Source organism: Pelodiscus sinensis, chromosome 24 (assembly GCF_052426305.1).
Source record: "Pelodiscus sinensis isolate ZL-2025 chromosome 24, ASM5242630v1, whole genome shotgun sequence".
Classification (NCBI taxonomy): Eukaryota; Metazoa; Chordata; order Testudines; family Trionychidae; genus Pelodiscus; species Pelodiscus sinensis.
The window spans coordinates 15,627,420-15,697,956 of NC_143075.1; the positions used below are offsets into that span (position 1 = coordinate 15,627,420).

A 70,537-nucleotide genomic window follows, 5' to 3' on the forward strand; every position below is an offset into this window, starting at 1 on the left:
ATCATATAGAAAAAAGAAATGACTAGTAATTTAAACAACATAGCTGCAACTGATACACTTTGATTTATTACTGTTGTTTGTGGATTGGATTTAGGAATTTCTTTTGTTTTTGTTTCTTTTTGTTTGGATTTTTGTTTTGTTTTGCACATTACTAAAACCTTCTTCCTTTTCATACCTCTTCTGTCTCCAAGCCTGAGGTTAAGAATCAATTTGCTGATGTGCATTGCGGATCGCAGGCTAGTAATGAAGGATATCAGAGTGCTTTTTTTGGTTGGTTGGGGTTTTTTGCCAATAATGTGTTACATTGTAAATTATTTCCCCTCTTTACTCAGTGTCTTTTCAGGGAATTAAACACCAGGAGGTGCCTTTTCTGAAAGATTTTTCAGCACATCATCAATTCTATCATCTTCAATGACAACTGTAAAGCAGAAAAACAAAATAATGAATACATTGTAGCTTCCCTTCTTCCTCTCCCCTTGCTGTTGCACGAATTCCCCTGGTATTGCAATATGCCCCACTGAAACACATATGGTTCTACGGAGTCTCTCTACCTAAGTACAAGACAACACTGAATTCCAACACACACAGAGAGCATATGGTTACTGCAAATGTTTTTTTTTTTTTTTTAACTAGCATCGGAGTCAGGGAAATATGAGTTTCACAGAGAAAGGAGTGTGTCCATTCAGCAATATGCTACTATTTGAAGAGAAGAAGTGATACCATTGCAAAGAATTAAATGCACTGGATAATATTACACACTTGTCCAGTGTTTTCAAGGCCACCAAATGCTTGGCCATTAGGGTTAGGTTGTAACAACTGATGGGTTTATTTAAAATCCACTGCATTAAACTGTAGCTGAATGGCCACCTATCACTCTAAAATGAGTTGCTGGACCTCTGAGCTCTCTAGATGTCAAGATAAATTGAGGGAGAGATGCTTTCAGGTTAGCTATATGTGACTCTTAAGACCACCTGGTATTTCTTTGTCTCTAGGGTCATGGATTCAGGACTCTTTAGTTTTTATCATAAACATGCAATGGGGAGAGAGAGAAAGAAAGAAGAAAACATTGTGTTAACTGCCTGGTGACCTTCCCTCTTTCCCATGAGTATCTACAGGATCTACTGCAGTTTTTTCCACTCCTCATTGCCTCTCAGTGCAGATTCAAGCCTCTCTGCGCCCCCCCCCCCCCCAGCAAATTCACGCGAAAGAAGGAATTCTGCGTCCAAGACTCATACTTGGATTGGATGCATTTAAACTCGGCAGAGAAATACAATGCCCACCTCTGACAAGTACACAGACTGTTTTTTTTGAACTACAGGGAGGTGTTCACTTCTCTGAAGAAGTGAAGATACTGTTGGGGGGGGGGGTCAGTGTTGAGTGTACAGGGAGAGCCACAGAGGAGTGGAAAAAACTGCTTTGGATCTGCTCAGCTCAGCTGTGGGGCAAAAAAAGACCCCTGGGTTTACACTGCTAAATGAGCAGATTCCAAGCTGCATTTATTCCCCCTCTCTGGCCCCACACTATGGATCACTCCTGCGCACAGAGAAGGGAAAAACACCCTGGAAAAATGGAACTGCAGTAGTGCCCAGTCCACAGCGCCCTGGGATTCCCCCTCCCCACACCCAGCACGAGGAGATCCCTGACCCCTTAACTCAGCACCTCAACCCATTCAGCACTTGTTAAAAGCCCTTCCTCATCCTGTTCTGCTCCAGCCAGGTACCTGGGGAGCTGCATGGCTTCTGACTCCTCTCTCATGCTGCTATCACCCCCAGACTCCCCTCCCTGCAGGGGGGGGGGGGGCTGCTGCTCTTTTCCGAGCAGGTTGGGAACCTGGAAGGAACCCTAGGGGTGTGCGAGGCGCGCTGGCCCCCGACCCTCCTGCCGGGACCACTTGATGATTTCCTGCTCTAATCCCTCTGGGGCAGCTGGCACTGGCCGCTGTCCGGAGACAGGACCCTGGGCTACAGCCGGACCATCGGTCTGACCCAGCCTGGCCTTCATGAAACCAAGGGGGGGGATCAGGGCTGGGGAGAAGTGACTCGGAAAGGGATGGGGGGGGGTTCCCTGCTTTGGGCAAGGGGGCGGGCAGCTACCCAGCCGGGACTTACCTCTCTTGCTCCTGCCGATCTGCCCCAGCTTGGGGGGCCTCTTCCCCTGCCCCCCCGCGAAGAAGTTGCTGGTGTCCTGCAGGCGGCAGGTGAAGGAGATCTGCCCCACCTCCCCGCCGTCCCCATAGTGGCCCAGCTTGTCCTCGCCGTAGGGCAGCACCTCCGACATGCTCTCGCCGGGCGGCGCGGCTCCCCCCGGCGCCCCCGCTCCCCCTGCGCGCTCGCAGCCGGCAGACAGGGTCCCCGCTGGCCAGGCAGCCCGGCCCGGAGCGCAGAGCGGTGGCGGCGCGGTCCGGCTCCCGGAACGGATTCAGCAGCCCGGCCCTGGCCACATCCTCCGGCGGCGGCTGCTGCTGCTGGCGCTGGCTCCGGGCTCGCAGACCCGGCACCGCGCGGGGCGAGGAGGCGGCGAGATCCCTGCAAGCGCAGCAACGTCACCGAGGGCAGAGCCCAGCTGCAGCCGCGCGCGCGGGCTGGGCTCGCCGGGCTCGCCTGCTCCTTGCCGGGGGGGGGGCGGGCGAGAGGCTCGCCCCTCCCCTGCAGCCCCCGCCCCGGGCTCCGCCTCCCCGCCCGGGTGCTTTCCCTGCTGGGGGCGGGAGGGCTCGGCCCGGCTGCCCTGCTCTCGGCCCTTCCCCCGCACCTGCCGCCAGGACCCGCCGCTAAAGGCAGCCAGGCTCGGCTGCTCGCCTCACTCAGGCGTGGCTCTCACCACTGAGCCGGGCTGTCTCCTAGCGGGGAGAAGCAGACCCCGGGCCTCCTGTCCCCCAGGGAGTGAGCCCGGCACCTCTGGGCCTGGCCGCTCGTAGCCCCGGCAGTGATGGATGCAAAAAACAGGGAGAGTCGCAGCACCTCCGCCACTGCAAATGTAGCCCTGCTCCCAAGCCTCCTGGGCTGGAAGGCCGCCCTTCCCCTCCTCGACCAGCCCCTGCTCCTGCCTCCCTCTCCCCATCGCTAGTGCGGCATGTTCGCTTTTCTTGTGTTTCCTGGTGCACATCCTCGTGCTCCCTGGATTTCTTGCAGGGCCCCACTTGCAGCAGTGGGGGGGGGGCTTTCCGCAACCGAGAGGGGGTGGAAGGTACAGAGCCAGCAAGTGGCCAGATGCTCTGCTGAAAAAGAGAGGGGCCGCGGCACTGAAGTGTTACCGTTGTTCCTTGTTTGGAGGAAATCTTTCCTCCCTCTGCCCCCTTGCTGCTGGGATCTACACTCGCCTCCCCGAGTCTGGGCTGGGTCAGTCTCTAATAAAAGCGCAGGGACCCCACACAACCTCAGGTGGAGGTTTCGTCGGTTCCCTTTTAAAATCCGAGCATTTTGAACAGCTTCTGACCGAAAGCCTCAATAGTGAGATTAACAGAGAAACACAGAAAGCAGGGACCTAGATACTCTAGCCTGATCTAGCCCGGTATTTAGACTGCTCACCAAATTGGGAAGAGACTAAGTCCCCCCATGTCCTTCACAGTCCTAGAGAACTAATTGTAAGGAATATGTCTCTTACCGCTGGCTGGAAGTGGGGAGAGGCCCTGTCTGTGTAAATGCAGTTTGCTCCTGCTTTGCTTAGGACTCTTAAATATTCTGCTGATGGAGCAGTGTTTTGCTCATCCACTTGGCTATTGTTGGGTCATAAATTGTGTTAATACTAATTGCAATGTCTGTCATTAGTGTGGGGATACCAAAAAGAAAGACTGGGCTTAACATAGTAATAGAGATGTGGCCCTGTTAGTCTAGTCTAGCTGAAACAAAAAACAGGACTGTGTAGCACTTTAAAGACTAACAAGATGGTTTATTAGGTGTGAAAGCTCATCACCGAATAAACCATCTTGTTAGTCTTTAAAGTGCTACATAGTTCTGTTTTTTGTTTGGGCTTAACATGGCTCAAAAGAGGGAAACATTCTGGCTACATCTAGACTGGCATGATTTTGCGGAAATACTTTTAACGGAAAATTTTTCCATTAAAAGTATTTCTGCAAAAGAGCGTCTAGATTGGCACGGATGCTTTTGCGCAAAAGCATCCGTGCCCAGTATAGATGCGCAAGAAAGCTCTGATGGCCGTTTTAGTCATCGGGCTTTCTTGCGCAAAAAATTAAGGTGCCTGTCTACACTGGCCCTCTTGCGCAAGTATTCTTGAGCAAAAGGGCTTATCCCTGAGCGGGAGCGTCAAAGTATTTGCGCAAGAAGCACTGAATTCTTACATTAGAACGTCAGTGCTCTTGCGCAAATTCAAGCAGCCAGTGTAGACAGCTGGCAAGTTTTTGCGCAAAAGCAATTGCTTTTGCACAAAATCTTGCCAGTCTAGACGCACAGTTTAAAGAAGGAGACTCTAGGGTGGGTGCATATAAACACAGTTTTGCTCCTGTTTGCTTATAGTTGCTAGATACTCAGCTGATACAGTGATGTTCTGCCCATTGTAATCAATGTGGCTGTTCTGAGGTCCCATATTATGTTACTATTAAATGCGGGATGTAACCCTTCTGCCAGGTGGAGCCAGCAGCTTTCAGGGCCAGGTTCGATATCTAGGGGTTCCTCTTCATCCATCCCGCATGGAACTGGCTTGAGCCCCCACCCAGTAACCTGGGAAATTCACCCATCACCCTGGTGGATTAATTTGGGAAAACAAGAGCTTATAAACAAAAAGCCTGAGTAAAAGTCCCATGGTGGACAGGGTCCTTTTCCTCTCAAGTTCTTTAGTCCAGCAATCTAATGTCCCCTGGACATGCCCAACCCTTCTCTGCACCTTACTCACAGTTGATGCCCTTGGTCAGAGCAGATCCAGGATTCAGAGGTGCATCTGCAGAATCCACCTCCCATCCTAGGTGGGGGGTAAAGAGGCATCTTACTCACCCCACTGGTCACTCGCCATTGGCCTGCTCTTGGCTGACCACCTACCCACCTGCTGGCTGCTCATCCTGCCTTTGCCACTCATTGCATCTCTCCACTGGCTGTCCCACTGGCCATCCGCTTGCTGCTCCCATCTGCTTGTGCTGGATTTGGCTTTGGGTGGAAACATAGTGATTTCAGCTCTTAGCCCAAAGCACAGTCCAGCCACAAGAAATTTCAGCATCTGCTGGAGTAAATTTATAATAATAAAAGAGACTCTTTACGGAGCCTATTTTAGCTGTATCGTCTATCAGTGGGGAGATACAGGTTGAACCAGTTTTACAGCTTCCTCCTGGAGGGCATGCTGATGGGAGTCCTGCCCTTCCCTCTCAACCTCCCAGAACTCTGGCAGTGAAGCCCTTGTCCATCCAAGGTCCTTTAAAAACTGACAGTGTCTCTCTCCTTTTGAGCTGATTTGAATACAGTCTGCATTTGCTGTAGCCCCACAATAACTACAAGCCCTGGTGATCCTATTTCACAATTCCTGCATTTAGTGTTCACATAATTTGTGACCCTACAACAACCAAATTGATTATGATAGGCAAAACACCACTGTCTCAGGTGAATATCTAGCAAATTGTATTTACAGGCACCCATCCAAACCAGGGGTGGGGAACCTTTCTTGGGCTAGAGGCCACTGGCTCACAGAAAAATCAGCCGGGGGCTGCACACAAGTTAGGAAAAAAAACCCCAAAAACGAAACCCTCACTGACGTGGCCTCCAACTGAGAAGGGGAAAGACACTCTCCACATTCCCCTTGCACACCAGAGCCTGATTGGGGGGCAGCCTGGAGCTTTGTGTGCTCCAGCCCCACAGCATGGGTTCCTCAAGTCTCAGGGGCCAGATCCAGGCAAGCTGAGGGGCCACATCCAGCCCTTGGACCTTAGGTTCCCCACCCTTGCTTTAAATGAGAACGTTTCCCTTTTTTGAGACATGTTAAGCACAGTCTTTCTTTTATGTATTCCCACAATAATTACAGATATTGCAATTAGTATTAACACAATTTGTGACCCAATATCAGCCAAGATGCTTACAATGAGCAAAACACAACTCCATCAGCTGAATATTTAACAGACCTAAGCAAAGCAGGAGCAAACATAAATAAACCTAGAATAGTGATAGAAATGTAGCCGTGTTAGTCTGGTGTAGCTGAAACAAGTTACATAGCTACGTAGTCCTGTATTTTGTTTCATAAATAAACCTAGGATCTCTCCCCGCTTCTAGCTAGTTGTAAGGGACACGTTCCTTCACATCCTTCTTACGTCTGTGGTACGTGCCCATCTGAGCCTTTGTTATAGACAATCCAGTTCATTGTCCCTGAGTAAGTGGTACCTTTCTGCAACAATCCCTTCATTTATCTTTGGTATTTAAGTAATCGTCCTTTTCCTCTCTCATCTTTTGCAGGAATCCCCATCAAGTATATTCTCCCAGCACTCCTGGGAAAAGAAGCCTGAATGTTGATTTTCTGACAAAGGTTATGCAGTGCCCTGGCCAACTATTACAGCAGCGAGAAAAGGGATGGCAAAGCCCAATTCTCTTTAGCCTCAGAACAACAGCACAGTAGTAATAACTCCAATGCAGCAGGTAGAGCATTTGCAAGTCTTGGGCTGAGGCTGTTGTCATCTTCCTTGAGATGAAGCCTTAAGGGAGATATAATCTCCTACGCAGCAGGTAGCTTTACTCTATAAATGGCCCAGTCTCCTAATGCATGCTTTGCTTCTATAACCAGTCATCGGCCTGGATGAAAAGGAAGGAGTCGCTCCAAGGAAGTGTGGATGTGGCATGTAGCCTGTTTATGGAGCTAGCCTGTATAATGAAGACTGCTGTGGGGTATCTATATACATGCAACTGACCCTGTAACAATCTACATGGCACCTGGAGGGAAGAGCACAAGTTGCAGGTGGGAAGAGTTTGGAGGAGACACTGGGGGTACATCTAGACTACAGGCTTTTGTCGACAGAAGTTTTGTTGACAGATACTGTCGACAAAGCTTCTGCCGACAAAGAGCATCACTCTAGACTACATCCAGTTCTGTCAACAAGGCAAGCTACTTTGTCAACATGACAGTGTAGACACAAAGGACAGTGTAGTTGCAATAACGCCTTCTGTCGACAGAACTCTGTCAACGAAAGGCGTTATTCCTCGTAGAATGAGGTTTACAGCCATCGACAAAACTGCTGAGTTCTGTCGACGTTATGTCGACAGAACTCAGTGGCAGTGTAGACGCAGGTATAGTTTTGTCAACAAAAGTCCACTTTTGTCGACAAAACCCTGTAGTCTAGACACACCCTGGGAGGTCAGTCTGTGTGCACATAGCTGGAGTGCTAGCTGCCCTTGTAGCATCCCCTGTGAACAATATTCTTAATAAAGATTTAAGTTAGTTTTAGAAACATGGCACCTCTCTCATGTCATTACTCAGCATGCGGTATGTGAAAGAAGCATCTCTCCTGTCCTGTTCTCAGATGTGTCTTTCTGTCACTACTTGCTTCCAGCAGTCCCTGCTGTACTGAAGCAGGTAATGTAATGTGATAAGCTGCGAATGCCTCCTAGAAACCCTGGTGTACTCCCATGATGCAATGTGTCCGAAGCAATGCTTGGGCTACCTGACACCCCGTGACTTGCTACTGCTGGAAGGCAAACAAATGAGCCCCGTGGTGCCCAGAAGTGCTAGGTATGCCCTGTAGCAGAGTCACTCTGGTACACACAGGCATGATGATAAGAATACGTCCGACCAGAGCAGTCTGGGAAACCTATCAGATAGGACATGTCCACAATCCAGCATCCCCACATGAATTCAGTAGCCCTGCTCCCAACAGCCAAGGCCGCTAAAGATAAATGAGTGGCTGAAGGAGCATGCACCAGGGCTCTCCAGTCTCTGATTCATGGAGGAGCAGTATTGCCAACGTGCTGTTTTATCATGAGCCTCACAAGATTTGGCGATTTTCTTAAATCCCCAGCTCCTGGCATCATCTTGCAACCTGAGCATCTCAGCTGTTATTTCTAGCCATTGTTGTTGCAGAGAGAAACTTGGAAATGTGAACCTTACAGACTCAAAAGCCAGAAGGCAAAGAAAGATCCCAGTGCATTTTATTTTTTAAATTTCATGTTATTTAAGCCACGCTCACGTTTTTAGGGGGTCTGATTTTTCAATGGATGCCTGCCTGCCTACCTCTGTCCTTTTTTGACCATGAGGATGTAACTTCTGCCATGGGGGATCAAACAAGGGGAAGCAGGAGACTCCTACCCCAACACAAGGGCCATGCTACAAGACACATGGACTGTGAAAATTTGAGTCAATGTCTGTGGTCCTGCATGTCCCTGCCCCACACCAATCACTGTGAAATTGCAGGACTGCGTGATCCACAGCAACACAAAGGGTACAACATTACAGCTGGCTTAGGGCACGTGGCAACCCCTCTGTGACCTAAAATGATGCTAGACTATACAATACTGCAAGGCCGTGTAATCCAATGCAACAGAGGGAGATGGGCCATTGCAGCATACTGCATTGCAGCGACATCTGATAGGAACACCCAGTCCAAGGCAGGCCGACAAAATGGCCTCCTGGTTCAGAGATTTAAGCATGGTGATCCCCATTGCAGCAGAATGAGGCCAGGACCTCACGGAGTGCCACAGATATATGCTGATGCCACCATAGCAAGGTTATATGACAGTGACTAGGACACCCACCTACCATGCCCAGGGCCGGCTAGAGCCATTCCTGTGCCCCGGGCAGCCGGTGAGCGACACATGCGCGGCTCTGCCCCTGGGCACATGGCACATGCGCAACCCCGCCTACCGGTGCGCTGCACACTTTATAGCTGCAATCGGGCGAACCCCTATAGGTTGGCACCCCGGGCAGCTTCCCGGCTAGCCCCTCCCTTAATCTGGTCCTGACCATGCCAGCCCTGTACCCATACCACACAGCTCCAGTGAGTGAGTGATGTTTTAAGGGCATAGCTAGCAGAGTTCATGAGCCACCGCTGAGTCTGGCAGCCATTTCTGTAGGTTGTTCTTCCCTTCGAGCAAACCCCTTTTGCTTGAGGTGTGTTTCTGTTTTGGCCCCACACAGTAAAGAGGATTCATGTGCGCTGAGTAGTGAGTTCCCTTAAGAGTTGGAGGAAGAAGGAAGCTCCTTGTGAAAAAGTGAAATCCGTCACCTGTGCCACCAGGAATTCTGCCGTGTGAATCTTAGAATGTGTTGATCCTGCAGCCGTTCCCTTTTCTTCAGCACTAATTTAGATGTTCCTCTTGGGCAGATTTATTCAGTACATGGAGAGTGTGAACCGGAGTGCTGGCGAAAAGTGCCAGACTGACAGCCCTGAAGACTGCAATCTTGTTTCTGCAGAGACCAGGGAGGAGCACAGGCAGCGGCAGCTTACAGAGTAGGGGCAGCGGTGAATGGGGGCTTTTGAGGTACCAGGAGCAGAGCCAGTCAAGCCTGCCTTGAACCCCAGGAGGAGGGCCGCATCCTAGAGATGACTGAATAGTTCTATCAATGGCCTGTCTGCATGCCCACTCTGGCCTTCGATTCTCTCCTGCAGCTGCCAGGAAAAATCCTAGTTAGTGCCCAGGGTGGTGGTTTTGGGGTGATACCTGGACTGATATTTCCTGCTCACCACACACCGGTCCCTACGCCACCGTCAAATAGGAACAATATTTCTGTCCTTCCTGAGCTGAATCTGAGTCACTGACCTAGAAGCAAAAGGCTCAGGATGTGCTGTTACCAAGCCCGTGGCCCCTGTTCTAAAGCTCTGTGATGCATAATATTCTTTGAGGCATTCCCAACAAATTGCCATCTTGAAGCCTCTGATGCTTTGGAAGCATTTCTGGAAGCAGGGGTCTGGACAGCTCGTGAGACGGAGGTACAGAACCTTTCATTTCTGGCGTGCTGATCCGATTCCAGCTCGAGAGGTCTGTGACTGAATGTTATTGCCACTCAAAAGCTGTTCTGCGCTCTTGGAGGTTAGCTGGTGGTCTCAGGCCAATTCCTAGTGAACAGATGCGCACGTGAGTCTCGGCACTAATTAACATTCCTGCTGGCAGTCTCTGCTGAGATCCAGCAACTTGAGTGGATGGGTTTAGAGACACAGCTGCCCTCTCCTTTTCAAGGTGTGTGTGGGGGGGGAGGCACATCAGAAAGAGCAGGGTATGAGAACGTGCAATATTCTTGCTCCTGATGTGCTTGCTCTGTGGATACAAGACTTCAATTTTCAGTGCCGTCAGGCTCAAAACCTTCCACCGTTGCTTAATTCAATGTGCAAAAATGGAAGTACCCTTCCTGGGTCTGGGCACCCAGGTGACGCTGAGCATTGGCAGGCTGGGCCGAGAGACTCCGCTATGTGGGTTTTGTGACAGTATGCCCGAGAGAGAGCTGGAGGGCACGGTGGTTAGTGACGGTGGCAGAATCACAACACTGGAAAGGAACGATGTCTGAAAACTACAAAGCTCTTCAGCAGCAGATGAACAGGCGAACAAGCACTTTCCACTCCCGAGAGGTTTAAGAGCTCCAAAATAGGTTAAGTGTAAATTAAGAGCCCTCCTCGTGCATCTTCCAAGAACCAACCCACCCAGGAACACTGGAAACCTGATTCTCTCAGGCCTGCCCAACCTTGCTTGGAGATGCTGGCTGCCAGCTCCCCAAAGCCTCGCTTTCTGGTGTTTCTGTAATGAATAAGCGCATTCCAGGCTTTGTCTGCAGACTCGCTGGTCCCAGTGCACAGGAGAGGTGTTTAAACAGTTACATTTACAGAGTGAGCTTCTTTGGGACCCTGGAAATCACTTGGCAAGAGATACAAGAGCAATAGTGAGGCTGCAGCTCGAAAGGCAAAGTCGGGTCTGGAGAAGGAAATACCAGCGGTGCCAAAGTCCCTGATTAAAACACTTCATGAGAAGCAACTCTGCCGCTCTGTTTTGTGCAGCGTGTCACTCAGCAGAGGAGAAATGATACAGCAAAGGAAATAATAGGCAGTAATGGGTCAAGCAGCTGGGCATAAAAGACTACATTCATTGAGCACAGCTTTTGGATAATTGCCCTGCCTCCACAATGGGGATTTCTCCTGTTGTTAACTAAAGGCCTGCTATATGGTGGAGGCAGCGTGGCCCCAAGGACTGAACACAGGAACAAGGACCAAAATCATTTAAAGCCTAAGCACCTCTCTGCCACTGATTCCCTTTATAGCCTTGGACAAGTTACATAACCACTCTGCTCTCCCCCCCCCTCCCGCCCCCGTAAATGGGGCCAGCAATGCACTCTGTGAAGATAAAAGAATAATTCATGTTAGCAGAGTGCTTGGAAAACGAAAAACACCAAGTTGCTACCTGATAAAGGAAAAGTTCCTCAGTAGCCTCAGCTTTTAAGAGCTACATTTTTACCGCCGCTCTTAAATGCACCTGGGTTTGTGGGCTCAGCAGACACAAAGCATGGTGTGGCCACCAAACCGACTAAGGATAGCACACCAGCATGCTCTTAACTGCTGCACACTCACATCCTGCTCCCGCACCAGCATGAGGTTCTTAGTGAAGTTAGCAGCACTGCCTGTCACAGAGGGGTCCAGGAGCCAACGGGTTAAACAGAAGTGTATCAGAACACCATGGTTTATTAATAAGGCATACACCTTGCTCTGGCCTTGAAACGTGCTTGGTGGGTTCCTTGCAGGAGAGAGCCGGGAGAGCTGCTTGCTGGTTCAGTTTTCACTTGAGCTGGCACTAACCACCCAACTGACCATGTGATTGGCTTCAGGCTGCTTGATACAACTGTGGTGTCTAATCTAGCAGCTGGCAAGATCAGGCTCCTATTTTAAAAGGAGAGGAGTGGGGGTAAAGCAAGAGAGGCAGCGTCTTCTGCATGGCAATTGTTCTGTTCTCAATTCAGGTGCGTAGTGACGTTTCCATAGATATTGCGTTTAGGATGGGTTCTGCAGAAGCGGCATGTTACGCTCGATAAAAAAACCCTATTTTACAGCTGTGCCTATTTTACTGACTGCTCTAGGGCTCGTCTACCACTCAGATGATGATCATGCAGCAGAGCTGATGTTGGATGAACACCGCACCAAGCTGCCAGGTCCCACCTGCAGAGACCACATGGCTGCTCATTGGTTTGCGGCCACTGCAGGCTCTTGATAGAGCATTGTCTTGGTATACCCCATCTGAGGAAGTGACTTGCAAGCACTCTCTGGACCATGGCAGGCAACCTCCTAGAGTTTGCCTGAGGAACATAATCTCTACTCTGCCCAGCTTACTCTGGGGAGGGGACTCCAATCGGATGGGAGTAAGAGGTTTGCCTTCCATATACATTCTCATGCAGAGCCCTGTGGATTTCAGTGGGAATACTGATGTGAAGTAACCACTTGCTAAGGGAAGAAAGGGGTTCCAGGGTGCCCCAGAGTGAAGGCACAGAATCAGCTGCCAGGAGGAAACGAACAGCTATTAGAATGGATCTCTCCTTCGAACAACATGGTGGGTAACAAGCCACGTACGCTCATTCTGAGCCTGCCCCAGAGCTTCCCCTGCCTTGATACTGTCGTTCTTATGATCAGTCCATGTGGCTCAGGCTGTGGCTGCTTTGTGGGTAGGATACATTTCATGAGCACTAAATTCCCATGCACTGTTTTCCTATTTCTTCCTGGAGAGTCTGGCTGAAAACCAGCAAGACAAGCTGGGGCAACGGGAGGAGAAGAAGGGGATAATTACCTATGTGACTGTGCATGTCGGAGACGTAATGGTAATATTAGCTCTGCTATCCTACTCTACAGAGGACGGCCAGTATCATCAACCTTGTCATGCAGCTGGCAAAACTAGAGGCAGAGAGAGGAGAAGTGACTTGACTATGGTCACAGGGACAGTCTAGGACAGTGATGAGCTGACTTCAGTGGCTGAGGAGCCACATTAGCCATCCACATTACCCCACAGCGCCACAGTATTGAGAATTCATGGTTTCATTTCCTATGGCATTATCTATTTTATATAATTATTCACACAGCAAATATATTAATAGCTCAGTGCAAGTCGATCCCTTAATTGGGTAATAAAAAAGTAAAAGTATCTCGACTGGTTCGTAACTTAGATTGGTTAATAATTAAATTACACAGCGTTTTTAAAATCATGTGCTGCAAAGAGCCACAGCAGACACATGAAAGATCTACTTGCAGCCTTGAGTGTGAGGATCACGGGTCTAGTAGCACCAGGACTGGAACCCAAGTCTCTTTACTCCCACGCCAGCATGGGGCCCACTGCCCCATAGTGCATCCTCCATTAAGATATAAAAAATCCCATCATTAAGAGAGAGGCGGTGACTGTAACACACTTGAAACCCTGGAAAAAGAGAACATGAGGGGAACACACACACACACCCGCACACAGAGCTGTCACTGCACCAAAAACAGAAGCATCAATTTGTTTCTTTAGATATTCAACATCTCGCAAGTTGATCAAGCTCCGTCTCTGAATTCTGTCCCTGGAGACAGCTGAGCTAAGAGCTGAGATCTTGATGGATTCTGCTGTTTGCTGGTGCGTTGCTATTAATTCTATCAACTAAGGACGGAAAGGGATAGCAGTCAGATTCAGAATCCCCCAGAAACTGAAACGAGGGGACTAATTAAGCGAGGCCCTGGCTGCTTATTGGCAACCCTCCAACAACTGAAAGGGTCTGCCTGCTCAGAAAAGTGACTGTCGATATAGCATCGTGGGGTCACCTGTAGCCCCTATCGTTTTAATAATAAAGTAAGTTGACAAGAAAATTTCCTCGCCTCCAGTTGTCCCTTCATACTCCATTTGGAATCTGAGAGTCATATGGGGTTATTCTTGTCCACTGCATCATCACTCACGGCCCTTGGCAGGTGGGCTGTAAAACCCCTGTAATTGGTTACCAGCTAAATGTGATGTTTAACCGATTAATAGATTAAAAAGGGGGCAGGTGGTGGGGCTGCTTCAGTGTAATCTCCCCCCACGGCTGCACTGGAGCTGGCCTGGAGCAACTCACTTGAGTTGGTCGGGAGTAGCCCCCTGCCTGTGGTGGGTGGGGAGCTGCTCTAGCCCCCGCCAGTTAACCGGAACTGGTAAGCATCAGCTGTTAAGGTTGGTGCTTATCGGTTAACCAGTTAATCTTTCACATCCCTCCTTGTCTATAAACTGCCTTCCGTGTATCTCCCCTTCTATCACCAAGGTGGCTCATGTTAACCGATTACTACAGAATTCTGCTGAGCTCCTGTCTCTTTACCTCCCAGAGCTAATAGGAGTAAACACTTACTTTTGCCAGTAAAATCAGCCGATCTGATCCCACATACAAACGAGGAGCGGATCTGTTGACTAAGCACAAGTGATTTGTCCATAGAAGCTTTTCAAAAGAGACAGGCACTTTGAGCTACCGAGAGATTTTTATGACATCATAAAAAACACAGAAAGCGCTTTACGAGAAGCTGCGGAGAGACCCTGAAAATTAAAAGACACTTAGAAAACGTAGCCAGGGAGAAAAACAAAGAGAATGCAAGACAAAAAGAACAGAGATCACCTTTTCCACATGAGAATGAGAAGCCAATAAATGAAGGGGGGGGGCAGATAAACACAGGAGCATGGGATCAAAGGGATTTGTAATACAGATTAAAGCACCAGTTTGGGGCTTACTTATTTTGTACTGTAGTAACACCTAGAGGCCTTAAATGAGATGAGGGCCTCATTGTGCTTGACACTGTACACACTCATAATAAGAGACAGTTTACAGGCCCAAAGAGTTTACACCCAAAATAGACAAGACAGAGCAAGGAAGTGGATAGGGGAAATGGAGGCATAAAGAGATTAAACAATTTGCCCAAGCCTATAGCAGAGGCAACAACAGACCAAGGCCTTGAGAATCCCAAGTCAGCCCCCCTCTAAGACCAGCTTTTGTCCTCTGGCTTGAAGGTGTTTAATTAAAATAGTGAGCACCGAGTCTCTCCTTCCTTAATATTTATGGGGGAGCGAACATCATGGAAGGAGAAATTATAGTTCACATTAGAACCAAATGCAATGGGGATAATACACAGGGTCACAGAGCACGGAGAGATCATAATAATAACATGCATGGTTATGGCGATTTTCCTCATGAAGGATCTCAAAGCTCTTTAACGATTTAGTGTTTTGCGAACTAGACACAGGATCGGGATCATTTCCATCATCACCGAATTGCAGCCACCTCTGGGGATGAGGCCTGGCAGCTGTTTAGCAGCTAAGGTTGCCAGGTGTCCGGCTTTGAACCAGACAGTCCAGTATTCGAGCTTTCTGTTCGGGAAACAAATTGAAAAAATAGAAATGAGAAAATAGAAATGTCCGGTATTTTCTAAATAAGATGTAATGTAGATTGTGATGTAATGTCAAGTGTGGCCGGTATTTTTGTTGAAACCATGTGGCAACCCTGTTAGCAGCAAGGCAGAACTCAAGAGCTGAAGACAGAAAGTGAGGGGAAACACCTTTTTTTCCAAACAAATCTGCAAGGGAAGGACGAGGAGGGATGTAAGAAATGTGACAAAGACCTGCCAAGCTCAGCATTACAGGATTCATTATATAAATCTCTATTAGCATCTTTCTCCTCCCCAGCGCTGATGAATTCTGCTGCATTCCTTGGCTGAAACAGGTGGCTGGGGGAGTGGAAAACAAACCCTCATCTGAAATGCACTGACAGGTACAGTGCTCGCACAGTAGTGGGAGTGAAAGCGCCTAGTGGTGAAACAGAAATAGCCTTGAGTGGCAGTTCCCTCTTCACTATGGCTCTTCATTATTGCACCCTCCCATCCTTAGTCCTCTCCTCCTCTGCCTGACCCCACTATTTCTAGGAGAAAGAGGCAGCCCATTAAGATCCTGGGATTGGCACTGCAGCTTTTGCTAGAACTAGACAAGCAAGCTGGGGAGAGGAGGGGAGAGGGCAAAGTATCATGTCGTACGTGTATCGTGGGTCTACTGCGCCATCTAGGGAACAGACAGGACTGGACCATGCTCAAAAGCCGGGCAGAACATGCAGCTGCAACTGTGCAGGCTGAAAGCTTCTGAACATTCTGTTACGGATGAAACGTGTCTGGCTTAGGAACATGCTCCACTCCAACTGCTTCCCCGAGTTTGTTCTGCAGTAAGTCTCGCTGCTGCAAAAATGTCGTCTTTGTTTTGGTAAGAAGATGATAAATGAATCCTCGGGATAAGAATAAAAAATGGCAAGAGGCAGAAAGGTCAGTTTCAGCCTGCCGGTGAGGCATTTCTTGAGTCACTGCCTGATTTCTAAATCTGCAAGGATCTACTTTCAGACGAAGCCTATAAAAGTCCTTAAGTCAGAGAGACTCCTGACTGGTGCAGCATCACCAGTGTATCAGGACCAAGCAAAGGCCAATGGACTTCAATTAAGAACTCTTTGTTAAATGTGAATCAAGCCATTAAGAAACTCTACAGAGATGTCAACATGATAACTTTCAGTTTCTGGTTTCAATTTTTTAAAAGACCTGCGTACTTGATTAAACAGCTATTTCTTCTCTTTGCAACCCAGCCTGCCTTGGATCTTGTGGACAGTCCTGTCAATGCGACATCCGTCTAGTCACTAAAGCGACTGAATAGTCTTTTGATTTGGATGCAGGCTAGGACACTGGATGGGAGCAAAGATGCTCTTTGTCAGAATGCCCATCTGGCTGGTCCTAGGATACAGGGAAGGAGAGCAGCAAGCCTCCTTCCCAACCCCTGGCCTCTTCCCCGCATGTCCTTTCCTCTTGATACAGATCCCTGTTGCATAACATGCCCTGGATTGTTTCACTGCAAAACTAATACAGCAAATTTACCTTTTAAAAAGACTCCGTTCAGCTCTGGATACAGTTCTCCAAGGGGAAACTCGCCTGTGTGTGCCTGCAATTAAATCTAACTACCCATTGTTTTAGCGAGAACCACAAAGGGCAATGGGTTTGTGCTCTCTGTCCTAGCTTTGCAGAAGCAATTCATACTATTCCCAGAACTGACATAATTGTTGACACTGTGACACAAAGATCTCTCGGTTTAACCTCCTTGGCATTTAACAAAGACACAAAGCACGTAATTCACCCGTTATTCTCGCAGCCGACAAGAGGCGTTTTTGTCAGAGGGAGTTGTTTTCATTTCAAGCAAAACAAAACTAGCTCGGAGCTGGCCAAGCAAAGGGAGTCCCAAGCGAGGACTATAAAAGGCTGAAACGCCTGTTCAACTTCAGTGACAGCAGCGGAAAGTGTGACAGTCGCGCTGTGCTTGCAATAACCTTTAATGGTATCAATTTAATGTGCGCAGGGCAGCCATCATTCTAACACAATATGTATCAGGGAGTCCAATAACGATGAAACAGCTGTACAGGAAGTGACTAACAAGCACATCTGGGAGCCAGGAGGAATTTTTGGAGGCAATAAAATGGAAATTTGTTTTGTCCAAGATTGATCAAGTAGTTCAACCCTTTTCAAAATTAAGTGAGACTCGGCTCCTCCTGATCCATTTCAGTCAAAAATCCTGGATGAAAGGCCATAATGAAACACACTGACAGTGCAGCGAGCTCAGCTTGCAAGCTAGGCCTGGTAATGTATTCTATTTCCATGACAACTAAGCTAAACCATTTTACTGATAAATGAAGAAGACACTGTGATGGGTGGGGGAGGGAGCCATTGTCCCACATCCCCTCCCCCCACAGCCTCCAACAACCTTCACAATCCTTGATGCCGCCTCACTCAACAGCGGACCTATGACCACGGCAGACAAGCCAGGGCGCAGGATATGCTGGGCACAGAGCGTGTCAAAGAGATGCTTGTTAACACTGGTAAGGAGATGATGACAAGTCTGAAGGAGTCTTTGTAATGCAGCCGTAGAGCAGCGTTGGGGTAGGTGCAGCATCTCTCCAAGTGTCCCTCTTACGCTCTTTTCCTGTCCTATGCTGGACTGGTTTAGGATATAGGACTATAAACAAGCACACAGCTCGGTCAGAAGTTCCTTTCACTGCCAGTTTGAAAGAGCCACTCAGGTCCAGACTACATGCTGGATTTCAGTGATGAGGGAAGCTGCAAGAAGAGGGGCCCAGTTTAGATGGAAAAGGGGGAGCAGGAAGGATGTAAAATCCTGTTGAAAGAGGTAACTGGTTAAATGTTAAGTTTAACCTGTTAACCAGGCTCCCGGAGGTGAGAGGGCCGCTCAGCCCAGGCTGGCTAGAGTGGCCCCCTTCCCTACCCACGATGTGGTGCACTGCACCCGGCCAGGCAGGAGCAGCCCCCTACAACATGGGTGGAGGGCAGCTCCAGCCCAGCCGGGCCTGCCACGTCATGGGCTGCTCCACGCAGGCTGGGCGAGCCCACTGCTGGCAGAGGGCTGCTCAGGCCTGCCACACTGCCCCGTGCTATGGGTGAGGGGCTGCTTCGACCAGGTTCTCTGCGGCGCACTATGGGTAGGGGGCTTCTCCAGCCTAGCCAGGCCACTGGTTAACAGCTTACATGGTAAACATCACTTGGTAAGCATGAGTGAATTAAGTACAGAACCAGCAGCCAAAACCCCCTCAACTCTCCACGTTCTTCACTACTCCATCTGTTAAAAGTGAATACGCACCTCACGCAGCTGTTTGGGACCAGTGGTCCCTGTAAGCTGAGTGACTGGGCAGCTGCCCAGGGGAGATTCAGGTGCCACCCAGCTCATTAGCAGCATGCACGCAGCCAGCAGCTTGTGTTTCTAGTGGCAATGCACATCTGCACGAAGGATGTTAAGAATCGGTTATTTCATTAATCGAATAGTTGATGCATTTTTGCATCGACTGTAGAAGGCCCGATTTGAGACCATCTGAGTTCGGACCCCCCACACTTATAAAAATGGTTGTAAGTGCAGAAAGGGCCAAAACCACCCAACTTCCATCCTGGGCCTGCATTTACGACGGTGCACAGTGCCTATCCTAAATGAGGATTCAAGTTACGACACCCCCAACTTGCGATGCTTTCCCAGGAATGGATCGCATCGCAAGTCAGGGGCCTCCTGTATTCGATTAGTTGATAAGGCGGCGTTTCAAAGGGGCAGCGCCGCACGGCTGATACGGGGCTTAGTGCCACACAGAGCCTGGGGTCAGCTGGGGACTCCAGCTGTCCCTGGGCTTCGTGCGGCGCTGCCCCTTTGAAACGTCGTTGCAGCATTTCAAAGGGACAGCGCCACACAGCTGATCCTGGGCTTATCAGTACACGAAGCCCGGACTCAGCTAGGGACTCCCCAGGCTCCCTGTGGCACTGCCGCTTTGAAGTACCCCCTTCATTGTCTCTATCTGATAAGAGGCAGCAAGCTGGGGGGGGGGGGGGGGAAAGAGAGGGGGCGGAGCGACCAGTTGACTATCCTGTCAACTATCCGATAAGCATTTGCTTTTCAGATAGTCGACTAGTCCTTAACATCCCTTATCTGCACATACCTCCGTGCATGTAAAATTTATTCCACACATGGATGAGAAAAGAGGGAACATTGTTTGAGAGTACACAAAATTTAAGGATACAGACCTTCATTCCTGCACTTGTTCCAATACCAGAGACCCGACTCTCAGCCAGATCCTTGATGACAGTATTGCTTACTTGGAGTGGGAGCCATATAGCAACTCTTTGAGCTCTCTTTCTCCACTCTGACACAAGAAATATGGAGAATGATGGAGGTCTTCCCTATCATTCCAGCTCCAACATGTTCCCCTTTAAGCTAATTGCCTTTTTAACCCATCAATTTCCATTGGAGTTGCCATTCTAATCTACCCAAACTCATCTCCTCCACTCTCTGAAATGTTTAATCCCATTATATAGAGGAAAAATCATAACTCCTGATCGCTGGAATCTGTCTTTAATGAGCCAGCAACTTGCTTTGCATGTCATCAGAGGTATGTAGTAATGTTAACGAATCAGAACATGATATGTAAATGAGTGCATTGTTACTGGCTGTGAGTTCCAAGACAGTAGTTTACTTTCCAGATATGGGGTGTGTCTAGACTACTGAGTTTTGTCGACAAAAGTGGACTTTTGTCGACAAAACTATACCTGCGTCTACACTACCGCTGAGTTCTGTAGACATAACGTCGACAGAACTCAGCAGTTTTGTCGACGCTGGTAAACCTCATTCTACGAGGCATAACGCCTTTTGTCAACAGAGTTCTGTCGACAGAAGGTGTTATTGCCTGTAGGGTTGCATCTAGACTACAGGGTTTTGTCGACAAAGCAGCTTGCTTTGTCGACAAAACTGAATGTGTCTAGACGCTCTATGTCGACAGAAGTTTTGTCGACAGTATCTGTCGACAAAACTTCCGTCGACAAAACCCTGTAGTCTAGACGTACCCATGGAGTGAAATCCCCACTTTAGAATAATAGCTTCAAAGGAAATACTTTTAAAAACAACTAGTGCCCTGTAGCACCTTGGAGACTAACAAAAAACTATAGATAGTATCATGAGTTTTCGTGAGCAAAACCCACTTCCTCAGATGAGCAGAGTGGAGAGAAAATTCAGGGCTACAGCAAAAGTTGAATATTCTAGTGTGATGAGTGAGAGGGGAACTATACTTTTCTGGACATCCCAGCCATTCAGTTAACTACATTGCCTGTAAGGGTTAAACCCAATGACAGTGAGCTCTAGGCTACGTCTACGGTGGCAGCTTCTTGCACAAGAACTCTTTTGTGGAAGAGTTCTTGTGCAAAAACTCTTCCACAAGAGAGCATCTACACTGCCATGTGCTTTTGCGCAAGAGCATCCATAGCAGTGTGGACGCTCTCCTGCGCAAGAAAGCTCTGACGGCCATTTTAACCATAGGGGCTTCTTGCACAAGAAATTCATGTTGCCTGTCTACACTGGCCTCTTCTGGAAGAGCTCTTGCGCAAGAGGGCTTATTCCTCGTGGGGAGAGGAATAACTCTTCTGGAAGAAGCCCTATTTTACAACTCTGTACTGTAAATTTACTTCAGGAAGAACGCTCGTGCAGTGTAGACAGTCGGCAAGTTTTTTGCGGAAGAACTACTGTTCTTCCACAAGAAGCTACCAGGGTAGACATAACCCTAGAGTCTCTAGGAATTGTTGGCAGGGAGCCAGAAGAGCCAATGCAAACAGTGTTGCTTTTTTAATTGAAAAGCAGGGCCTCCCTGCTGCAGTCTTTTGTGTGATCAGAGATGAGCTGGGATAGATGAGTTAAGCCAGAAACAAGGCATGGAATTTCCAGTGTTATCCAGGCCTCAGGAAGGACTAAACCTTGGAACAACAGATATATGAGTAAATCAGAGAATGTTTAGTCAGATGCAATCAGGCTATTTCCTTTATTTTGGAGTTTGTTGAACTCCTCTGTGCTGATGTACCTCCCTCCCCTATACACTGTAAATTTTAACTGAATCCCAGGGAAACAAATCTCTGTGTTCTTAATCTGCCTTTTTTCAGTTGCTCTGTAACAGCTAACAATCAAGCATGCTTTACCAAGTATGTCGTTTGTTAAATCCCCTTTTTAAGACTATGATCCGAATCCTGGGTCCCAGGCAGGAGGTTCTGTGTACATGTGCCTGAGACTGAAAGGTCAGCTATTAAGATATTTCAGTTTGTTTTCAAGCTCTCTCCAGAGGGAGGGTTAAAAAACTTGGAGTTACTCCACAGGAAGAAATTCCCAAGTGTGTCTTTCTGGGTTCTCAAAGGGTTTTTTGCATTTGGGTGGTGGCAGCATACCACTCAAGGTCAAGGAATCTGTGACCTACAGAAGTTTTTAAGCAGAAGCCTTTAGTGGTAGAGTATTTGCAGAAGCCTTTAGTGCCAGGGTATTTAAAAGTCTCTTGCACAGGTCTGCACAACATGCGGCCCGCAGGGGCTCACTGTGCAGCCCATGACCAGGACTGGATTAAGGGGCAGGCTAGGTGGGCAGCTGCCCGGGGTGCCAACCTCTGGGGGGGGGGAGGTGAAAACACCCCAGAACCCAGAGTCGCTCTGCCACGCAGTGCACGCCTGCTGCGCTGCCACGTGGACGGGACTCCCCAACCCCGGGTCTCCCCTGCCCGCCATGGGGGGGCAGAGAGACTGGGAGCACACTGGGGCCGGGCTCGCACTGTGCCGTGTGCCTATCCAGCCAGGGGATTGCCCCGGTCTACCTGGACCCCGTGCCCAAGGCATGCTCAGCCGAGTGCCGAGGCGCTGCTTCCAGGCGCCTGCTGCTGCACAAGTCCCAGATCCCGGTGCTAGCAGGTGAGGCTGGGCGGGGAGAGGGGCCCACCATGCTACATGAAAGGGGGGGGAGGGGAGTTGGAAGGCCAGACCAGTTAAAAAGAAAATGCTCCGGCGGGGGGAATGAGAGGAAAGAGGGAGCAGAAGCAGCATCTCCGCTCCCCACCTCTGCTCCTCAGTGCGGAGGGGGGTCCGGAGTAGGGAGAGGGCTGGCCGCTCCCCCCCGCCTGGAGCTGAGGTGGAGGGAGTGGGCGCCCCCTTTTCCCAACACTGCCCCTTAATCCTCTCACGCTTCTCCCGGTGGCGAGGCCGCAGGCAAGGGGAAGGGATGGGCACTCTGTATTCATAAATAAAAATTAAAATAATTTAAAAAACTGTGTGATTTAATTGAAAAATTCTTAATAAAGTATCAGCCCCCAACCTACTCTTGCAGCCTGCAGCGGTTTTCTTTGGAGTAATATGGCCCTCGCCGCTTTCCGAGTTGTGCAGGCCTGCTCTTGCAGATGCCCACCTTCTGCACTCGAAGCGACAGAGTGGGAAACAACCTTCATAGCTAACAATATCTCAAAATACTTTGAATGTACAAAAACATAATATATCCACTGAATGTGTTTACTGAAGATCTGATGTTCTCCAACATAAATATTGGCCTTAGGCTCACCCTGACCAGGAAGTCTTTATATTCTGCTCAAGAACAGCCGCTATTTATTATTTAATATGAAATTTGGGGAAGCGAAAGAGATTTTTGCTTTCTTTTTGAAGATAAATGTTTATTTCTCATCATGTATACTATACATAAAGAGGCGCACAGGTGTAATCAGCAAAGCTTTATTTATGTTGCGGTCAATGCACAAATATGCAATACATCCCTTTGTTTCACAAATTTTGCAAAATAGTCCTGAGGATGACCAGCACTTTGTGGGTTGACCACCACTTAAAATCAGCACGTTAAATCAGTGAAAGGAAAAAGGCAGAACGGTGTATTATAAAGTACATGACATTAAAAAAAATTTAATTCCACTCAAGATTTTACTTTATAACCAAACACTGTCTATTGTCACGACACTGCTTGGCCAGTTTGTATATGTGTCTGAACAAACAGAAAACAAAAGAATATAACACAAGACTCCAGAGGAGTGTCATCGTATTGCTTTTGTCAAGTCCTGAGTTATCTATGTGAAGTAACAACATTTATTCTGAACTCTCAAAGACAGATACTTTTGGAGTCTGATTCCAAAAGCTAAAATAGCAATCTCATCCTCCTTATTCAATCTCCATTCCAACTCCTAGCGTGTCTGACATCATTATCAGTCTCATGTATTAAAATAAGGGACATGGTCAAAATAAAAATTTATGAGAGAGAAAATGTCTTATGTGCATTATTACCATCTTAAGATGCATTTAACTTTTAATAATCTAAGTCAAATTTACTTTTCACCCTTTCTTTTGCATCCAACTCAAACACGGACAATGAAGTCAGACAGGTGAATCTGACTGTCTGTTTTTTGTGTGCTAGCATGACGTAGTTATTTATGGCTTTCCAATGCCACGGAGAAAGGTTTAATAAACAACCCCATATTGCAATGGAAACATAACTGCTCACTCTAAAGTATTTCATTAAAGTAGTTCCATTCATATGAATCTTTGTAAAAGGCCATAAATCCCTAATGCTAAATTCAGGCTCTAGCACCATTTTAATCCTGCAGTCTATGGGCCATTTCAGACTAAAGCTTTCTCTAGCCCAGGTATTTCAATCACTAGTAACTGCAGGTCCAGTTACAATAAACCAATAACACAAGTGCAAAAATAAGAAGATATGGAGATAATGACTCTAATAAACACAAGGGATTGAAAGTGCAGATAAACATATTAACTCACCAGCCTTATAGAAACTTCTTTTTTGGAGGTTGCATAAATCATCCTCAAAGTCTATGAGGGTGTAGTCCAAAGGAAACCTAATGCATTCATTGGCTTTTACACCCTTCAGGATTAGCTTTTAAGTTATAACCTTTAGGCCAGTTCTGCCTCTACTGTTGAGTTTTGGAGAACAAGATAGCCCCACACCCTAACTCTTCTCATAACAAATTTCACCCTGCTCCCCATCACAGGGAACAGCACCTGTCCAAGTTGTCAGTCAGGCCTATGAGCTAGAGGACTTGAGAAAACCCCTTAAGAGGGGAAACATTTTTGCAGACAGCTCCAAAGCCACAATCATTTAGCTGTTGTACAAAGGAACTACTCTAGCAATCTCCTGCCTACAAATAGGGCATTTCTTTGGATCTGGAAGTGCCTGGTAGCACTCATCACATGAGCAGACATGCCCACACTCTAGAAAGACACAGGACTTAATGTTACTCAGACAGATGACACAGGCATTTTTTGTAGTCTCCCCACCCTCTGTGTTCATGTCATTCCTTAGCTGCTCCTGAGTCTTCCTGAATTCATCTTGTATCTGTTTCAGGCGCTGCTTTTCTCGAAGCTGCCGGTACTGCTTCCTCAGAATGAAGAAGAGCGTGGCACAGGTTGCAAAGCCGAAAATGACAGTCAGGATTTTCCAGAGTTTGACACTTGATTCTTGCTTCTTCAGCAAGGAATCAAAATCCAGGCTGCTCAGATAATACTGCATCCCCTGCTTGGGGGGCTGCAACTTGATAGTGTTGTTGTCTAGGACCAACTCTCCTATTCCCGTTAATGTTGTTCCAACCTTCAGCATTTCTTCAGTTTCTTGAATGCCTTTGGGACGTTCTCCGCTAATGTAATGGCCAATCACATCCGTGAAGGATTGAATAGAGGGATGGAACTTTTCGTATACCGTCTCCAAGCTGAGTTCTGCAGAATCCAGGGGCTTTACCACCCTTACTGTGATGTTGGCACCGTCCTCGTGAGGCACTAAGTCAAAGGGTGTTGTGTTGGTTCTCTGGTGGATGATCTTTTCACAGTCATTCCTGGGGGAAGATAAGTGAGTGAGAAATAAAGCAAATCCAGGCATATACATTTTGCCATCAGCTGGAACATGTGATAAAGAAAAACTCAAGCCACTTTCCCCTAATTAAGGACTAGTGGTGAAATAGGTGTTCAATCTGCTTTGTTGTAAACACTCCATCTACCTCGAGACAACTTGTTTACAGTTGCCCACATGCAGCATTGCCAGATTCTGCTTGTTTCCATCCATGTGGTTTTTTTCCTACCAAAAATACTAACATGACATGCACATCATGCACCTGCACATGCACAAAGAAGTCCAAAGGGCTGTATGTGGCCTGCGGGTTGCAGGTTACCCACCACTATTTTTAAACTATGTCTATTTTGAAGGTGCATGTACTTGTCATGGGTACTTTTTAGTAAGATTTAATATCTTCTGTCCCTCTATTATTCTATGAGTCTTAAAAAGTTGTTAAAATACACACTGAAAGTTGATTCTATCCACAGCCAGGGGAAAAAAATCTTTATCAGCATTTAGCGCTACATAAGTTAAATCAACAAAGCTTCCTTCCTCTCACATACTTGCAATAGCACACTACAGTGTTGTTAAGCTCAACTAATCAATATCTGCAAAGAACTTTCAGATCCCTAGGCAAAAGGTGGTAAAGTAGTACAAAATATTACATTCACTGCCCCTGGAAAAAGGACCTTAATGCTATTAATGCCACTGAAACTTTCTGCAGTATTTGGCCCTCTTGGAAACACCCTCCTTTTCATTAGATTACAACCAATTGGATTATTGAACCAAGCACTCGTACTACTTGAATCCTGTTTATCACATGTCTTAGCAAAAGTGTCTCTAGGTCAAAATAACTCTAAAGCTGTTTCTTTCTGTAGCAGTGTTGCCTGGGGTTCTCAGTAAGCCCCTGTTTTAAATGCATACACTTCTGCTTAGCTCCATTACAAGGAAGCAGACACTGTACTTCCGTTGGCATGAAAATGACACTCAGACATATCGAATTCCATCTAATCTTCCAAATAGGTTTCCAACTTTGACAAAATGTTATGCAGCAAGAAACACTGCATGGCATACAAGCAATTTTAATAAATGTAACCCGATTAAGTGGGGCTTTGTTTAGGCTCAGAAAGCAGAGCAATGATCCGGTTTCAGCAGGTTCAATTGACAATGCGACTTCCTATTCCTTCTCCAGGTACTGAGTCAGGGAGTCATGTTCTCACAGATTTTATCATTTGAATTATATTTGTAGGTCTATTATTAAGAACTTATTTTAACATCTGGAGAATATTGCCAGGTTGCAACCATTGTTCAAACTGAACAATTTACAGCTGCTGACAAATGCTTTTAAACTTGCTAGCTTGAATTAGCATAATTATCTATGTTCACAGTACAGGCAGTCCCCGGGTTACGAACATGATAGGGACTGTAGGTTTGTTCTTAAGTTGAATCTGTATGTAAGTCGGAACTGGTGTCCAGATTCAGCCGCTGCTGAAACTGATCAGTTTCAACAGCGGCTGAATCAGGACGCCAGTTCTGACTTACATACAGATTCAACTTAAGAACCCCAGGCATCCCCAAGTCAGCTGCTGCTGAAACTGATCAGCGGCTGATTCCAGGAAACCCGGGGCAGGGGCTTCCTGTAGTCAGCCACTGGTCAGTTTCAGCAGCGGCTGACTTGGGGACGCCTGGGGCAGAGCAGCTGGGGTGCTGCTGGGTTGGTCCAGTAGCGCCGCCGCTCCTCGGCGCTACTGGATCAACCCAGCAGCACCCCAGCTGCCTGCCCCAGGCGTGCTGATTCAGCCGCTGCTGAAACTGACCAGCAGTGGCTGAATCAGGACGCCTGGGGCAGAGCAGCTGGGGTGCTGCCCGGTTGGTCCAGTAGCGCCCAGAGCGGCACTACAGGACCAACTGGCAGCGCCCCAGCTGCTGTACCACAGGTGTCCGGAGCAAAGCCGCGGAGCACGGGGGCAGCGGGACAGCCCAGACGCGCCGTGGCTGTCCTGCTGCCCTCGGGCTCCGTGGCTTTGCTCTGCTTTGCTCCCCGTCCCCCTGGTCTGTAGACCAGGGGGACGGGGAGCAAAGCGGCGGAACACGTGGGCAGCGGACAGCCCAGACGCGTCTGGGCTGTCCGCTGCCCGCGTGCTCCGCGGCTTTGCTCTGCTTTGCCCCCCCGTCCCCCTGGTCTGCAGACCAGGGGGACGGGGGGGGGGGCAAAGCAGAGCCAAGCCGCGGAGCAGCGGCCAGCTGACAGCCCAGACGCGTCTGGGCTGTCAGCTGACCGCGCGCTCCGCGGCTTGGCTCTGCTTTGCTCTGCTTTGTCCCCCCTGTCCCCCTGGTCTGCAGACCAGGGGGACGGGGGGGGCAAAGCAGAGCAAAGCAGAGCCAAGCCGCGGAGCACGTGGGCAGCGGACAGCCCTGTCCGCTGCTCGCGTGTTCCGCCGCTTTGCTTCCTCTCCCTGGTCTGCTGAAGACCAGGGAGAGGAAGGGCCCCGTTCGTAACTGCGGATCCGACGTAAGTCGGATCCGCGTAACTCGGGGACTGCCTGTATTTTAGCAGATACATGAGGGTCACAGCACATCCTGATCTTGAAATCTTTATGCAGGCTCCATAAATACTGCAGCAATTTTAGTTTTAGAGAATCCCACCCCCCCAAGACACTTCTGCTTCATACACCCAATAGTTTCATGCATTCTGAGTAGGCCAGTTACATGAAATCATCCACTCTTAATCCCCACCCCAAAGTTTCAACGGCTTGTAATAATGACTTTCCCCATGGCTATAGAGTGAAATACCCTCCCCAATGTAAACTGTTAAAATCCAATAGAATTCAAAAGTAGGTGAAGAATGTAACTGTTTGCTGCACACTTCAGTTCACCAACACTAATTTTTTATGATTTTATTGAAAAATGGTCAGACTCAGAGAGAATGCTCTACAAGGCTCACAGCTAATGATAGTTCAGGCTATGTTAAGGCTTTGCCATTCCCACCGCTCCACTGCCAAGGACTTAAGAACAAAAGCATCATCGATTGTATCAAAAAACTTCCAAAATAGTGCAGTAGCTGTTAAAAAGAACTAATAAAGTTGGCAGGCCTAAAAACCTGACCTATTTACATCAATTTGTGCAGAAATTGAGCATTTACAGGTGTCTTCGTTCTCAATTACCACCTCCAGTGCACTCTACCCGCTCATCTCAAACAAAAAAAGGAAAAAAAAAAAAAGAAAAGAAAAGAAAATGGGTTTGAGAGTGAAAAGTTTTCAGCTCCTAAAGAAAGATCTAATATGGGAAGGGGGATGGAAGACATTAAATCTTATTGAAAAGTATTCATGACATGTACATGACCTTCAAAACAGAAAGGGTATGTCTACACTACCCCGCTAGTTTGAACTAGCGGGGTAATGTATGCATACCGCACTTGCTAATGAAGCCCGGGATTTGAATTTCCCGGGCTTCATTAGCATAAGCGGGGAGCCGCCATTTTTAAATCCCCGCTGCTTCGAACCCCGTGCAGCGCGGCTACACGGGGCTCGAACTAGGTAGTTCGGACTAGGGTGCCTAGTCCGAACTACCGTTACTCCTCGTGAAACGAGGTGTACCGGTAGTTCGGACTAGGCACCCTAGTCCGAACTACCTAGTTCGAGCCCCGTGTAGCCGCGCTGCACGGGGTTCGAAGCAGCGGGGATTTAAAAATGGCGGCTCCCCGCTTATGCTAATCAAGCCCGGGAAATTCAAATCCCGGGCTTCATTAGCAAGTGCGGTATGCATACATTACCCCGCTAGTTCGAACTAGCGGGGTAGTGTAGACATACCCAAATACTTTAAAGGCAAGGGTGGGCAACCTGCAGCCCACATGCAGCTCTTTGGGCTTCTATATGTGGCCCACAAGACAATTTGTTCACTGTTGCCCACATGCAGGGTTGCCAGATTCTGCTTATTTTATGGAGTTTTTTTCTTACCAGAATTACTAACATGACATGCACATAAACCAAGGACACGTGAAGTGGTACGCGTGCTGACTGCACACATTATTGACTGAGAGAACCGGTACTCCCTCTGAGGCCAAAGGAACAACACGGTTCAATTGGCACACTGCACAAATTCTATGTACAAGAGCCCGTTAGCAAAACTACCCTATCCCGGAAGACTGTCTTGGTTACAACAATCCTGCGGCCCGCTGAAATGAAGGAGTGTTAGGCCCGCTCATTAGCCTAGGTTGCCCATTGCTGCTTTAAAGGCATTTAAAACTTTATATACAGGAATGATTTCACCCACGCTGAAACATATTCACCGCTGAAGTTAATCCAAACAGCTGATTAACACTGCACAGCAACATTACAGAGCAGTGTCACTTACCATCATACTCAGTTTTCATAGCAGAAAGAATTTAAGGAACCAAAATAAATAGAATTTGGCTAAGAACCAAGATTAACAATATTATTGCTTTTAAAAAGCGTAATTTGATCTCCAGTAACAAAGAGCTTATGCTCCAATAAATCTGTTAGTCTATAATGTGCCACAGGTCTTCTAGTTGTTTATACAGATTCAGACTACCACGACTGATACTAGTAACAAAGAGGTGATACTTAAAGATTTGATCCAAATGACAGAATTACCAGCGACAAAGAGTCTGATAATCGACACTAGAACCTTGATTCAAAATTGATCTGTAATCACTGTAAGCTGTGCACTTGTGCAGCCACTCAGGAGAAATTCAAATGCTGCCCAACAGATTAGCATAATGCCCATAGCTAGGTTTTATGTTTCTACTGTTGGTGCACATTTGCACATGCATTGGTGCACATAAAAATTATTCTGCACATGGATGAAAAAATCCACACAGGGATGGAAAAGATTAGAGGAAACATTGCTAGTAACCCATCCAAATACTGACTAGACCATGTTAAAGGTTGAATAACTCACATGACCATTCAGATACAAAGTATTTGTCTAGTTTTGAAACAGCATCCATAATTCATGGAAAACAAAATACTCACGCAACTAGTTACTAAGTAACCTGGGTTTACGGGTTACTTTATACAGAAGAAATTGCCCAGTAGTTGCCTCTCCCAATAAGAAAACTGAGCTACAAAATCAAGGTCAAGGACAAGATACAGCAATATTCAGTAGACTTCATGACCATATGAAATCCCACCCCTAAATTCTCTCACCTAATTCACTACCCAATTACTTTCTTTGGTAGATATCTTCATCATAAAACCAACAGGTGGTGCATAAATGTCTGGATGTTTTCAAAACCACAAGAGAAGTAGACATACCAGATATGGGTTGTTCGATTCCACACCATTTTGTGCTCCTGTAGTGTCAGCCTCTGAACCACCCCCTTGCAATTGTCCACAAATTGGCTGCTGAGAGTTTCCTTAACAGACTGTACAACACCTGAAAGATACAGAACCATTTTATCAAGAATTGTAAAGGTAACATTTGTTAACCATTATTTTACATACTTTTTATTACATATACAATTAGCAATGCCAGAGTTAACTCAGTTATGCAACTAAAGAAGAAGAGAATTAGTGCCAAGCCCACTGACAGGAGGGATAAAGGGGACAGTTGCCCAAAGACCCAGTGATTCAAAGGGGCCCAGGGCTTCTGGCTACCCTTCTGGTAGCAGCCAGAAGCCCTAGGCCCTTTAAATCATGGTCAGAATGCTATGTTACATGCTCTGAGGGCCGGGGGTGCGGTGCAACATGCTCTGGGCAGTGCAAAGGGCTGGCCGCCCTAGCTCTGCCCCTTCCCAAAGCACGGAGCCACCTCCCACCTCACCTAGGGGTCCATGGTAGCTGTCACTGCCACTAATTAATGCTCTCAATTGTCAGCATGTATCCCAAATGCAGAACTAGAATAAGGTCTAGGGCAGCTGTGGTCAACCCGCGGCTCACGAGCCACATGTGGATCTTGCCCCCGAAAAGTGCGGCTCGTGAAGCCAACAGCTCTCGCCCCCCGCTGGCTCCCCCTCGGCCCCCTGCTTCCGTGCGCTTACCAGGTCAGAGCTGCGGGGTTTTAAAAATGGCACCTAAGATGGTGGCCATCTTAAAGGGGCAGACTTTTTTTTAATTTTTTTTAATTTTTATTGTTTTTGCTCGACAATTCTGTTCTGGGGTTTTGTTTTGTTTTTTGCTTGACAATTCTAGTGCGGCTCTTTGCATTTTTTCTGGCTCTCTTTGTTAAATGGGTTGGCCACCCCTGCTCGGGGGGGGGGTGTCAAGTGGTGGATATAGAATAGTCAAAAAAAAACCCACTATCTTAGGGAGACTGCTTGATTTACATTGAAGGATCTCCATTAGAACAGAAATGTCTGTCTGGCATTAAATCCACTGGAAACATTACGAACTATTTTGTACATGTATATACTGAGCCTATTGCTTGAAATGGAATTTCATTATCCTTGCAAGTATTGTTAGATGACTCAGTGTCTTCTCATCCATCCTCTGCTTTAGTTACCTGAACCAGCATGAGAGATGACAATGAAAAGTATCAGAGGGGTAGCCGTGTTAGTAATTGGAAGCTGCATTTATAACTCTGTAGTGACATAGGTACTTATACACAATACCTTCAATAACTGCATATGGGACACATTTTCCTGGTGCTTCCATAAGAATGTTCTTCAAGTCTTGATCTAAATGTACTTGCTTTGCTCCCTATATAAAAAAGAGCCATGTGTATCAGTGTAGTCTAAACATGTTATAAAACAGATGTTAAGGAGATTTCTCACTTGACTAATTTCTAAAGATTGTGTTGTGTAGATAAACTTGAGGATAGGGAAAGGAGAGTTTTGAGGAATAGGGAGGGCCGTTCAATGCTAATTTACAATAGACACTATATTCAGGCTTGAAGGGCTAGATTGTTATAGGTAATTGTCAATTTAACCTACATTTACAAATAAAAAATATTTCCATCAATAATATCAAAATTTACAAATAAGCAAAGTAAGAAAAATGCTGCTTGAGAAATTTTTAGAAATTCTTAGCCCAGTGTCTATCATAATAGTTAGTTTAAACTATGACAGTGAAACAAGCCCTGAAAAAGTTTTAAAATATTGAAAATATATAAAGGGGAAAAATACATGGGAACAGGATATATACTCGAACATAAGCTTGTTCATTTATAAGAAAACCCCCCCCAAACTTAGAGAGAAAATGGAAAAAGTCACCGACCCATTTATAAGCAAGCTTGTCAGCACTGGCTGAGAGATGTGCAGGCTGCAGGTACAGAGCCTCTCAGCTCCCATTGGCTGCTCTTCACAGTTCGCAGCCAATGGGTGCCAAGAGGCTACATGCTGGCAGCCAGAAAGTCCTTCAGTCTGTGCTGCTTCCCGAGCCACGGAAAGAACCCGTTCATAAGTCAACCACCGCTCTTCACAGTGGGATTTTTTTCCAAAAAAAGTCATCTTATGAACGAGTATACGCGGTATTTCACTTTCAAAGAAATGGAGCGCTAAAAACGCACTCTAAAGCCAAATAAAGAAATATTCAATTAAAATAAAAAAATCTTCAAATAAACCAAATATTGTCATCAGAACACTTTATTCTTTTATATGGAGTTTCTAATCTGCTATTTTTACTACAGTGTTAGATACCAAATGAAAAAGTTAATACTTTTCAGTAATAAAGTAAAAAGATCACACAACTGACCTTAAGGCTGTTAGCAACTTTAGATTTCTGCCTGTAAATGGAGTACAGAATTGCCGTGATAGCCGAACTAGTGGCCAGCAATATAACTTGGCCAGTAGACGGGCGCCCCCCACTTTCCATCACTGCAATTTAGCTCTAGTTCAAACATATTAAAAAAAAAGAAAGGGTTACAATTTGGTTTTCCCTTTGATATTTTCATACCCTCTGCTCCTTGTTTCCCACCCCGTTCCATTTTTTTCCTTCCCCCCTCTCCCTTCTCCCCTATTTATTTTGGGCCTGCACATCCTAAACTCAAAACTCCAGTCATCTGAAGAAGTGAGCTGTGCCCACAAAAGCTCATACCACCATCTACATGTTCTGTTAGTCTACAGCAGAGGTGGGCAAAAGGGCCTCTGCGGGCCGAATCCAGCCCACAAAGCAGGTAGATCCAGCCTATGGATACCCTGCTGTTCCCCTGCCGGCAAAGGGGCTCCTCCACCCCCAGACCAAATCATGGTTTGGGGGTGGGGTAGCCCCATCCCTTCCCATTTAGGCCCGCCCCTTCCAGGGTGGACCCTGTGCAAAAATTGCCTACCCCTGGTCTATAAAGTGCTACCAGACCATTTGCTGTTTTTTAAGTTAATAGTGATCGGGTTATTAAAAGACTTTCCTGTGCAAAATAGCTTTTATGTCACCCTGCTTTGGAGAGGAGGATCAGCTCTTATTAATGAAAAGGATTTACAGTGGTCTCAATCTGAGACAGAAGCACTGAGACATCTAGGTGGCAAGGGAGGTTGCAGAAAGCGGTTCAGGTAGCAAGAGGTATACTTTAGGGCAGCAGCTGATAACTGCTGGCTGTGAGTCAGCTGATGTGCTCTGAATAAGCACAAGCAAAAGCAGGGATGATGGCAGGAGGGCGAGGAGAGCAGAGCAAACCATGTTGACCACAAGCCTCTGGGAACCCCCCCCCCTCCAAGAACTCTTCTCTCAGTTCTACCCTACTCTTAGCCCTACTCTTCCCCACATCTCTCAACTTCCCCCCATAAGAGCCCTACTCTTCCCTACACCCCTCAGCACCTCACCGCCCCTCCCCCTCCTAGCCCCGCCTCCCCACAGCACTTCACCGCCCCTCCCTTCCTAGCCCCACCTCCCCGCAGCACCTCAGCCCCTCCCTTCCTAGCCCCACCTCCCCCCACCTCACCGCCCCTCCCCCTTCTACCTCAGCACCTCACCGCCCCTCCCCCTCCTAGCCCCGCCTCTTCCCAGCACCTCACCGCCCTTCCCCTTCCCCTCTTAGCCCCGCCTCCCCACAGCACCTCACCGCCCCTCCCTTCCTAGCCCCGCCTCCCCACAGCACCTCACCGCCCCTCCCCCTTCTAGCCCCGCCTCTTCCCAGCACCTCACCGCCCCTCCCCCTCCTAGCCCCGCCTCTTCCCAGCACCTCACCGCCCTTCCCCTTCCCCTCTTAGCCCCGCCTCCCCACAGCACCTCACCGCCCCTCCTAGCTCCGCCTCCCCCCAGCACTTCACTACCCCTTCCCCCATCCAGCCCGAAGCGTCCTCTCCTATTGCCCCGCACGCGCACGCAGCGTATCCCCTGCAGCTCCCGCCGCCGCCGCCGCCGCCGGCCTCCCTGCCCCGCGCTCTGTGCCCCAGGACACTCACCCCACCCCGCCCTGCCAAGCCTGCCCCTTTCTCTTCCGGCGCGGTCTGATGACGTCTGCGCTCTATCCGCGAGCAGCATAGAGATGACGCAGGGCCGTAGCGCGTGGGGCTAGAGGGTTCTCCGCTCCCCCTCCCCTCTCAGGCGGGGACCGCCCCGCCCGGCCAGAGCTCCCCGCCCCCGCCCCCGCCCCCGCCCCTCTCTCTGGGGATGGGAGCCAGGGTCAGGGCGTCCCTGCCCAGCTCTGCCGCTCACCTGCGCGCCCCCAGCATCCCTTTGCAGGGGAAGCCCTCGCGGCGCTGTGCAAAGGACGGCATTGCCATCAGCCTTCGTTTATGGCTGGGGAAACTGAGGCACGAAGGGGGGGCGGGGCGACTTGCCTAGGTCACCCCCCGCAGGGCTGCGGCAGAGCAGAGAGTAGAACCCAAGTCTCTTAAACCCCGTCTGGTGCTCTGCCTGCGAGACTACTCTGCCTTATACATTTACCAAGCACCTCTCATCGCAAAGCATGCAAAATAGGAGTCATTTAGCTGAGAGGCCGTACTAGCCCAGTAGGTGCCCTAAGCAGGAATAGCTTGAGCCCAGCTTACTGCTCTTCTGCGTAAACATACAAATGGCATGATTTCCACAAAACAGAATATATACCCACACAGCGCATAGTGATGCACTTGTTAAAAACGCAATGTTAAATAAGAGGAATGGGAGCTGGGGGGTAATACTATACTTGCGGGGGCTTCTGAGTTGCTGGAAGACTTAAAATTGCTCAGTCTGCTTATGCCTGGTGACATCTTCGCCCCTGTCGAAGGGCAAAGGTCGTTGGGGGTGGAACACTACACAATTACACTACACTACATAGCAATACACAATTGGCCAGGGCCAACATTTTCAGATGTGGTGGAGGTAATAGCTAGGTACTTAAATAATCCATATTTAAGCACTCAAATACATGGCTTAGTTTTCTGAGACAATAGGCACAGCTCCTGAGATTAAAGTCTGAAATCAATTGGAATTGTAGGTGCTCAGCAGCTTTGAAAATCAAGCCACTTATTCAGGTGTTCATGTGGTGATTTAGGCATCCAAATTTGAAGTATATGGCCTGAAAACATTTTTGGGGAGGAGGTCAACCTCGCTTAAAAACAGAACGATTTCACTTCGGAGATCTGTCTCTCTATAACCTATATATGTAATTATAGCTGAAGAAGAGATTGGTGCTGGCTTGAGAGCTTGTCTGTCACCAAGAGAAGTTGATCCAATAAAAAAAAACCTCACCTACCTTGTCTATGTAATTATACCACATTTCTTCACACCAGCATCTATTTTTTGTTCCTATCAGTGTCATATGTGTAGTTTATAGGAGAAGTTTCAGATGCTCATCAAGAAAAAAAATGGTCCCATTAAATGTAATAAATATTTACAAAACTCAGTGATAGAAATGTAGCCATATTAGTCTGGTGTAGCTGAAACAAAAAACAGGATTATGTAGCACTTTAAAGACTAACAAGATGGTTTATTAGGTGATGAGCTTTCGTGGGCCAGACCCACTTCCTCAGATCAAATAGTGGAATAGTCACAACCATATATACCAAAGGATACAATTTAAAAAAATGAACACATATGAAAAGGACAAATCAAATTTCAGAACAGAAGAGGGATGGGGGGAGGAGGCAAATGTCTGTGAGCTCATGATATTAGAGGTGATAATTGGGGAAGCTATCTTTGTAATGGGTAAGATAATTAGAGTCATTATTCAAACTTAGATGTAAAGTGTCGAATTTAAGCATGAATGACAGTTCAGAAGATTCTCTTTCAAGTGTACTCTTAAAAGGCCTTTGAAGCAGGATGCAGGTAATCAAGTCGTTGAGATTACAACAAATCTCAGTTCTTTTCTGAATCAAAAAACAGGACTATGTAGCACTTTAAAGACTAACAAGATGGTTTATTAGATGATGAGCTTTCCTGAGCCAGACCCACTTCCTCAGATCAAATAGTGGAAGAATTTCTATCACATTTCTATCACAGTTCTTTTCTGTGATGCTTTCTTTCTGTCCACTAGATGGTGAGGCACCCACATTGATAGTGAAAGCAGGATCTGCTTTGACTTTGAAAGAGCTAGTGGTGGAAAGGATGGAATGTGTTTTCTGATGGGATGACCCCACTGCAGTCAGTATTTAATGTTTGTGAAAATGGCCCTGGGAGGAAATGACCATCGCTTTCCACTCAGAGGAACTTGCACATGTGCACCTGTTGCTATTATATCAAAAGGGACCACGATATGGATTTTGTTTCCAGTTCTTCTTTAGCTGATTTTACAAAACAAATTAATTTTTGCACCAGCAGAGAATGACGGCGGTAATTAATCTTCTATTCCATGCACTGAACTTAAGAGTACAGTACAAGAGCTAAAACTATGTCTACGCTTCATACCCCCTAGTGTAGACACAGCATATGACAATCAAAGACAGGGTATGCCAGTCCGAGTTTTCTGGCCAGTGTAACACTGTCTTCCTGGACAGCGTTAGCTATGCCAATAGCAGCCCTCTCCGCTTAGCATAGCTGCATTTATACTGGCTGTTTTGATGGCATAGTCAGGGATGAGGCTTCTTCACACACCTGATGACCACAGATATACCAGTTTGGAAGGTCAGTGGTTAACAGGTTAACTCACAGCCTGGTTGGGCAGGAGCTGCTGCCTGCCCGCTCATAGTACGGTATGGTGGGCCCAGCCCAGCCAGAGCAACCCGTTTGTGGCACGGTGTGGCAGGCCTGGCCTGGCCCGAGCAGCCCCTGCCCGCAGCAGGCTGCCCCATTTAAGAAGTTAACTAGTTAAATGTAATGTTTAACCAGTTAACTGTTTAAATAGGATTCTACATCTCTAATGCCAGTATAAGTTTTAAGAGCAGACCCTGTTTCAGTAATGTCAGTAGCAAAGAACCAAACTCATTTCACTAGTTCCTTCAAATAGGAAATGGATCAGGGAATAGATTTCTTGGGATATGCATTTAGAGAATATTCAGTTCTCTGCTAATGAGGTTTTATACTGCACCCATCACCACAGTATCTGAGGGTATGTCTACACTACAGCACTAATTCGAATTAGTTAATTCGAACTAAACTAATTCGAACTAACGGATCCAGACTAAAAAACTAGTTCGAATTAGCGTTTTGCTAATTCGAACTAGCATGTCCACATTAAGAGGACCCTGAACCGGGGTTAAGGATGGCCGGAAGCAGTGCCGGCAGGGCATCAGAATAGGACTTAGAGCGTGGAGCTGCTGTCTCAGGCTAGCCGAGGGCTGTGCTTAAAGAGACCCGACCCCCACCCCAGACAGACAGTTCTCAGGGGTGCCCCGCTTGCAAAGCAGTCCTGGCTTGGATTGCCCGGAGTACCCACACTGGGCACATCACAGCACTTGGCCATCAGACCGGCTGCACTTGCCACAGGCTGCCATCTGGGGAGAGGGGGCAATTGGGGGGCTGCAGGAGAGCTTCCACCCCCAGAAGCCCGCAGAGCCAGCCCAGTCCTACCCATCGGGGGCTCGTACCCCATTCCTCCCTCACCTCCTTCCACTTACCCCTCCCTAGCCCCCCTTCCTGATGTACAAAATAAAGAAAACATGTGGTCAAAAATAGAATCTCTCTTTATTGAACAAAACTCAGGGAGACTGGGAAAAGGAGGTGGGAGAGGGGAATAGAGAGGGTGGGAGAGGGGAGGGCAACTAAAATGATTAGAGGTTTGGAACAGGTCCCATATGAAGAGAGGCTAAAGAGACTGAGACTTTTCAGCTTAGAAAAGAGGAGACAGAGGGGGGATAGGATAGAGGTCTATAAAAGCATGAGTGGGGTGGAGAGGGTGCATCAAGAAAAGTTCTTCATTAGTTCCCATAATAGAAGGACTAGAGGACACCAAAGGAAAGGAATGGGTAGCAGGCTTCAAACTAGTAACAGAAAGTTGTTCTTCACAAAGCAGAGTCAACCTGTGGAACTCCTTGCTGCAGGAGGTTGTGAAGGCTAGAACTAGAACAGAGTTTAAAGAGAAGTGAGATCAAGTCATGGAGGTTGGGTCCATGGAGTGGTATTAGCCAGGGGGTAGGAGTGGTGTCCCTGCCTGAAGTTTGTGGAAGGCTGGAGAGGGATGGCACGAGACAAATGGCTTGGTCACTGTCTTCGGTCCATCCCCTCCAGGGTCCCTAGGGTTGGCCGCTGTCGGCAGACAGGCTACTGGGCTAGATGGGCCTTTGGTCTGACCCAGGACGGCCATTGTAAGCTCAGGGCTCAGGGTCGGGGGTCTCAGTGGACCACCTTGATTTTCATGCACACCTGCTCCTGGGTGGCCAGGCTGGCAGCTCTCCTGCCCTAAACGGCTGCTTTCCTGTGCCTAGTGCGGAGGTCGTGGACGAGGTCCACGATGTCCGCACTAGACCAGGTGGGTGCCCACCTCTTGCAGACCTGGGCAGGCTCCCGAGAGCCGCCAGCCTGGTCCCGGGAAGAGGGGGAGGACTGGGGGGCATAGGGTGGCTGGCTCAAGCCGTGCCAGGTGCAGTGTCTGCTAGCTGGGTGCTGGCAGGCTTGCACCTGGCACGGGCACCGTAGCCAGCCCGTGCCCCTTTAAAGGGTCCGGGGCCGGGAGGGGGGCAATATAGTTTCCCTGGTGTTGGCCAGAGTGGCCACCAGGGAAAGCTGGGGTGGGCTAGCCTCCCACTAGTTCAAATTAAGGGGCTACACAGCCCTTAATTCGAACTAGTAAGTTCGAACTAGGCTTAGTCCTCGTAAAATGAGGTTTACCTAGTTCGAACCAAGCGCTCCGCTAGTTCGAATTAAGTTCGAACTAGCGGAGCACTAGTGTAGCGCCTATCAAAGTTAATTCGAACTAACGTCCGTTAGTTCGAATTAACTTTGTAGTGTAGACATACCCCCAGTTACAGAGATATTCCTAGGATTAATGTAATCAGCTACTGTACGGCAACCCCTTGCCCCAGCCTGACCCCACCCCCTGAGCCAGCCCCCCATGTCTCCTCCTGCGCTCTGACTCTCTTGCATCTCTGCCCCAGCCCTAATCCCCCTCCCAGAGCCAGTACTCTGCACTCCCTCCTGCACACCAACTCCCTGCCTTGACCCCCCCCCTTAGTGGCAGCAGCCCAAATCCCCTCCTGTAGCACTGCCCCAGCCTGAGCCCCTTCCCAGAACCTGTTTTCCGTGTGTATGTGTGCAAGTAGCTCTGTGTGTGTGATGTGGACAAAAACAAAAAAATGGCCGCTCACATGCACCCTTTTTAATTCTCTTTATTAAAAATCACAGACCCCTGTCATGTGGAATATACACTGACGACTAATGTAATTGCCACTAGTTCATCCTCATCGGACATCAGTGTTCCCTCTCATTTTTTCCCATCCATATGTGGAATACGTTTTGTTATGTGGCCTGAGGCATGTGTGGATGTGCACCACCAGTAGCAACACACACTGCTGACGGCTGCCAGCTGTGGGTACTTTGCTAATTAGATAGGAGACATTTGAATATGTGCTGGGCGGCGGCCCGAGCGCTCAGCTTAGAGGGAATGCTGTTAGGCACATCTGCCTGCATTCTCAAAGACAGCAAGTACCAGTCCTAAGCTTCCTGCTGGAACAGCCTACCACTGGAGGAGGACTAACCTGTGATGTTTCCAGTGCTGATAATACAATCTGCCTATGAAGCACTTTTTATGTGTCAATCTGAAAGGAGGGAGAGCCATGATTTTTGGCCCTTTCATTTAAGAGAGGGGAAATGTGGTATAGAGAGGTGAAGGACCAAATGGATACCTGGTGGTAGGTTAGGTGACTAAATCCTGTAAGCTCATAGATGCACCTTTAGGTGTCTAAATACCTTAAAATCTGGCCCTTACTGACTTATGTGGGATCTCATAGCCAGTAAGTCATAAAACTGTCCAGGAGTCCTAATCTCCCATTCTATGCCCTGTCCACTACCGTGCGCTAATTGCAATGCAGTATTGACCCTCCCACCTTCATTCGCCTCCCCCTCTTCTTCACCAGAGCTCTTTGCACTGAAGGTTGCAATTGGGTTTGAAAAGATTCTCCCAGAATTACACCTGCCATGTCCGGCTCCCAGACAAGCAGAAGAAGGTGACCTAAATAAAGTGGAAAGTGGGAGCGTAACTAACCATTGGAATAGTTGAGCAACAGCTTTTATGTCACTTGGAGCCTTCAAATCAAGACATTATCAGGGTCAGTGCAGAAATTACTAGCTGAAAACTAAGGCCTGAGTTAGGCAGGTGGTCAGACTGGATGTCCACAGTTTGTCCCTTCTGGGCTTAAACTCTGTAACTCTAGATGTGTTTGTCAGGATTCAGTCCAGTTCCTGGTGAATAGGTATCTACACAACAAAATCCAAAGCAAATAGCACTATTCTCTGTTTTGATTTGTGGAGCCTGGTACTGCCACCAGTGCAACATCTGTCCTCCATGCCATCCTGGTTTGACTGGCACCCCTGGAGGATGAGAAAGAGGACACTTATTATAATGGAAAACGCCAGGATAACTTTAATTTACCAACAGTGCAGCCAGTGACTGCATCGTTTACACACCTTTGGTAGGGAGCATGTCTGCAAATCCTTGAGCAATGCTGTGGTACCGGTGCTTCCCTTTTCTTCCCATGACGGGTTGGTAACTCTGTGCCGTGCTTCAGTGAGCTAATCGTTTCGGGTTCCCTTTTGGTTATGGCCCAGAGACATCAAGGGGTCCAGTCCAGGCGTGTCTAGATCCCTGCAGCAGGAGGAGGCGGGAGTCGAGGTACAGAGCCATCTATCTCCTTCCATCGGAGAGCTGCGGGTGTGAAAGTGGCTTTAATGAGAGATGAATGTTGCACTTTAAAGGAAGCAGCACAATAGTATATGGAGGGGGGATAGGAAAAGCAATGGGAAGCAGGAGGAGTGGGAAGAGAAAGAAAGACAGAGGAGAAAGGCAGAGAGAAAATAATTTCTATGGGAGTCTGAATTGTCCTGAGTCTACTGGTCTAAATGCCCTCTGAGCTCAGGAAGAGATGCCTCTGTGGATGAAGCCCTGTGCTGTCAACTGTTCCCACCGGCTATAAAATCTAGACACGAGGTGTATGTCTAGACTACATGGCTCCGTCGACGTATGTAGATGAGTTTACTAGACACAGGAAAATGAAGCGGCAATTTAAATAATCCCCTCTTCATTTACATCAAAATAGCCGCCGCACTGTGCCGATCAGCTGTTTGGCAGCACAGTGTGGCAGTCTGGACGCGCCGTGGTTGACAAGGGAAGCCTTTGTCGACCGCTCCAGTAAACCTCATTTCACGAGGCATAACGGAGTGGTTGACAAAGGCTTCCCTTGTCAACCGCGGCATGTCCAGACTACCCCGCTGTACCGCCAAACAGCTGATCAGCACAGCGCGGTGGCCATTTTGATGTAAATGAAGCAGCAATTATTTAAATCGCCGCTTCATTTTCCTATGTCTAGTAAACTCATCTACATGGCTCCGTCGAGGGAGCCATGGAGTCTAGACATACCCTTTGTGTCTTCTGTAAGCTGAGCTCATTGCACTCCCCAGGGCTCGTAGCATCACTTTGTGCCACCCCCATTCCTCTCTATTTCTTGGATTTCCTGCAACCTCAATTCTCGCTCCCTCCATGCCAGGAGTTTGATAAGTCCTCTCTTCTCCTCCCCCAATCCCAGAATCCTCCATTCTTCTCCCATGCCAGAGGCTCTGTGTGCACCCCTTTTGTGGCCATGATCTCCTCCCCCAATGTTCCCTCTAATCTTTTCCATCCATGTGCAGATTTTCTCTGGGTAGAATAATGTTTTTATGTGCACCGAGGCATGTCCCAATGTGTACCACCAGTAAAAATGAAACACCTAGCTGTGGATGCTCTGCTAATCACCTGGGGGAGAGGGCATTTTAATGACTCTTGAGTAGCTGCAAAAGTGCACAGCTTACAGGCAACACTGGTGGGGGTCCCCCCACCCCTCCTACCCTCCCGCCTCCCACCCCTCCTACTCTCCCGCCTCCCGCTCCCTGGCCGCTGTCTGGGAGAGAAGTCATGTGGGTTATCAACATGTTTAAAATGTATTAGAATAGTGGCGGGGGGGCGGGTGTTGTTGTGCTGAAAGGCAAGTTCAGAGCTGCCATCAACCAGTTCTTTGATCTGTAGGCGATAACAGACCTGGATAATGCTGCTGGATCTGCTAGCCAGATATAAAGGGCCCACAGCCATTGATACCTAGAATAATCTGGGACATTTTGAAATAAATCAGACGTGGCACTGACAGGCATGCCGAGTTGTGTGTGAGACTCCACTTTACTTGGCCAATAGAATTATCATCACAGCTTACGGAGAGTTGAGAATGGCCACTCACATGCACCCTTTTTCCTCCTGGAGACAGGCACCAGTGTCCCTGGGTGAGCTCATTCTGGGCAGGAGAAAGGGCAGGAGCGGACACAAACAACACATATCTCTGCCAGCTGGAGAGAGATCACCATGAACGGAGCTACTCTCTCGTCCAGGGGACCAGTGGCTCCTGCCAGAAATGGCTCATGCCCTGCAGCTGAGACAAGGGCCCAAGCTCTGCCACAAAGCAAACCACACAAATGGGGCCTTTCCTTGGATATTCACTCAAATCAAGCATATTTTGTGACCGCACCAGGACCTCCTTCCGCTGTGCTAAACCCTGGGGAGTAGCCAGCCTTAGAGCTGCTGTATTCCATCCACTTGCTCTCCTTCTGGACTGGCACACTCAGAAACCACTAGGGATCACTGTCGTCTAGAGTGGGATCCCTCCACCACAGCTTTCACCATTCACAACTGCACCTTTGTCTCACTGGCCGCTGTCTGTGAAGACCCTGTTTGTGCAGACCATCAGGAATGCCAATAACTCAGTAAGGAATGGAATGCCAAGAGCATTCTGCCCAGCTGTACCCAGACTATGCATCTGCTCTCTGCCTGCAGAATTCATTTGGCCAGAACCTCAGGTAACTTCTCCTTGATAGACACCTCCAGCAGGACAGTACCCCTAACACTGAAGTGGGGGTCAGTCCATAGGGAAAAGTGGCAATTTGTTAGTCACCTGCTCCCCCTCTTAACACAGCTAAATGGCCGTTGCGGGTCTCCGACCCCAGTTCTGGTCTAGCCTAACCCTGCTTAGCTCATAAGATGTACTAGGATCACACCCCATGGCCACATCAATGATGAGCAAAAGCAGTTGAAGTTCTATGATGCGTGAGATTTGTCTAAGCTCTCCAGGGACAAGCAGCACCCGGCTAACAGGAGCACTGAGTCCACCAGGGAGAATGGTTTCAAGCAATGTATCCTGGAGTTCACTTTTGTCTCCAATTGCTTCTCTTGGCCACTCCATTCTGTTGGGGATGTGTTCCTGTCTGACAGATGCTGGCTGTGCCTGCTGTACCGACTTGCCTCTAGCTGATTAAATCTCTTGGTGGTGAGAGCTGGAGTGTGATTTCCCCTGCAGTAATCAGGCCTGCTTCGGCCCTAGCAAAGTTTTCACTTTTTAATGAATCTCATTCTTAGGGTGCTGGGAATGAGTCTGGAAATTCAGCTGGACCCCACCATGATCCTCCCCACCCCTACCTCCTGGCTACAAACTGCCAAATCCTTCCTGTAATGATGTCTTTGAGCACTACCCAGCTGCTGTAACCCTCTTTTTAAAGTTCTGGACATCCATCTGGGTTCTCTCCTCCCAGCTGCCATAACCCTTCCACCACTTACCCAGAGAGGTGCCCTGCCTCTGCATCAGCTGTTTAACCTTCCTTCCTCATAGCAAGACCACACTTCCCTTCCACAGCCACAACGCTCCTCCTAGCCTGTTATAGAATCATAGAATGATAGAGCTGGAAGAGATCTCACGAGGTCATCAAGTCCAGCCCCCTGCCCCAAGGAGGACCAATCCCAACTAAATCAACCTCCAGGGATGGAGATTCTACCACCTCCCTAGGGAACCTATCCCAGTGCTTCATCACCCTCCTAGTGAAATAGTTTTTCCTAATATCCAAACCTAGGCCTCTCCCACTGTAACTTGAGACCATTGCTCTTTGTTCTGCCATCCGTCACTACTCTGAACAGCCTCTCTCCATCCTCTTTGGAACCTCCCTTCAGGAAGTTGAAGGCTGCTATCAAATCCCCCATCTCTCTTCTCTTCTGCAGACTAAACAAACCTAAATCCCTCTGCCTCTCCTCATAGGTCATGCACTCCAGCCCCCTAATCATTTTGGTTGCCCTCCTCTGGACCCTCTCCAGTGTGTAGCCTGGCTCACTCCCCAGCCACCAGAATTCTCCTTCTACCAGTCCCCGCTGCTACTAAGACATGAACTCTCTGGCCAGGTATCTCCCACCTGGAAATCGGGAAGCATTCTTAAGGGTTAGACACAAGCATATGATGAGCTAATGGCTGCAGGTGTCTGTGTCAAGAAGGAAAGGGTTACATGTTAAATATGTACAAATTAAACATGTTCTGGTTGTGTCTAGCTGGGAGCTATACACCTAGGCTGTGCCTACACTGGCACCCTTTTCCGGAAAAGGGATGCAGACGAGGCAAGTCGGAATTGCAAATGCAGCAGGGATTTAAATTTTCCCCGCTGCATTTGCATGAACATGGCTGCCGCTTTTTTCCGGCTCGGAGCTTTGCCGGAAAAAAGCACCAATCTAGACAGGGATCTTTCGGAAAATAAAGCCTTTTCCAGAAGATCCCTTATTCCTTTTAAAATCAGGAATAAGGGATCTTCCAGAAAAGGCTTTATTTTCCGAAAGATCCCTGTCTAGACTTGTGCTTTTCTCCGGCAAAGCCCCGAGCCGGAAAGAAGCGGCAGCCATGTTCATGCAAATGCAGCGGGGAAAATTTAAATCCCCGCTGCATTTGCAATTCCAACTTGCCTCATCTGCATCCCTTTTCCGGAAAAGGGTTCCAGTGTAGACACAGCTCTATAGTTGGGCATTAAACACCTTCCCCCTCTGGTCAGGTGAAGATGGCACACAGGGACAAGCTAGGTGCAGACAAGAGAGTCAGCGACCTGAGAATGCCTCTCCTCTCTGTAAGATGAGGGGTCTTGGAAAGACAAGTGAAGAAGGTGATATCTCTTACTAGGCCACTCTCTGATGTGAGAGACAGGCTTTGGAGTCACTCAGAGTTCTTTGTCGAGTCTGGGAAAGGCAGGCCGAGTGTCACAGTGAAGCAAGGTAGAACCAATTTTTTAGCATAAGTAGTTAGCACCTATTGTGAGGGACACTTGGAGTACGGTCCCCAGACCTGAAGAAGAGCTCAGCATGGCTTGAAAACTTCTCTCTCACACCAACAGAAGTTGAACCAAAAAAAGAGACGACCTTCCCACCCCGTCTATCTAATATCCTGGACCCACAGGGCCACAACAGCACTGCATAAAAGAGAGAAGGGGTTCTGTAAGTCTTGATTGGGTGGTGATGGCACCTGGCTATACTGCTTTCAGAATGAGCTCCAGGCAAAAGGTACCAGCCACACAGAGAGGGGGGATTTGCATGGATTCTGCTCTGGGAAGATCCTTCTTTCTTCAGCCTTCGGTTACTTTCCATCCTCTCCTCCCCTGTCTCTGCTTGGAACCAAGGCTGAGAATGCAGGAGGGCAGTTTGGCCCTATCTGGCAGCAGCCAGGCCTCTTGGTCACTACTTGAAGTGGACCGTGTAGAGTGTTGCAGCCATATCTTCTCCCCACCCCTGACACTCACCTCCAACTCTCCAAGAATACACCCCAACCATCCCCACATGTTTTGGTCAAGTGGAGAGCCCAGCTGGCCAATAAATCAGTCCTCAATGCCAACACATCAGGCCAACAATGGGATGGGGGGCTGGTTTGTAAGTTGGTAGGTTAACCCTTCTCCCTAAGTTATTTTTAGGACACCAAGTTCTGAGGCTGGACTTTGGTCACACAACTTCTAAACTCTTTGATGCAGCAAAATTGGCATCCGCATCTGTAGTCCCCAGAATGAGCTATGAAAATCTGTATCCACATCCACAGATGTGGATACCTGCATATTTAAAATGGGTATTTGCAAATTGTCAGGGCTCTAGCTATGAGCACTAGAGGAATAATAATACCTCCCTGGTCTCCCTTCTTCACAGGGGAGCTAACAGCCTTGCCGGACCCCGGGGCAAGGGTTCTGTGCTCCCAGAAGGGGTGGGGCATCAGACAGAAGGGACAAGGGCAAGGCAGCTAGCTCTCAGCCCTGCCCGGTCTGCAGCTCCCCCCTACCTGCTCAGCCCAGCCCTCAAAGCCACCCCAAACACACCATGTGGTGCTCCAGCAGCAATGTATAGGCCTCAGGCTCTGGGTATTACCCCTTTCCATTACTGGGCCCCAGGGCAATTGCCCCTTTTGCCTCCCTGTCAGCAGGCTTACCCCTGCCTTAGGGACGAGAGCCTGAATCGCTAGTCAAAAGCAAACATATCTGATCCTCAGCCCCATCACTTAGCACAAAGCAAATAAGCTTTTAATAAAACCCATGCCTCACAGGCAGAGGAATAAAGGGAAAGAGGAAAAACAACCTTCTTAGCTTAAATGGGACCAGTCCCTCCCTGGTGGAAGCTCATCACAGAGGGTGGAGTTATGCCATAGTGGAATCTGGCCTCATTATTTTAAAAATGCTGGTTGCCATGACCACTGGAAACAGCTGTTTATTTGACATCATTTCCAGAAGTTCCGCTGCTGTTGGTAAGGAAGGTGGATTTTTAAAAGCACGTAGTGACCTTTTTTCAGTTTTGTTTTTTCAGAAGCTGTTTGTTCCTCCCAAGAACAGACATAAATGCCGCAGGAGTGTGGGGGTGGCAGCCCAAGGGAAGATGAAAGGAAATAATGCAGCTGTCTGCTTGCAAAACTGCTTCCGTCTGTCCCCTTTTTCCTCCTCTTACAATACACTCTGAGATGGTCCCCCATGTTAGGCCACAGAATCATTCCAGAGTTTCTCTCTTTTCTGATAATTGGTTGCTAGGAACTGATCTCCAGGCAGCGCCACACAAAAAGAGTGAGATCCTTTCATGTCTACAGTCTATCCTGCTTACAACATACACAGAAATATAGGGCTCTGTTGTCAAGCAAGTGCTTGAATGGGACATCCACATCCCACCTCTGGTCACTAAAACTGGCACTTAGGTATTTAGGCACACACTGAGACACGGATTCATATGTGCGTGCACACACACACAAATAATCACATGCAACAACACCCTTTTAGCAAACAAATTGTTAACCACATACACAGAAGTGCACACATCACCATCATCACAAAAGAGCAGGAAAATCCCTCATTTATTATCAGTGCTTGGAACCCAGTTTAGTCAAATGGTCCTCTTGGTCCAAAACCAAGACCTGAACCTGTAGCAGGAGATGGGCCAGAGTCTCCATGACAACCACTAGGAATGTTGATACTGCTATTCATTTTACAGGAAGGCACTTGGATAGTACAGTGGTGGGCAGTTATATACAACTCTTAGATCAATGGATAGGAGCCCAATCCCCCATCCAGTGCCTACCTGGTTTTGGCTCCAGTTATTACTGCTCTTGAGATACAATGGCAGTGAAATGTTTTGGAGCTTGCAAAAGATAAAGCACAGGAATCAGATTGCAGAAAATGCAAAGAAACTTTATTACAATTATCACATTATGTGTGTGTGTGTGTGTGTGTGTACACACGCATGAACATACACATCATTGGGCTTTGCATTGTGAACCTACAAAGGAGATGTGTGTAGTTGACCATCTTCCCCTGGGGTTAAAACACCCCATGTTCTGCATTAGAACAAAGCTTCTCTCTCTGTGTGATGCTCTGCATCTCATCCCCAGATTCAGATACATGTGTGCCAAATCTATCCTCAACGTAACCCCACTGAAACCAAAGCAAGTGAAGAATTTGGTTCCAGGTGTGTTATCTAGCTCATTCCTTTAAGATACAGCTTGGCAGCCAGTGCCAAATCTTCCAAGCTTGTGTGCCAAAATGTAGACCATTAAACCCCCTGTTGCTACGTAAACCAAAGAGGGTGAATGTTCACAGGTGTTGAGCTTCTGCAAATCCCAGCAATGACAACATTCGCTCAGCACCTCTGAAAAGCACAATGCTTATTAAGTACCTAAATATGAATTTAGACACTTATCCTTAGCCAAGTCGCTAGGGTCTGATTTGTAGAGCTCTGGAGTTCCCACAAACCCTTCAGTGGCCCAGCACCTTTGAAAATCAGACCCTTGGCCCCCAAGATCCATACATTTTCATCCCCCATTCCATCCCATTCCCAGCATCAGAGACATACAGGCACCTGTCCAATGAAACATGTACAGAACTGTACAAGACATTGTATTGTTGTCATAGAAGTGAAATCGAAGGGCATCTCTCTGTAAATAGATGGCTTTTTAAGATATAAATTTTAGTCGAGATCAAATAGTAAAAGTCACTCCAGCTGGAAAAGCATCTCCTTCCCTCTGAGGGATGGAAACATAAAATCCCCCAGTCTCTCTCTGTGTGTCTTTCCTTGAAATCAGTCAAGTCCAAAATACACATAGGGGTTGTTGCTCCCTACCCCCTCTGTGGCAGCTGCCCATTCAAGGAACCCTTCAACTTCCCAGAACCTGCAGATATGTCTCCTTTTAGCAGGTATGGTTATAACACTAGTCATTCATACAGTCATTTCTCCCAGCCAGTTAGAAGGTGTGTGGGAGTGGAAGTGATGGGGATATGCACCAAGAGGTGTAGGTCGCTGGGAGCAGATGGAAGATGGCAGTGAAGGTGTGTTAAAGGCAGGCTGGGTACAGCCTGCACAAGTCTGTGGGGGGAGGGGGCTGCTCAGTCAGCAGCAGGGAAAAGGACAGTGGTCTGGTTTGTCAACAGACCTAGTGCTGCTTGGCTGCCAAGGCAGCAGCCCGGGGGGGAGGCCATGCCCAGGGCTTTTCCAGGCCCCTTGTGCCCTTGCCACCCCCGTCAGACGGGCCCCTCTGGAAAGGCCAAAGAGTCTCTAGCCTGCTGGCGTCAGCAGCCCACCTAGCAGGACAAGCAGGGCGCCTTTCGGGGGGGCTTCCAGGGCGGCCTCTCCGCAGCCAGCGGGCTGCGCAGGCTCCACCCCCTCATCTCCCGGGCCAGGGTCAGCACCTCGGCCGCCTGGAGGCCTGGAGCCGTCGCGGCGCCGCCGGGGCTGGTCCTGGAGGAGGCGGCGGCGGCGGCCGCGTGGTGGCAGGAGGCGCCGAGGTTTTCCTCCTCCTCCTCCTCCAGGATGGAGCTGAGGCGGCGGGCGCCGCGGCCGCGCTCGGCGGGGGGCCGGTAGGGGCAGGTCCCGTTGAGCCGCTTGCGCAGGGGCACCCGGGGCACGAAGGCGTCGCCCAGCAGCTGGCGCTGGAGCTGGCGGGCGTCGTTCTGCCGCTGCAGGCGCTTGAACTGGCTGAAGGCGGAGGTGGCGGTCTGGTAGAGCAGCCGCGCCATGGCCCGCGCCTTCTCGGCCCGGGACACCAGCACGGCGTGGCAGCGCAGCACCACGGCCTTGTGCTTCACCTGGTGCCGGTAGACCCAGGCGAAGACCTTGGGGTGCCGGCCGTCCGCCCCGCAGTAGGTGATGCGGTGCAGCAGGTAAGCGTGGCCCGCCCGCCGCCCGCCGCCCTTCTCGCAGGGGGCCAGGCGGATGCCGTGCGGCCCCAGCGTCAGCTTCATCTTGGTGCCGCCGGCCCCGGCCTCGCTCTTGGCCCAGATCTTGGCCACCGCCTCGTCCGTGCAGCCCTCGCCCTTGGCGTGCAGGGTGACCGCGTTGCCCAGGTACCAGGCCGTGTAGCTGGGGTCCTCCTGGTTCAGCTCCACCGTCTGCCGCCGGCTGCGGAACACGCTGCCCAGCCGCTCCAGCGGGCACTCGGGCAGCAGGTCCGGGCAGGAGCGCACCAGGCTGGAGAGCAGCGAGGTGTAGCTGAGCCCCGGTCCCAGGCTCTTCCCTTTGCCTTTGCGCTCCTCCTCCACCAACACGAACTTGTTCCTGCGCCAAGGCAGCATCGCGGCTCTGCAAGGGGCAAGCGGGAGGGGAGGGGGGGATGAGAGGTTGGAGGGGCAGGGGGAGCGGTCCTCTGCTGCAGCCGCGGCCACCCCCGGGGCAGGAGAAGGGGCATTCCTCCGAGCCCACCGGGAGGTCCCTGGAGCCCTGTCCCGCTGGTCCGCCCCGCTGTCCCTCCGGGAGATGCTCCGCTTTCTGCAGCGGGACTGAAGATGCCCTGATTCCTGCCCCATTGCACCGCCTGGAATGGGCCCGATTCCTGCCCCATTGCACCGCCTGGAATGGGCCCGATTCCTGCCCCATTGCACCGCCTGGAATGGGCCCGATTCCTGCCCCATTGCACCGCCTGGAATGGGCCCGATTCCTGCCCCATTGCACCGCCTGGAATGGGCCCGATTCCTGCCCCATTGCACCGCCTGGAATGAGCCCGATCCTTGCCCCACTGCACCGCCTGGAATGGGCCCGATTCTTGCCCCACTGCACCGCCTGGAATGGACCCGATCCCCATTTTAAGGCACCGCCTAGAATTGCCTCGGACCCTACCCCATTGCACCGCCTCGAGATGTCCCCGATTCCTGCCCCACTGCAGATTGCTGCTGTGCCCCCTCTCCCCGCCCTGCCCTACTGCAAATGGCTGGAGATGCCCCTCTTTGGGCCCCCGCTCTCCTGCAGCCTTCTCGCTGTCCCTACCCCACTGCAGCTGGAGGGAGATGCTCCGATCCCGATCGCACTGCCCCGCCTGCAGGAGCAGAGGGACTCGGCTGCCCGTCAGAGGCGCAGCGGGTTCCAGCTCCCGGTCTCGCGGCTTCTCCCGCTGTGACAGCAATGAGGAGAGGATGCAGGGATTCATCCCCTGGCTGCGCTGCTCCACCTCCCGCGGCTGCTACATCAGCCGGCCGCGCGCTCACGTGCACGCGCGCACAGCAGCCCGGGGCGCTCTGTCTCTCATCGGCGCACACACAGCAGCCTAAAGCTTACACACACATGCACACTAGAGCTTACACACACATGCACACTAGAGCAGTGTTTCTCAACCTTTTTTAAAAAGTACCGCTTTTTAAAAAAAATTATGAGTACCCCCAATACCTACAGTTTTCAGACACACACTTTTTTTTTCTACTATTGCGACACATTTGTTTAAACAACTTCATCGTAGCAGACGGACAATGATATTTTGGGGTGCAAAAAGTACAAAAATGATCAAGCGCTGTAAAACTTAAAACAAAAATTCAGTTTTCTCCACATTTCAGTTGTGCTGACGTCCCCCCAGACTTCTCTTGAGTACCCCTACTCCTACCACTGGTTGAGAAACACTGCACTAGAGCTTGCTCTCTCTCTCTTACACACACACACACACACACCAGCCTAAAGTTTACACATACACCAAAGTAGTGCTTATACACACACACCAGGCTACAGTTTACACACACAGCCTACAATTTACACACATACACAGCAGCCTAGAGCTTACACACAAACACCAACCTACTGTTTACAAACACAAGTCAGCCCACAGTTTACACATGCAATCTACAGTTTATACACACACATACACCAACCTGCAGTTTACACACACACCTCCCTAGAGCTGCCTAGAGCCTACAGTCATGCACACACCCCATGACCACAGTACTCCTCAACACAACACAGTGCCTGCAGTCATATAACCATACCCACCAGCCTAGTGCTTACACACACACAGCAGGCTAGAGCTTACACACACAGCCTAGAGCTTTCACACACACCAGCCTAGAGACCAAACACATACACACTCACACACACACACACACACACACACACACACACACACACACACACAGAGCAGCCTAGAGCTTATGCTCACACAGTAGCCCACAGCACTCTCACTCACAATGCTCAGAGCTAGCTCACTCACTCACACACATACTTACTCACATACTTAACCATCTTGTTAGTCTTTAAAGTGCTACATAGTCTTTAAAGTGCTACATTGTCCTGTATTTTGCTTCAGCTACACCAGACTAACACGGCTACATTTCTATTACTATTCTACATACTTACAGGCATAGAGAGATCAGCCCAGAGCACACTCACCCACTCTCTCTCACACACCGTGGCTCAGCGATCATCCCATGTGCTCTCTCTCGCTCTCTCTCTCTCGCTCTCTCTCTCTCTCTCACTCATATGCGCGCACACACACACACACACACAAACAAACACACGCACTGAGGCTTAGAGCTCATCCAGACACCCACTTGGCTCTTGGCTACACACTGCTTTGACCATGGTCGTATGTCTGAGTGAGGCAATTCCCAGCACTCAAGAAAGCAGAGATATGCCAAAGAAGTTCACCATTGCAACTTTAGCTTAGGCCAGTGGTGTCTGTTCCTCTGTTGGGGCAGACAGGAACCAGTGCTGTGGTTCACTCAAAGCAAAAAAACCTAGAATTATCCTAGGTGGAGAAACAAATATTTACCCAGCCAAGGACATTCCAGGTCAGTGTTATGGGACTCTCATACCAGCTTCCTAGTGCTGGTTGCAAACATGGTGGGGACAATCATGTCCTGGGTGCTTATAGACAGGCAATTAAATCCACATTTATTCAGGTAAAAAAGTGACCCCATTTCCAGAGTTGCTAAACCCCTGCAAAATCAGGCTACTTATTCCAGGCCTAAAAGTGCATTGAGGTATGCACATTTGGAAGTTTTAGCCTGGCTTATCCGCAATCAACATATTTTTTTGGTGTCATTCCAAAGCACAAAGGCCATCATCACTTACACAGCCCTTTTCATCTTAAAAGAACTTGGTGAACATTTATCATAGCAACATACCAACGGGGAGGTAAACATGAGGGCTGTGTCTAGACGGCATCCCTTTTCCGTAAATTGCAAATGAAGTGGGGATTTAAATCCCCCCTGCTTCATTTGCATAAACATGGCTGCCGCTTTTTTCCCGGCTCGGAGCTTTGCCAGAAAAAAGCACCAGTCTAGACGGGGATCTTTTGGAAAATAAAGCCTTTTCCGAAAGATCCCTTATTCCTCTTTAAAAAAGGAATAAGGGATCTTTTGGAAAAGGCTTTATTTTCTGAAAAATCCCCGTCTAGACAGGCGCTTTTTTCCGGCAAAGCTCTGAGCCGGAAAAAAGTGGCAGCCATGTTTATGCAAATGAAGCGGGAGGGATTTAAATCCCCGCTTCATTTGCAATTGCGATGTGTCTAATTTGCATCCCTTTTACGGAAGGGGGATGCAGTCTAGACACAGCCCAGGAGTCCCTTTGCTGGCAGTACTATCTCCAGTTACTCAAGAGATGGTAGGTAGACTGGAGAAAGAATGAATCTGCCCACCTAGTCACATCTACACTGGGGCTGTGTCTAGACTGGCAAGGTTTTCTGCAAAAGCAGCTGCTTTTGTGGAAAAACTTGCCAGCTGTCTACACTGGCCTCTTGAATTTCCGCAAGAACACTGACGATCTCATGTAAGATTGTCAGTGTTCTTGCGGAAATGCTATGCTGCTCCCATTCGGGCAAAAGCCCTCTTGCACAAATGTTTTTGCGCAAGAGGGCCAGTGTAGACAAAGTGGTATTGTTTTGCGCAAAAAAAGCCCCGATCGCAAAAATGGCAATCAGGGCTTTCTTGCGCAAAACCGCGTCTAGATTGGCACGGACGCTTTTCCACAAAAAGTGCTTTTGTGGAAAAGCATCCATGCCAATCTAGACACTCTTTTCTGCAAATGCTTTTAACGGAAAAAACTTTTCTGTTAAAAGCATTTGCGGAAAATCATGCCAGTCCAGACGTAGCCTGGGAGTTTTGGTCAGTGTAGTAGCAGTGCTGTGTGTGGGAGGGGAGGGGAGAACCCTTCATACCCGTGATGCCATAGCTATGCCAACCTAAACTCTAAGGCTATGTCTACACTGGCGGGTTCTTGCACCAGAAATATGCAAATGAGGCTAAGCATGGAATATCGCCGAGCCTCATTTGCATATCTAATGAGCCGCCATTTTGGGGGAAGAGGCTCTTGCACTAGAAGGAGCTGTCTACACTGCCCCTTCTTACATAAGAAAAACCCTCTTGCGCGATGCCGTTATTCCTGAAAATAATCAGCGTAGCGGCATTGTGCAAGAGGGTTTTTCTTGCGCAAGAAGGGGCAGTGTAGACAGCTCCTTCTGGCGCAAGAGCCTTTTCTGCAAAATGGCAGCTCATTCGATATGCAAATTAGGCTCGTCGATATTCCACGCTTAGCCTCATTTGCATATTTCTGGCGCAAGAACCTGCCAGTGTAGACATAGCCTAAGTGTAAATCAGGCCTCAGCATCTAAGGAGGGCTGACACTTGTCTAAGGCTACATAGACACCATGGGCTAGCCTCACAGCTCCCATTCATGTACTCATGCTAGCTTGTTGAGAGTTAGCATGAGTATAAATAGCAGTGTAGCCATGGCAGCAGAGGCAGCAACTGCAGCAGCATGGCTAAAATGCATATCCACGGGGTTTGGACAAGTTTCCGCTGCTTGTGCTACCACAGCGACATTACTATTTATACTTGCACTAACTTGCCTCATGCTAGTACCAGCACACAAGCTGGGAATCGCTCCCCTAGCTCACAGTGCAGATGTGTAGCCTAAATGCCATCAGGCAGTAGCTCTATAGTTGGTTGCCAGGGGTCTGATGGCTCAGATCCAGGAGCTGAACCCGTCGTTACACAGATCCAGGACCAGCGAGAGCGACCACGCTGAGACTGCAGCTCTGCCTTCCAGCAGGTGAGTGTTTGCAAGATTCCATGCTCACTCACTCACCGTCACACATGTCCACAGGGAGTATGACAGCATGGCTGTCGCCACCACACACGTCACACTTCCCAGCAACATGGAGAGCCAGATGCTCATTTATGCTAAGTGGAGAAGATCCTTACTGCAAATGACAACGAGCCTTCACTTATTCTCCTCTCAAGACTTTATGAAACCTGAATGATTTCTGGGGTGAACCACATCTGTAAGGCAAGCAGTTGTTATAAAGTGCCCAACAATATAAACTGTATGTACATTCAGCCGCCCACGGGTACAGTCACCATTTCCACTCTTTCATGGAGTACAGTGGACACAGGCATGCACACGCCTGTGTGCAATCACATTCATACTCATCAACAGCTGTAAATATTTCATTCAATTAACTTTCAGAGGCTCAGCAAAACTCACAAAAAGAAAATAAGTGAGCCAGAATGTAGGGCATTACCAGAGCTGAGCCATGTGAGGCATGGTCCAGTGGTCTGGGCACAGATTGGGAGTTCAGAACTCCTGGGTTAATTTCTGATCCATCTGAGGACATGGGCTGCCTCTCGCTGGGTGTGCAGGCTGTAGCTAGTGTGATGGGTCCCTGATCTCAGTCAGAACCACAGGGAGGTGCTACTGCAATGTGAATCATTAACAAAGGCCTGATCCAGCATAGGAGTAAATGCAAAGGCTTCCATTGACTTAGAATTACAGTGGGAGAGGTCTAGGTTGGATATTAGGAAAAACTATTTCATGAGGAGGGTGGTGAAGCACTGGAATGAGTTACCTAGGGAGGTGGGGGAATCTCCATCCCTAGAGGTTTTTAAGTCTTGGCTTGACAAAGCCCTGGCTGGGGTGATTTAGTTGGGATTGGTCCTATCTTGGGCAGCGGCCTGGACTTGATGACCTCCTGAGGTCTCTTCCAGCCCTGGGATTCTATGATTCTAGAGGGTGTATTGGCAGGGCTGGCCCTACCATGAGGCGAACTGAGGCAGTTGCCTCAGGTACCAGACTGTGGGGGGAGGAGGGGTGCCACAGACTGTGGTGGGGGGGGGTGCCACTAGAACCCAGAGGGAAGAAAATTGTATCTGGTGCTGGTGCACGTGTATGTGTATTCTCTCGGCTCTAGATGCACAGAGATGGTGGAGTGCCATGAGAGGAGTAGAACAGGAAGAAGGCAAAATTGAGGCCTTTCAAAGTTTTGGCCCAAGCGAGGGGGTTTGGGGACATCATTTGAACTCCCCACCTCAGGTTCCAAAATGTTGTGTGTTGGGGCTCTAAATGGGAGGTTGCATGAGAAATAGCCATACCTATCCCTGGGCCTCGCACAGGGCATACACTAGGGCTGTGTCTAGACTCCAGAGTTTTGTCGACAAAAGTGGACTTTTGTCAACAAAACTATACCTGCGTCTACACTGCCGCTGAGTTCTGTCGACATAACACCGACAGAACTCAGCAGTTTTGTCAACGGCTATCAATCTCATTCTACGAGGAATAATGCCTTTTGTCAACAGAGTTCTGTTGACAGAAGGCGTTATTGCATTTACACTGTCCTTTGCATCTACACTGTCCTTTGCATCTACACTGTCAAGTCAACAAAGCGGCTTGCTTTGTCGACAGAACTGGATGTAGTCTAGACGTTTGTCGACAGAAGCTTTGTCGACAGTATCTGTCGACAAAACTTCAGTCGATAAAAGCCTGTAGTCTAGGCCAGTGGTCCCCAACCTTTTGGGGCTGCCAGGCACCCAGGGGCGGGGCCGTGCATGCGCCGAGCGCCCGGGGGTGGGACCACTCATGTGCCGGGTGCCCGGGGCACAAGAATGTCTTGGGCTGGCCTTGATCACTCGGCGGGCGCACATAAATGCCCCGGCGGGCGCCATGGCGCCTGCAGGCACCACGTTGGGGACCACTGGTCTAGACGTACCCTAGAAGCAGACTCTCCAATTTCCATTTCTCCTCGTTTGTTGATGCTTTGGGTTTTTAATTTGCTGTTGTACCTTGCTACTCCCTGAATTACTCTGACCAAAGCTCAGCAATGGCCCATCTTTGTGATCACAGTGGTGGAGAGTGGATGCTGCTAATTTAAAAAAATGACACCGAGGCCCGGCCAAGTCACGACAAGTCACAGCTAAGGAAGTGAAGATTTAATATTCATTAGCTCTACAGGGCTGGCTCACCATGAAAATGACTCGTTGAGTTGTAGCATCATGTCAGGGAGGTTCTAAAAACACCACCACATAATCCAGGCTGCGTTAGGAGGCACAGTAAGTGCCCGTGGCACCAGACATTGAGGTAGTAGGATGATGGTCAGAGGGGAGGGAGGGCCAGGTGGACACTTGACCCAGGAGACTCAACTGTTTGTGAGTTTTCAATCTGCAGTAAAACCTCAGAACTTTGGAATTCAGCTGCTTCTTTCTTAGCAATTGTTCCCGCTCCTCTCTTTACTGAGATGCAACTCTCTGGAAGGAACGGACAAAGAATAAAAGTAGGATACAGAGGAATGGAGCTGGGCTCAGGAACTTGCTTTACGTTCCACAGGATTCAAACAACCCATTTTATTTTTTGAGCAGCGTCTGTAGTTATTGAATGGAGCCTGTTCTAGGGCAGCATAAAAGCACCACCCAGATGCTCAGATACTGAGGTGAAAGGGTCCTGAGATCACTGTCATGAACCCTGGATGAAAGAAAGAAAGAACTTGGATAAAATATAAACAGTTCCTCTCCCATTCAATCTTTACTCGTTTTAGGACTAAATCATGTTTGATTTTCAAAAATGGAGAGATGTGTATAGGTGGGAGACTGACTCAATGAAGAAGAAAAGAGAATTCACGGGGAGCGATGGGGAGCAGAAATGCAGGATCAGAAAAAGGAGCTAGGAACTTTGCATTCTCTACAGCTAAGGTGGATCACATTTTCTACTGACTGAAAAATATGGCCTGGGCCTAGGGGACTACTTGCCCTATATAGGCCCTCTGTGATGTTCTCCTGGGGTATTAAGGGCCTCAATTGAGCTGGTAGATGGGGCCAGGAAGATGGATTGGATTTTCTGGAAAAGGATGCAGAGCTGAAAGCACTTCCTCTGCTTCTGGACCCAGATATGTTTATTTTGGAGGAGATCCCTGGCCTGTGTCCTACTGGAGTTCAGATAAGACAGACAATGGTCCCTTGTTCTGGCCCTGGATTCTGTGAATGAATCTATGAATTTGGGAGCTCGTTTTTAACATGAACAAAGTGTAAATGTAACATCCCACCCAGCCCAGGTGGATCCTCAGAGGAGCTTGGATTTTCAGCACCACAACACAGACCTTTACCCTGACTGAAAGGAGTAGCTCCATTAGCTGGTAGCAGGAATAGGCTGTTATCTTTGAATGGTCCAGCCCCTGGAGGGGGGATCATGACATGTCCTGTGTATTATGCTTTGTTTATGTCAGCCTGGGAGCCATCTCACACAATGGAGAAGATTGCAAAAGAGGGAGTCTCAGATAATGGAATGTGCATCTAAGCTACAGGATGAGTTTGGCTTTTCTAACTGGGATTCAGCATGTTCATTCCATCCTCCCGATGACAGGTCGAAGGCATCGCCTCACTCCGGAGTCTGAGCCTGAGACGTGGTCTTCCTAACAGCCTCCCTGAAACACCACCCTGGGATCAGCCACATTTTAACAAGCCCAAAGCCTGGCCAACGGGGTCTCCTGAGCCTTCGCTAAGCCCCTCAGTGAGTGCCGAGCGTACTTTGCTCCCTCCGAAGGAGTGGGGGGTTGTGGGAGGGCTGGATGGCCAAAGAAGGGCTGCTAAGCTGCATACACTTGCTGTGCACTTGGTGGCCTGGAAGGGCCCACATCTCACGACTTCGTGAAGCAGTGTTGCCCAGCAGCCCTCCTCAGCCAAGGGGCGATTACCAATGAGCGAGCCGGGCTGGCGCACTGGCAGGCATGAGGACACATGTCCCTTCCCAGGATGTGTGGTGCAGCCAGCCAGGGCCTGTGGCTGTCCCTTGCAATCAGATCAAGGGGAGGCGAAGGCGGTGGTGAGATGCAGCCCTCTAACGTGCAATGAGTAGTAACTCTGACATGTCTCACGCTGAGCCAGCAGGGCTGCTCAGCCGTGCTTGTGACTGGCCCTGGGGCCCTGGCGCTACCCTGGATAAAGAGCATTATTCAGTGACATCTCCAGCTCCCCTCCCTCTGCCTGCCTCCATCCCTCGCCGACGCTCATGGCAGTGTGATGAGCCCTGGGTCATGACCATGTTAATTTACCCTGCAGCCTGTACCTTGGCTCTGTTCTGCTCCCTTAGTGGGGAGGACAGAGACCTTTCAGAGAAGGTTGGGATGGTGGGACCAAGGGGAGCACCTCTGAGCAGGCTGATGCTGGACAGCGTATGGGGTGGACTTTCCTTTCTCCCTCCCTTCTCCCTGGCCCCTCGTGGTGGGGCCACCGTGTCAGTCTGCACCCGTTTTGGAGAAAAGGTTACAGAAAACATGAAGGATGAAAAACTTGGACCCTGTGCCCGGGGTTAGCATAATGTAACGCCCGTGTTCTTGGTGTTCTGGCTTGACGCTGCCTGTCTCCCCAGGACAAAAGCAGGAGTGGAGAGTTCATAGGAATGAATAACCAAAGGGAGCAAGTGATGAATAACATTGGAACGAATGATACCAATTGGAACAAATCTGCTAGGTTCCATGCACGCCCAGGCACTCTTCTGGATAGACTCAGCACTGCTCACCTGGGTGTCAGTCTCCTGGACTATTGGCAGGTGGCAGAGCAGTGGTGGGTAACCTGCGGCCTGCAGCCCACTGAGGCTCCATCTACGGCCCATGCAGCCCCAGTCTGCCCCCTTCCTCCACATGCCTCCAATGCCCTGGGGCGCTGGAGCCCTGCACTTCCTTCCCCCCCTTCCTCCCAGCACTTCCCGAGCACAATGAATATGCAGATTCACGTTCCTTCCCTGCTGCTCCTCCTCCCTTCCAGGGCTTGAAGCCCGGGAATCACCCTAACCCCAGTGGGCTGTGGCTACAGGTTGCCCACCACTGATTAGGTGGCCCACTGAGTGGAAGGAGGCCACCCATGCAGCCTAGTCTTGGTTGCCCATCATTGTAGTGAAGAATCTCCAAAAGCAGAGGCATCTGAGTTGCTAGCCACACTGTCACCATAAAGTTCTGAAAGATTCATTGTGCAGCACCAAGACAACCTCCATGTCCTAAATCAGCCCTGCAAATCCGCAGGTATCCACATCAGCTGCTCATTTTTGTGGCTACAGTGGTGACTGCGGATACACATTTTTTATCTAGAACCCTGCAAATTTGTGGATATCTGCTTTATAGCCACAGGTATCCACACCCGTGGATATGGATTCAAATATCCGCAGCTCATGCAGATACAAAGTTGTTTATCTATAAATGGCCATAGATTTTTTTCCTCGAGTTACTTTGCCTTTTTCACAGCATCTCCGATCCAAGGCTTTCAGAGCACGATACTGATATTAATGAACTATGCTTCACAGCCTGGAAGATTAGTAATATCCCCCTTTCACTCTTGGGAAAACAGCAATTCTAGGGGAACTTACAAAAGACTGTTGTTCATTGTTAGGAATCAGGATTGGGATCATTGTTAGGGGTGGGAATTGAACTCAGAAGTTCCTGGTTACCCATGATGCAGCCACTTACATTGCATTTATCACCACTTACATGTGTCAACACAGAGCTCAACCCCCTACACCACACTGCCTGTGCATATAATGGAGAACAAAGTTCTCTAGCAGGCCAGCCTTGAGCGCTGCAGTAAGCCAGGCAGAAAAAGTCATTCAACCTAGATTGGATGATGGGTGGTGCTGCCGTCAGATCTTTGTTATCACTATCCAGCAGCTTTTCAATCCAGCTAAGAACTGCTGGCTCTTGTTAACAGTAAAAATCCTGCATACATTTGCCAGGCTCCTCCCTGCTTCTGGCAGCAAGTGCTGAGGGGACTGAGAAAGTGGTCAAGGAAAGGGCCCAGCAAGGAAGAGGGACTCTTTGGTATGGCAGGGAAATCAATGTACAACTCAGGAACAACCCCTGGCTCAGGAGAACTTTTCGTGGTAACTTCCTGGTCTCTTTTGTGCCTTTCTGAGACCAACTTCCCTGCCCCCTTGTAAGCACTTTTTTCCCAGCAATTTTTTCCAGGGTCTGTTCCTTTAACTGCAGCAGAGCCAACCAGCTGCAACCTTAAGAAATCTGTTTTACAGCCCAGCTCTGCTCCTGTTCTTCTAGTTGGTAAGTTCCCTGAACTCCTTTTCTTGTTAACATTGCTGAGCAGAAAGCACGTTCCCACCGAACTCATCGCAGATGGTGGGAAGGGGAGACCCCACTTTAGCAAAGGGAAAATAATTGTCATTAATACCAGCAGGTTGGACACTGAATTGGTACCCGAAGCTCCAAAACCCGTAAAGGCCAAGGCCTGTGTTTCCAAACACAGGCTGAGGAACTCGTAATCCTGCATATTTCCAGTTGAAAGTCCTCCAAAGGACTCTTTCCCAGTCCAGTTTCCTGGGATTATGAAATCCAGAAAGTTTGCATGAAATTACCACAATGCAAATAAGGTACCAGCATGCAGCTTGCTTTCCCTTTCCCCTTCCCCTTCCAACACAGGCAAATACACATATGCATCATATTAATACAGGCAAGCACCCCATTTCCATGCAAATACACCACATTCATACATGGCTCATTTGCAAACACAACCATATTCACACACACTCACTGTTGTCACACTTCCCCTCCCCACTCCCATTACAGATGACACCCAGGCACCCACAAACTCCTGTTTTCATTTCCAACCGCATATGCCATGACACCAACAAGAATGCAATGCAGATCTAGAATACTGGGGTAAAAGGAACACAATCAAAATAATAAAATGGCTTTGTGCTTTATTCTAGCTCCAGGGTAATGATTTTTCAAAGGACATTGCAGTATCCACCAAATCAGGCCCAGAATGTGGTGGGGTTTTGTTTATGTGCTTGCTTTTGGAGTGGGGTGGCGTTATTCAATCTAATGAAAATGCCTTGAGGGTTGAAAGGTGCCTTCATACGTCATCTTAAAGGTTGTGAATCTGCCCTCCATAGTAGCATCCTGCTAATGCCTCAAAACTAGAAAGTGAAACTGACTACACACTGTTATGAAACTAACCAGTCTGGTTCTTCTGCCAAAACTGAGCAAAATGCAAGACTTAAACAAACATAAATGCTGAAAAATTCCTTTGCAAGGATTGTAGAGATTCTATCTATCCATCTACATGTGTTTCTCATTATAGATAACACAATTATCTCTGTGGCATCTGAACACAACACTAAGCATTTTCATTTTCTGTGATGTTTTTGGTGCCAGAGGTAAAGAGTCTTTACTGAATTCCTTGACTTTTATATTGACAGGGTCTCTTTCAGCAGATTTAAAACCTCCCCAAAAGCTGGCGTTTGTTAGCTGATTTATTTATAGATCCTACATTATTTAGGAAGTATGTTTTTCCCCCTCTCTGGTTTGTGCTTTTCTGCCTCCTATTTGCTGCTTTTGAGTCCCCTCCCACAAACTGCAGCACGAAAATAAATAATTTTTTTTACCCTTGACATTTTGCTGTTTAACTTGATCATGGCTTAATACCAACTGCCAATCAATCACTCTCTGTGTGTCAGTCAAATCAAGGATGATTGTCCACACTAGCGAGCTTGATGGCATTTCTATTGTTTGTCTGTCTGTAACGTGATAACTTTCCAATGCCTCATTCAATGAATTGCAGGATTTTAGGGCATGTTCTAGGCATCAGTGGCCAGAATCCTATTGATCTGGGGGGATGAGGCGCCCCTGCCATCTGTATAGTACAACCACAATTTCAAGTGCTTCTGCCATTGGCTACGGATCAAAGAACTGCTTGGTGGCTCCTGTTACTACCCTCCAGCATAAGGATACATCAATCTCATCTCAACCTATTCTCCCAATAGAGTTTAATACGCTGACACCCCTGAATCACTCAACCTTCCTACCAGATCAATACTCATGATGGGGGAAAAATGTAGGGAGGCATTCCCACAGCCCCTGGCATGGGGGAGGAGAATGGGAGAGAGGAGGGGCAAGCAGGACGCTCAGAAATCCTGTAGTGGTGGGGATTGGATGCTCCGTGTATGGAAGAAAGGTGGGGATGGGAAGGGGGGTTCACACAGTGAGCTAGGGAGGAACATGCTAGCAGCCAAGAAGCTTAGCCTGCAAAAGCTCTGAAGCATGCAGCTCTTAGTATGAACCACTGTAGGGAAAGAACATCAACCTCTTCTGACTGCTGCATTAACTTGGGCTTCCCCCAAGGGCTGCAGAACAGCCATCTTCTAAGAGGATGTTGGCTGGCAGGTTCTCTGGAGATTTTCCCCATTGATACCTCCAGGGAGCAGTCTGCTGGCTGCCTGCTCTGGGCAGACGGGGGTTGCTGGCGTTTCAGGTGACATGTCAGCTGGAGCATTGGCCAGTGCCGCAGTTCACACTCCCTCTACACTGCCATTAGACACCTGTGGCTGGCCCGTGCCAGCTGACTTGGTCTCATGGGGCTCAGACCAAGGGGCTGTTGAACGGCTGCGTAGATGTCCAGGCGGAGGCTGCAGCCGGTGGTCTGGAACTCTCCCACCACTTAGGGTCCTAAAGCCAGGTTCCAGCCCCAGCCTGAATGTCTGCCCTGCAATGAAACCACCTGTTAGCCTGTGAGCTAGAGTCAGTGGGGTTTGAACCGCGGCATGGATCCTGGTTTCCCTCGAAGTTTTGAAATCCACGCGCAGGATGCATTGTGTGGTGTGCACCTGTCATGTGACACGTCACCTCCACAGGGGTGCACGTAACAAAATTAATTCTGCACGTGGGCACTGTGTGGCAGGGGTGGGGCCGAGGTGTCTCCAGTGTGGGAGGGGGCTCAGGGCTGGGGCAGATGGTTGGGGTGTGGGAGGAGAGTTCTGGCTAGGAGTGCAGGCTCTGGGGTGTGGCTGAGGATCAAGGTTTGGGGTGCAAGCTTCCCTGGATAGAGGACTACTCCCAGTCCTCTCTCACTGTAAAAGCTCGAGGCCAGATAAGAGCGGAAGCTGGCCACAGCTGCACCAGCTGCAGTGAGGTCAAGCCAGGGGAGGGTCCCTCTGCCATGGCAGGTCCATTGTAAGACTGGCTTGGGGCTGAGGTGCCTCTCTCCTGGCTGGGACCAGTCCGGGGCAGGGCCAGGTTGGGAGCAGCAGACAGAGGTGCCTTTCCTGCTGCAGTAGGACCGGAGCTTGGGGAGAGATAACCCTGAGCCTCTGCATGGGGCTTAATGTGCAGGTAGGTGGCCATGCAGCTTAGAGGGAATTCGACACGGACGCACCTTGAGTTCTCTCCATCAAGCAGAGGGGTTGGGCTGGCGCCGACCTTCCTCTCAGTCATGCGCACCACGAGTGTGAGGCAAAGGGGCGAACTGAAGTGGGGTTGGCACCCAGCGGTCAGTGAAACCGCAGCTTCCCGTTGCTTGGTTCCATGAGACGGGCAGGTCCCTGCCCTGCCATCACCCGTGAATGAAATACCAAGGTGACGTCTGTCTCAAGGGAGGTGAGTTTGACAGCCTCCAGCTAGGGGACACGGCACGTTTGCCCAAACTGCTGCTTGACCTAGACTGTCACAGCTCACAGGAGAGGCCGGGGGCAGGACCGGGCAGGTGAAGGTGACTGACTGCCATGCAGACAGCACCTGAGAACACCCCATGGAGTGGCAAGTGAGGGGGCTTTGTGCTGGAGCCGCAGGGGCAATGAGAAGAAAGGCTGCATAGTGGCACCCGGTGCTATGGAAGTGAGGAAGCGGCGAAACTGGAGTGAAGTCACAGCAGAGCAGTATCGATGATTAACTGCAGAGGTTCGCTCCTGAGGAAAGGCTATAACAGCGAGATGGGCAGCAAGCGCTGGGTGACTAAACCTACTGCTGACTGAACTGTGCCAAGGCGCAGGAGGGAGGCTAATTACTGAGGGGGGCACCAGGTATGGAACTAGCAGACGAGGGAGGAAATGGAGGGGAGAAGTGTTTGAGCTTCGCCCTCAGGAGAGGCTGCATGACAGAGAGCTGAACGGGCATTGCCAAGACACACTGCTGGGGTCCGCTGTCCAGCTGTTTCTGACCTTAGATTGGGAGTCGTGGAGACAACCCCATGGCCTGAGCAGTTGGAAAGCAAATGGGACCAAGCTCTAGCAAACAGAGTGGGCCATCCCACCGTAGCCATCCAACTAAGGGTAGGTCTGCAATACTATTTCGCAATACCTAGCGCTATTCCGAAATAACTTAGTCCGCAACTACACACCAGGCCGCTATTTCGAAATAGTGTCAAAATACTGTCAAGCTGGAGGACTTCTTACTCTGACGCCTGTAACCCTCATTGTACGAGGAGTAAGGGAAGTCGGGGGAAGAGAGCTCTATCTCGAAATAAGTGCCGTGTAGATGCTCCCTATTTTGAAATAAGACACACAATTGGCGTAGCGTATTTTGAGTTAAGCCCTGCAGTATAGACGCACTCCCCTCCTAGGGGAGGTGATGGAAGGAGTCGTGGGGCTTCCCAGTCCACCTCCAGCTTCCGTAGTTCGATGCCAGGCTGTGTGCAGGAAGCAGTCCTCCTGAGCGACCGTGCTCACGCCTACGCTGACAGCAATTAGAAAGAGGGTAGAGCTTCCTGGGAGCTCATGAGGTGAAGGACATAAAGGGGTGACTTGTTCTCCTGTGATAGTAGGAGTCCTTAAGTAGAGTTAAGGATAGTATTGTCCTTAACTCTACTTCCTTCTGCCCTTTGAATGAGAAATGCGAATTTATCACGCTGACAAGCTAGACTGCCATGCCCACCTCTGTCCTTCCCAAAACAGGGCCTGTGCCTCATTCTCCAGCTGGAAATGGAGCAAATCTGCGCTTTGCACCGTGTGAGACATTTTGTCTCAGGAATCCCAGATAAAATAATCCTGACGTTTCTCCTCCCTCAGGAACTCAAATGGAGATGTCTAAATGCGGGGATTGTTGGTCATTTAGACAAGAACGTCTCAATTTACATCCAGATCAAATCTGTGTCTCTCTGCACCTGTGGTAAGAGCCCCCCCAAAATGGACTGAGTAACACCTGCTTTCCTACGCAGTGTGACTCATTTAATCTTGTGAGGGAATCAAGTTCCCAAGAAGAGTAGGGATGGAAGCTTAAAGCAGTTAGAAATAGCAGACTGGGTTATTCAAGTCCACTTCACGTGTTTTCACCCCAGCTTAGAAACTACATTTGTCTGCCTTAAGACTCAAACATGCAGGTTCTTACCATGTGGAAATGAAGTTCTGAAGGATGTGAAATGAAAGTCCTGGATATAATCAAAGAATGTATGGACCATGTCTACTACATTAGAGGAATTATAAGGGATTTTGTTTTCTCCACATATGATGGTTGCATTCTAGAAGTGATGTGAATTGTATAGCACCAGCAGGACAAGGGATATTAAATATAAACATCTCCTGCTGAAATATTACAAGAAGTCCCTTTAAAAGTGAGGGGAATGGGTTGCAATTGGTGATCTGGATTACTAGAGAAATACAGTTCTTCAAATGAACAAAACATAAAAAGCCTTGGATTAAAATCATCCAAATGTCCAAAAAGAAGTTAGAGGGCTTTCCCCTCTAATCACTCCTGAAAACAAGTGATAAAAGTGGTATTTCCTTATGCGAACTCAAAGCCAGAGTTTGCTGAACTGCAAAAGAAGCACCGGAATCCAGAAGAGTTACCCTGTTGATTTCATTTCTGAGACCGTGTTTCTCTTTGTGTTCTTAAAGAGAAGTAACTAAAAGTTCCCTGGCTGCGTCTATGCTTTCTAATGAGACCCCCAGGAACCATATTTTGGATTTTAACCAGAACTCCTAAATGTGTGTTTCTCCTTTCTCAGTCAAGGTCCTCAAAGAATAACTTAGCAATTGCTTTGATGTTTCTCACGGATCGTTTAATAAACCAAACACTAAGGTTAGCAAGGGCTACATTCTGCATAGTGCTTCAGATCAAGACACAGCCTCACTTTTCGGAGAATTGCTTAGGTCTTGTCTACACTACTGGTTAAATTGGCACTGCTGCAATCAGTGCAACGGCGTCGATTTAGCAGATCTGGAGAAGGCACGCTCCACCTGAGGGCGGGTCTACACTATGGGGGGAGATCGATCTAAGTTACACAACTTCAGCTACGTGACTAGCACAGCTGAACTCAATATACTTAGATCTACTTACCGGGGTGTCTTCGCTGCAGTGCGTTGACAGGAGATGCTCTCCTGTCAATTCACCTTGCTCTTCTCGTTGAGGTGATGTACTGGAGTTAATGGGAGAGCACTTGGCAGTCCATTTATTGCGTCTATACTAGACATGATAAATCGACTCCTGCTGGATCAATTGCTACCCTGTCATCTGAAGAACTCCGGTCATCTGAAGAAATGGGCTGTGCCCACGAAAGCTCATGATACCATCTACATATTTTGTTGTTTTTTACCCTGTCCCTGTTAGTGAAGACAAGCCCGAAGTGCCGTCGACTTCAGTTAAAATCCACACCCGTATGCAATGCAGTTATAGAGGCCTAACCCCTGGCATAGACAGGGCTATATCTATGGAAGTGCTTCTCCTGCCCACATAGTTACTGCCTCTTGGGGAGCTGGATTAACAAGCCGATGGAAGGGCTCTCACTACAGCAGCACATACATTGATACCGCTGCTCATTGCACTGGTTATATTCTGTCAACGGGAGCTAGCGTTCCCTCGTCTCCGTAAAAGAGGTTATCCTAATTAAATTCCATTCCAATGCTGGCAATAACTTCAAACTGGCACATCGAGTTTGGTAGCTTTCAGTTGTCAAATCTAATCGACGCTTCAGCAAATTCACAACATCAACTCTCCATCTCTGCCTACGCTCCCATTGGGAAACATTTTTCTTAGTTTACTGATGTTCTGCGAGAGTTTGGGACTTCTCTGCAGACCACCACAGAGGGGACAGCACCTGCTTCCTCTCCCCGATCTCCAAGATCTCTGTGTTTTAAGGACTCAGAATCCCAGATTTGTGCTGCATCAGCACATGTTGGAGATAAAACTGCTGACCCACCTGCGTTCTGCATTTGGATGAAGAGGTTCCATGCCCAGAAATCATCTTCAGCAATAAACTCTTCCTCCTTCAAATGCCAGCAACTCCTAGAGCCCTCAAATAGGCCCATGTAGCAGAACCAGACCTGGGGCAGTGATGCATCAAGTGGAATGCCACTTGAGTGGCTATTTCACAAGCTACAAGCCACTTCCAGGGGGAGGTGCCTTAGCCATTGAAAATGCATCCAATAACAAGCTACCTCTGGAAACCTTCCGTGCTTGACAGCATCTGGGAGGGTCGAGAGAGAGCTGTCAGGTTAAGGCCCTCTGAGATTTCCCAGCAAGATACCCTGCTCCTTTTCTACTCCTTGTGAGTTCACCAGCACCTGAAGGAGGTGAGAGCAGCAGGGTTTTGGTGTATGGGGCTGAGCATACTCACAGCAGGTGCCTTGTTTGTTTGACTGTCTCCATGTGGTTTTTAGGCATATGTTACCCTGACTGAGAACACAGCTCAGGAAATGTGGAACAGACGGCGATAATCATAGAACATGTTGTGGGATGACAGTTAATTTTAATAACGTGAACGAGCTTTGGGAGCAGGGGAGCCTACCCAACCTCGGATCAGCTCTCAGCCTTAGTAGCTGGCAGCCCTCTGTGCATGGGAAGCGGGGGGAAGAGACATAAATTGTGGGATGCTGGCAGAAAGAATTTGCAGAACCTTTTCAACATGCACAGCCGTTCTGGAGATCCACCCTGCCCTGCTGTTCCCTCGCTGCATACGAAACACATTGTTAACCGGGAGATGAAGATAAAACAGGGCACGGGATGGAAATGATGGACAGATGCTGAATTCCAAGCCTCCGGTGGAAGGAAAGGAAGCTAGTGGTTCTGGTAGGGGAGCAGCAAGGGTCAGTTCTTGCAGTCTTCTCTCATTCCTGCGAATGTCCATGGGGTTTATGTGTGGAAGCCTTAGAAGTGCTACCTTTCTTCACTGAACCTGCAGAAAAAAAATTGCCATGTGATGATGACTCTGCCACTAGTAGCCAGAGACTGTGAGGGTGAGTCTACACTGCACCCGAAGCTTGAAATAAGCTACACAATTTGAGCTACACAAATTGCATGGTTTATTTTGAGCTCATTTCAAAATAGCTTATTTTGTGATTTGGTGCTGTCTACACAGGGTCAAATTCTGAAACAGCACTATTCCAAAACGTCCCTTCCTCCTTGTGGAATGAGGTTTACAGGGACGTCAGAATAGTGAGCCCATTACGTTTTGAAATAAAGGGCTTGCTCAAAAGATGCAGAATAGCTGTTTTGGAATACCAGAAGTATCCCCAAACAGCTCCGCAGTGTAGACATAGCCTTAGTGAGCCTCTCTTGATCTTTCTCTGGCTGTTAGGGTTTTATGCTGCCATCCCCATAGCAGATGAGTGTTTTCCATGGGAAATGAATAACAGGGTCCCTTTTGACTTCAGGGGCTACATCTAGACTGGCATGATTTTCTGCAAATGCTTTTAACGGAAAAGTTTTTTGTTAAAAGCATTTGCGGAAAAGCGCATCTAGATTGGCACAGACTCTTTTCCGCAAAAAAGCCCTGATCGCCATTTTCGCGATTGGGGCTTTTTTGCGCAAGACAAATCTGAGCTGTCTACTCTGGCCCTTTTGTGCAAAAGCTTTGTGCAAAAGGGACTTGTGCCCGAATGGGAGCAGCATAGTATTTCCGCAAGAAGCACCGATTTCAGGCAGTAGGACGTCAGTGTTCTTGCGGAAATTCAAGTGGCCAGTGTAGACAGCTGGCAAGTTTTTCCGCAAAAGCAGCTGCTTTTGCAGAAAAACTTGCCAGTCTAGACGCAGCCCAGGGAGTATTTTGCTCACCATCCTTTTGGGTTAAACACTCTGTTTGGGTTAATCCTTATTTTTTTGTTAGAAATAGGTCGCTGGATGTAAAAGCTAATGACGCATTCATGTCACACCGCGATGCAATGGCCCAGTGGGTGAGCGGCTGACACGTTTTTCATGGGTTGATTCTAAGCTCAGAAGGCCAAGACTTTGTTTTACAGTAACCAGTCTGTCATTTATCCTAAAGAAACACCATCATAAACCAGCAGCCCTTTGAGCTGCAGATCCTGTTCTCCCCAGATAGCTGTTTCCATATCAGAGCCTGATCTGAATTTAAACTTTCCAGCTGGCTTTTATCTGGGTCATGAGCTGAACCAAAACCCTGGAGCCAAATACCCCGGAGTGCTGAGGAGCTGAACTTTGCCCCCAGACCTATCACTGTTAAGTATGCTAATGCAACAGCCCATACATTAGAGTGGGGACACCCCGGGGCCAAATT

At 48.8% G+C, this 70,537-nt stretch overlaps 3 protein-coding genes and 1 long non-coding RNA gene across 6 annotated transcripts in view; all 4 read right to left on the minus strand.

Annotated features, from left to right (window-relative positions):
* CAMK2N1 (calcium/calmodulin dependent protein kinase II inhibitor 1) overlaps window positions 1–2,625 on the minus strand; it is a 3,552-nt gene extending 927 nt beyond the window's left edge. The window contains exons 1-2 of the mRNA XM_075906385.2: window positions 2,109–2,625; window positions 1–418 (exon numbers count right to left, since the gene is read on the minus strand). The exon at window positions 1–418 is cut by the window's left edge and continues 927 nt beyond it. Of these exons, the coding sequence (XP_075762500.1) occupies window positions 348–418; window positions 2,109–2,277 (240 nt within the window). The 5' untranslated portion in view covers window positions 2,278–2,625 and the 3' untranslated portion in view covers window positions 1–347. The remainder of the gene's footprint in view (window positions 419–2,108) is intronic.
* Window positions 2,626–22,938: 20,313 nt separating this feature from the next.
* MUL1 (mitochondrial E3 ubiquitin protein ligase 1) lies at window positions 22,939–34,495 on the minus strand. 3 transcript variants are annotated; one of them, XM_006132732.5, is made up of 5 exons: window positions 34,363–34,495; window positions 32,720–32,854; window positions 31,639–31,726; window positions 30,344–30,464; window positions 22,939–25,071 (listed from the first exon to the last, which is right to left on the minus strand). In XM_006132732.5, exons 2-5 carry the CDS (start codon window positions 32,837–32,839, stop codon window positions 24,342–24,344), a joined length of 1,059 nt encoding a protein of 352 aa, XP_006132794.1. In that variant the 5' UTR covers window positions 32,840–32,854; window positions 34,363–34,495; the 3' UTR covers window positions 22,939–24,341. The 3 variants fall into 3 exon arrangements, with proteins under 3 accessions (XP_006132794.1, XP_075762362.1, XP_014433867.1); XM_075906247.2 differs by lacking the exon at window positions 34,363–34,495 and adding an exon at window positions 33,527–33,737; XM_014578381.4 differs by lacking the exon at window positions 34,363–34,495 and having other exon boundaries at window positions 32,720–33,737.
* A 6,027-nt stretch (window positions 34,496–40,522) lies between these two features.
* Window positions 40,523–47,001, minus strand: LOC112547398 (uncharacterized). Its single transcript, XR_003091145.3, has 3 exons — window positions 46,902–47,001; window positions 40,937–41,174; window positions 40,523–40,840 (listed from the first exon to the last, which is right to left on the minus strand). It is a non-coding gene; the product is annotated as an uncharacterized LOC112547398 (long non-coding RNA).
* Window positions 47,002–47,761: 760 nt separating this feature from the next.
* Window positions 47,762–51,260, minus strand: FAM43B (family with sequence similarity 43 member B). Its single transcript, XM_075906507.2, has 2 exons — window positions 51,060–51,260; window positions 47,762–50,378 (listed from the first exon to the last, which is right to left on the minus strand). Exon 2 carries the CDS (start codon window positions 50,369–50,371, stop codon window positions 49,382–49,384), a length of 990 nt encoding a protein of 329 aa, XP_075762622.1. The 5' UTR covers window positions 50,372–50,378; window positions 51,060–51,260; the 3' UTR covers window positions 47,762–49,381.
* Between the last annotated feature and the right edge of the window lie 19,277 nt (window positions 51,261–70,537).

What these genes read in the sequence shown, in the direction of transcription:
- MUL1 (XM_006132732.5), bottom strand. Translation starts at nt 32,839, where the DNA reads ATGGAAAGTGGGGGGCGCCCGTCTACTGGCCAAGTTATATTGCTGGCC. An exon ending in AAGTTGCTAACAGCCTTAAG is followed by an intron (nt 31,727 to 32,719) that starts GTCAGTTGTGTG and finishes TTTTTTATATAG; the next exon opens with GGAGCAAAGCAAGTACATTT. An exon ending in AATCGAACAACCCATATCTG is followed by an intron (nt 25,072 to 30,343) that starts GTATGTCTACTT and finishes ATCTTCCCCCAG; the next exon opens with GAATGACTGTGAAAAGATCA.
- FAM43B (XM_075906507.2), bottom strand. Translation starts at nt 50,371, where the DNA reads ATGCTGCCTTGGCGCAGGAACAAGTTCGTGTTGGTGGAGGAGGAGCGC.